We start from the raw sequence: 61,293 nt of genomic DNA, 5'->3' as shown, positions 1-61,293 counted from the left end.
GAGCCGGCCGCCGACGTTCGGAACTCGATGTCGGAACACTTACCGTAGTGGCTCGTCATTCCACCCAGAGACGGCCGCCGACGTTCGGAACTCGATGTCGGAACACTTACCGTAGTGGCTCGTCATTCCACCCAGAGCCGGCCGCCGACGTTCGGAACTCGATGTCGGAACACTTACCGTAGTGGCTCGTCATTCCACCCAGAGCCGGCCGCCGACGTTCGGAACTCGATGTCGGAACACTTACCGTAGTGGCTCGTCATTCCACCCAGAGCCGGCCGCCGACGTTCGGAACTCGATGTCGGAACACTTACCGTAGTGGCTCGTCATTCCACCCAGAGCCGGCCGCCGACGTTCGGAACTCGATGTCGGAACACTTACCGTAGTGGCTCGTCATTCCACCCAGAGCCGGCCGCCGACGTTCGGAACTCGATGTCGGAACACTTACCGTAGTGGCTCGTCATTCCACCCAGAGCCGGCCGCCGACGTTCGGAACTCGATGTCGGAACACTTACCGTAGTGGCTCGTCATTCCACCCAGAGCCGGCCGCCGACGTTCGGAACTCGATGTCGGAACACTTACCGTAGTGGCTCGTCATTCCACCCAGAGCCGGCCGCCGACGTTCGGAACTCGATGTCGGAACACTTACCGTAGTGGCTCGTCATTCCACCCAGAGCCGGCCGCCGACGTTCGGAACTCGATGTCGGAACACTTACCGTAGTGGCTCGTCATTCCACCCAGAGTCGGCCGCCGACGTTCGGAACTCGATGTCGGAACACTTACCGTAGTGGCTCGTCATTCCACCCAGAGTCGGCCGCCGACGTTCGGAACTCGATGTCGGAACACTTACCGTAGTGGCTCGTCATTCCACCCAGAGCCGGCCGCCGACGTTCGGAACTCGATGTCGGAACACTTACCGTAGTGGCTCGTCATTCCACCCAGAGTCGGCCGCCGACGTTCGGAACTCGATGTCGGAACACTTACCGTAGTGGCTCGTCATTCCACCCAGAGCCGGCCGCCGACGTTCGGAACTCGATGTCGGAACACTTACCGTAGTGGCTCGTCATTCCACCCAGAGCCGGCCGCCGACGTTCGGAACTCGATGTCGGAACACTTACCGTAGTGGCTCGTCATTCCACCCAGAGTCGGCCGCCGATGTTCGGAACTCGATGTCGGAACACTTACCGTAGTGGCTCGTCATTCCACCCAGAGTCGGCCGCCGACGTTCGGAACTCGGTGGAGTATTTTGCCACACTTCGCGAACCCTGACAGAGAGTTAGCAAGCGCTGAGCAGCGTCCTTACGGCGAATGGGCTGTTCGAAGTCCTTCCTCATTTCGGAGCGAAGGAGGGAGAGGACGAACAGACCTCTGGTCGGTTATCCCAAATCGCAGAGGCCCATGCGAAGGCATCCCCTCGAAACAGCCCCATGATGTATGCAGTTTCTGATCTGTCCGAGGTGTATGTACGTACCTGTTGTTGAAAGAGCGGTACGTATCTCGCGGGGATTGTGTTGCCGATCCAAGGGGCATAGCCATCCCAGGCTGTGGGGTTTAGTCAGACGGGGTTCTTGGAAGGGACGGAAGCGGATACCCGGTCAACCTGCTCACCGAACTTCCTCACGTTCGTGGAGAGGGCACAAAGATTTTCCGTGACTCTCTGAGCAGTTGGTCGTGTGCGCCCGGTAGGTGGCCCTGGCTGGTGAGGGCCTGTTGCACGGGGTCCGTGTCGGCTGGATTCATTCGTGGCCAGTTCGTTCTGTTGCAAGGAGGAAGCTGAGGATGAAACCAGGTGCAGGACAGAGGCGCGGAGGCAGAGTTGTGCGGCATTAGCACTGTCGCGAACGGGGAACCGGTATCCAGGAGAGTCTTTACACGGAGACGAGGTTTATGTAGAGTATCCAGGAAATGATGCGGAGCTCAGAATTGGCAGTCCTGAGGAATCAGGAAACGAGGTTCACTCACACGAGAGTCGAACAACGAACTGGCAAAGCCTGGCCCTGACGCCCGAGTTTTAGCCTGAGTTCGCTGAAGAGAACCAGGTGTGTTGTAATTAGTGGAACAGGGAATGATTGGCAATCAGACGAGGGGATCAAGGCCCAATAAAGGATGCAATAGCAAGATGGAGAATTGCCAGAAGGGACCGTGATACCTCTGCATCTCTGCATTTGCAATTTTCTCCCCATCTAAACAATAGTCTGCCCGTTTATTTCTTCCACCAAATTGCATGACCATGCATTTTCCAACATTGTATTTCATTTGCTATTTTAGGTCCATTCCGCTAAACTATCTAAGTCTCTCTGTGGGCTCTCAGCTTCCTCACCACTGGCCGCTGTTCCATCTATCTTGGTATCATCGGCAAATTTAGCCACGAATGCCTTAATACCTGCAGTCCTGTAATTTCCACAAAGAATTGCAGTAGGTTTGTCATTCAGGATTTTCCTTTCAGGTTCGTTTTGGCCTATCTTGTCATGTGCCTCCAGGTCATCTCCATTGACCAAACGGGCTTTATTAAAGGCCGTTATTCTTTCTCTAATGTTCGGAGATTGATGGAAATTATTTATTCACCATTATCTAAGCAACCTCCTTGTGTTATCACTCTTTGTGCGGAAAAGGCATTCGATAGAATTGAATGGCCATACTTGTTCAAAGTATTATAAATTTGGTTTTGGTATTAATTTTAATAGATGGATTCAATAATCTATAAGAACCATATTGCCACAGTCATTACTAACAATTACAGGTCTTCTTTGTCGTGGTACTAGACAGGTATGTCCATTAAGGCCTTTATTATGTAATCTTGTTTTGGAGCCTTTAGCTATAACATTATGGGAGACCAAAAACATTTATGTTATTTCTATAAGTGGGACCATACGTAAGATTTCATCTCATGCAGACGAGCTTTTGTTTTATATTTCGAATCATGCTGACTCAATTCCTAATCTTTTGGAAACACTTAAAGATTTTGGATTTTTTTCCGGACATAAACTTAATTTGAAAAAACGCAAATTGTGTCGATTAAATGCACCTGTTAGTACATATAATGATATTTCTTTTAGAATTGTTAATACAGTTAGAGATTTCGGTATTATAATTATTAAAAAATTATTATTTATAAAGCTAATATAGTTCCTTTAGTAGACTCCATGAAATTACTATTTTCTAGATGGAATCCACTTACTCTTTCTTTAATAGGTCGTATCCATGCTGTCAAAAAGATGATTTTACCTAGAGTTCTATATAGTTTCCTAAATATACCTATCATTTTAACTATTTTTTTAAAATCAAATTGACTCTCTTATTTCTTCCTTTATTTGGAACAATAAGAGACCAAGAATTAACAAGCACCATTTACGAAACCCCCAAAAAGATTGTGGATTTACACCTCCTAATTTAAGACTGTGTTATTGGGCTGCAAATATTAGACAATTATGCTTTTTTGTTATATAGGCTCATGTTATATTTGGGTTGACTTGGAATTAAAAGCTGTTAAATAATTTCATTTAACTTCAAAATTAGGAGCTTCATTACCTTTACAGCTCTGTAAAATTCCATATTTAAATTTTTACCCGGTTATTAAACAATCTTTAAGGATTTCGATTCAGTTTCGTAATTTTTTAAAATTGTAAACAATTTAAGCTGTCTTGCTTTTTATAAATTTTCAAATTGTCCAATTGCGTCTCAGATCGGAGTTCTGAGAGGCGGAACTGCGCAGGCGCGTGAGGAGGCCTGGGAAGGAGGAAAGATATAAAAAGAACGCCGTCTTAAGAAGCTTGCAGCTTCGTTTGCGGGCAGCGGAGTGAGCCGGGAGCAGAGTGCAGGGGTTGGGCTCAGGGGGCTTAGGCAGAAGAGGGCACAGTAGGCTTATCTTTCAGTTCTTGTTATTTTTCAGTTTTTCGGGAAGTATGAGTGTGAGGGCAGCTTGTTGTTCTCGGTGTCGGATGTGGGAGGTCCTGGAGTCTCCGAGCCTCCCGGACATCCACATCTGTGCCAGGTGCACCGAACTGCAGCTCCTGAGGGACAGAGTTAGGGAACTAGAGCTGCAGCTCGATGACCTTCGCCTGGTCAGGGAGAGTGAGGAGGTGATTGAGCGGAGTTACAGGCAGCTGGTCACTCCGGGGCCACGGGAGGCAGGTAGGTGGGTCACGGTCAGGAAGGGGAAGAGGCAGGTACTAGAGAGTACTCCGGTGGCTGTACCCCTTGACAATAAGTACTCATGTTTGAGTACTTTTGGGGGGGACAGCCTTCCTGGTGGAAGTGACAGTGGCCGGGCCTCCGGCACAAAGGACGGCCCTGTAGCTCAGAAGGGTAGGGATAGAAGAAAGAGGACCATAGGAATAAGGGGCTCGATAGTCAGGGGTTCAGACTGGCGATTTTGTGGAGGTGATCGGGAGTCACGGATGGTAATTTGCCTCCCTGGTGCCAGGGTTCGGGACGTTTCTGACCGCGTCCAAGAAATCCTGAAGTGGGAGGGTGAGGATCTAGAGGTCGTGGTACATGTAGGTACCAATGACATAGGTAGGAAAGGGGAAGAGGTCCTGAAATGAGAGTATAGGGAGTTAGGAAGGTAGTTAAGAAGAAGGACAGCAAAGGTAGTAATCTCGGGATTACTGCCTGTTCCACGCGACAGTGAGAGTAGGAATAGAATTAGGTGGAGGATGAATGTGTGGCTGTGGGATTGGAGCAGAGGGCAGGGATTCAAGTTTCTGGATCACTGGGACCTCTTCTGGGGCAGGCGTGACCTGTTCAAGAAGGACGGGTTACACTTGAATCCTGGGGGGAACCAATATCCTAGCGGGGAGGTTTGCTAGGGCTACAGGGCAGACTTTAAACTAGTAAGATGGGGGGGGGGGCGGGAATCAATTTGAGGAAACCAAGGGAGAGGAGGTTAGTTCACCAGTAGAGCAAGTAAATAGACAGTGTGTGAGGGAGGAAAGGCAGGTGATGGAGAAGGGATGCGCTCAGCCCGAAGATTTAGGAGAGAAGAAAGAAAAGGATAATAAATTTGAATGCATTGTTAGGGATTAAAAGAGAGGAGGGGGTGGAGAGTATCTTAAATGTATCTATTTTAATGCTAGGAGCATTGTAAGAAAGGTGGATGAGCTTAAAGCGTGAATTGATACCTGGAATTATGATGTTGTAGCTATTAGTGCAACATTGTTCCAGGAAGGGTGTGATTGGCAATTAAATATTCCTGGATTTAGTTGCTTCCGGTGTGATAGAGTAGGAGGGGCCAGAGGAGGAGGTGTTGCATTGCTTGTCCGAGAAAATCTTGTGGCGGTGCTTTGGAAGGATAGATTAGAGAGCTCCTCGGAGGCTATTTGGGTGGAATTGAGGAATGGAAAAGGTGCAGTAACACTGATAGGAGTGTATTATAGGCCACCTAATGGGGAGCGTGAGTTGGAAGAGCAAATGTGTAAGGAGATAGCAGATATTTGTAGTAAACACAAGGTGGTGATTTTGAGATATTTTAATTTTCCACACGGAGACTGGGAAGCTCATTCTATAAAAGGGCTGGATGGTTTAGAGTTTGTGAAATGTGTGCAGGATAGTTTTTTGCAGCAATACATAGAAGTACCGACTAGAGATGGGGCAGTGTTGGATCTCCTGTTAGGGAATGCGATAGATCAGCTGACAGATGTATATTTTGGGGAGCACTTCGGTTGCAGTGATCACAATAGCATTAGCTTCAATATAATTATGGAGAAGGACAGGACAGCACCTAGAGTTGAGATTTTTGATTGTAGAAAGGCTAACTTTGAGGAGATGTGAAGGGATTTAGAGAGAGTGGATTGGGTCAAGTTGTTTTATGGGAAGGATGTAATAGAGAAATGGAGGTAATTTAAGGGTGAAATTATGAGGGTATAGAATCTTTATGTTCCTGTTAGATTGAAAGGAGAGGTTAAAAGTTTGACAGCACCATGGTTTTCAAGGGATATTAGAGATTTGGTTCGGAAAAAGAGAGATGTCTACAATAGATATAGGCAGCCTGGAGTAAAAGAATGCTCGAGGAATATAAAGAATATAAAAGGAATCTTAAGAAAGAGATTAGAAAAGCTAAAAGAACATACGAGGTTGGTTTGGCAAATAAGGTGAAAGTAAATCCGAAAGGTTTCTCCAGTTATATTAAAAGCAAGTGGATAGTGACGGATAAAATTGGCCCCTTAGAGAATCAGAGTGGTCAGCTATGTGTGGATCCGAGGGAGATGGGAGAGATTTTGAACGATTTCTTCTCTTCGGTATTCACTAAGGAGAAGGATATTGAATTGTGTAAGGTGTGGGAAACAAGTAAGGAAGTTATGGAACCTATGACAATTAAAGAAGTACTAGAAGTACTGGCGCTTTTAAGAAATTTAGAAGTGGATAAATCTCCGGATCCTGTCAGGATATTCCCCTGGACCTTGAGGGAAGTTTGTGTAGAAATAACAGGAGCTCTGACGGAGATCTTTAAGATGTCATTAGAAACGGGGATTTTGCCGGAGGATTGGCGTATTGCTCATGTGGTTCCATTGTTTAAAAAGGGTTCTAGAAGTAAGCCTAGCAATCATAGACCTGTCAGTTTGACATCAGTGGTGGGTAAATTAATGGAAAGTATTCTTAGAGATAGTATTAATAATTATCTGGATAGACAGGATCTAATTAGGAGTAGCCAGCATGGATTTGTGCGTGGAAGGTCATGTTTGACAAACCTTATTGAATTTTTTGAAGAACTTACGAGGAATGTTGACGAGGGTAAGGCAGTGGATGTAGTCTATATGGACTTCAGCAAAGCCTTTGACAAAGTTCCACATGGAAGGTTAGTTAAGAAGGTTCAGTCGTTAGGTATTAATGCTGGAGTAATAAAATGGATTCAACAGTGGCTAGATGGGAGATGCCAGAGAGTAGTGGTGGATAATTGTTTATCGGGATGGAGGCCAGTGACTAGCGGTGTGCCTCAGGGATCTGTTTTGGGCCCAGTGTTGTTTGTAATATACATAAATGATCTGGATGATGGGGTCGTAAATTGGATTAGTACGTATGCCGATGATATTAAGGTAGGAGGTGTTGTGGATAATGAGGTGGATTTTCAAAGCTTGCAGGGAGATTTATGCTGGTTAGAAGAATGGGCTGAACGTTGGCCAATGGAGTTTAATGCTGAGAACTGTGAGTTTCTACATTTCGGCAGGAATAATCCAAATAGAACATACAGGGTAAAAGGTAAGGCATTGAGGAATGCAGAGGAACAGAAAGATCTAGGAATAACAGTGCATAGTTCCCTGAAGGTGGAGTCTCATGCAGATAGGGTGGTGAAGAAGGCTTTTGGAATGCTGGCCTTTATAAATCAAAGCATTGAGTACAGAAGTTGGAATGTAATGCTAAAATTGTACAAGGCATTGGTAAGGCCAAATTTAGAATATTGTGTGCAGTTCTGGTCACCGAATTATAGGAAAGATATCAATAAATTAGGGAGAGTGCAGAGACGATTTACGAGGATGTTACTTGGGTTTCAGCACTTAAGTTACAGAGAAAGGTTGAACAAGTTTGGTCTCTATTCATTGGAGCGTAGAAGGTTGAGGGTTATTTTCCCCAATTACATTATAATTTTATCTTCAAAGGACCTATATATTTAATCCCATCTTTTGTAGGTATGGGAGCCAAATTTTGAAAAATATATCATATTCATTTCTTAGATTATATGTAATTTTTTCAAGTGGAATACAACTATAGATTTCATTATTCCAATGATCCATAGTTAAATATAACTCAGATTTCCAAGTAATTGCGATAACTTTTTTTAGCTACTGCCAATACAATATTTATAAATTTTTTCTGATACTTATTCAATTTAATTTTCGGTACTGTCCCTTCAATATCTCCTAATAAAAATAATATTGGACTATTTGGGAGTTTAACTCCAGTACTTTGTTCCAATAAAAGTCAGATATATCGAAAATGGTTGAATTTTAAAACAAGACCAAGTAGAATGTAAAAAAGTACCAATTTCTTGATTACTTCGAAAGCATTGGTCAGACATATTTGAATTTGATCTATTTATTTTCTGTGGTGTTATATATAATTGATGTAAAAATTATATTGTATTAATCTAATTTGAACATTTATTGTATTTATCATACTATCAGAAGATAATCTTGACCAACTTTTTCCAACAATTTTAACATTCAAATCGGTTTCCCACTTTTGTCTTCATTTATGAATTCCAGATTCAGTCTGTTTTTGAATCAAATTGTACATACAAGATGTAATTTTTTAAATTTTTCCTTTTTGAATTAATATTTCTATTTCACTAAGTTTTGGCATCAACATTGTTTGACCCAGCTTTTCTCGTAAATTGTCCTTTAATTGAAAATAAGAGAAAAGAGTGTTGTTTGATATTTTATATTTATTTTTTCATTGATCAAACGACATCAATATACCTCCTTCAAAACAATTACGTATATATTTAATCCCCTTTTGGAACCAATTATGTAAAAGTTTATTATCCATTGTAAAAGGAATTAGCCCATTTTGAATTAAAGTTTGTTTTTGCTAATAAAGATTTCTTCATCTTATCGTCCATATTTACCTTATTCCATAAATCAATCAAGTGTCTTAATATAGGAGATTCTTTTTTTTTTCCCGTATCAATTTGGATTCCCATTTATATGTAAAATCTTCTGGTATGTTTTCTCCTATCTTATCTAATTTTATTCTAATCCATGCCGGGTTTTTTTTTCATCAAAAAAAGATGCAATAAATCTAAGTTGATTTGCTTTATCATAATTCTTAAAATTTGGAAGTTGTAACCCTCCTAAATCAAATTTACATCTCAATTTTTCCAATGATATTCTTGACATCTTTCCTTTCCAAAGAAATTTCCTTACATATTTATTTCGTTCTTGAAAAAGCTTCTGCGGTAATTGTATTGGTAAAGTTTGGAATAAATATTGCAATCTATGGAATATATTCATTTTTACAGCATTAACTCTACCTATTAATGTTATTGGTAACATCATCCAATTATCAAGATCCTCTTTTATTTTTTAATAATGACAAATAATTTTGTTTATATAAATTTTTTACATCATTGTCAACTCTGATTCCTAAATATTTTATCCCATTTATTGAGCATCGAAATTGAGTTACTAATCGACATTGATTATAATTTCCTTTGGTAAGGGGTAAAATTTCACTTTTATCCCAATTTAATTTATACCCTGATACTTTCCCGTATTCTTCCAATATAAAAGATAATCTTTGCAAAGATTGTAATGGGTTTGTTAAATAAATCAAAACATCATCAGCAAATAAATTAATCTTATATTCTTCTTGATTAACTCTAAAACCGCCAATATCTGAATCTGTTCTAATTAATTCAGCTAATGGTTCTTTTGCCAATACAAATAAAGCAGGTGATAACGGGCAGCCTTGTCTAGTTGACCTCGTTAAGCAAAATGGTATTGAAATCTGAGCATTTGTAACTACTTTAGCTTGAGGATTAGTATTTAAGGTTTTAATCCATTGTATAAAAAGATTTTCCTAGCTCATATTTTTCCAATACCTTAAACAAAAAATCCCATTCCAATCTATCAAATGCTTTTTCTGCATCCAAAGCAAATGCCACACTCATTTCCTCTCTTTTTTGTGCCAGATGAATTATACTAAGTAACCAGGTTAGATTATCCATTGATTGTCTGTTTTTAATAAAATCTGTTTGATCCATATGTATTAATTTTGGTAAATATTTAGATATTCTATTAGATAAAATTTTTGCTATTATCTTATAATCTGTATTCAACAAAGAAATAGGCCTATATGATGTTGGTTTTAGAGGATCTCTTTTTTTGGCAATACAGTTAAGATCGCTGTTAAAAAAGATTGTGGGAGTTTATGCATTCTTTCCACTTGGTATATTAATTCCATAAAGGGAGAAATTAATATATCTTTAATTTTTTTTTTATAAAATTCAGGACGAAAACCATCTTCTTCTGGGGATTTGTTACTCTGAAGTGATCCTAAAGCTTGTTCAACCTCTTTTAATGTAAAGGGCATATCTAATCCTTTCTGTTCTTCCAAATTGAATTTTGGAAGGGTTATTTGTGATAAAAATTTATCTATCTCAGTAATCTTATTTTGTGATTCTGATTGATATAGTTCAGTATATAAAAAACAATTAAAGTTTCATTAATTTCTAAAGGTTTATCAGCAACCTTATTTACACTTGTTCTAATTGCATTTATTGTTTTAAAAGCCTGTTCTGTTCTCAACTGCCAAGCAAAAATTTTATGTGATCTTTCACCTAATTCGTAATATTTCTGTTTAGTTCTCATAATTATTTTTTCTGTACGATATGTCTGGAGTGTATTATACTGTAGTTTTTTATTAACAAGTTGTCTTTGTTTTTCTTCTGTCATATATCTTTGAGATTCTTTTTCTAACTTTATGATATCTTTTCCCAATTTTCCTTCTTAATTTTAGATGTATAACTTATAATCTGACCCCTTAAATATGCTTTCATCGCTTCCTATAATACAATTTTATCCTCAACTGAATGTAAATTTGTATCCAAAAAAAAATTGAATCTGTTTCTTCATAAAATCACAAAAATCTTGACGTTTAAATAAAATTGTATTAAATCTCCATCTAAGCTTTATGTCTATTTGAATAAAATGAATAATCTCTTTCTCTTGGATTAATTATTCTCCATATATCAATCAGGTTTAAATCTTCCATTAATGATAAAGTTAGTTTTATTACTTTTAATTCTGTAACAACTTTAGTTGACCTATCTAAAACTGGATCTAAACAAAAATTAAAATCTCCGCCTATTAATATTTTATCATTTGCGTCAGCCAAGTTCAAAAAATCTTCTTGTATGAATTTTGCATCATTTTCATTTGGTGCATAAATGTTCATAAAAGTTCATAATTCAGAAAAAATTTGACAATGTATAATCACATATCTCCCCACAGAATCAATTATTACATTTTGTATTTTAATTGGTAAAGATTTATTAACCGAAATTGCAACTCCTCTCGATTTTGAATTAAATGAAGTTGCTATAACATTTCCAACCCAATCTCTATTTAATTTCTTATGCCTGTGAACTTACTGAGCACATCCTTGCCAGAAAAAAAATCTTATCCCAATCCACTCTTCCTAGATCCTTTTTCATTTCCACAAAATTGGCCCTTCTCCAATTTTACCGGAACATTAAGCTGCCAGTTCTGCCCCTCACTAATAGCAGTAATGACGTTATCCCACGTGTCAACCCAAGCCCTAAACTCATCTGTTTTACCGACAATACTCCGTGCATTGAAATAGATGTTCCTGAGAATATGTATATCATCTGCTTTTTTATCATTTCCGTTTATACATGCAGTCCTCTCATGTTCCTTATCCTCCTGCACCTCACTATCTGCTCTGACACTCTGGTTCCCCTCCCTCTGCAAATCTAGATTAAATTCCCCGGAGCAGCACTGGCAAATCTACCCGCAAGAATGTTATTCCTCACCCCCCCCCGCCCAGTTTAGGGGCAAACCGTCCCGTCGGAACAGGCCCCACCTTCCCGGGAACAAAGCCCAATTGACCAGAAACATGAAGCCCTCCCTCCTGCACCATCCCCTTAGCCACGTATTTAGCTGCACTCTCCGCACATTTATATTTACAGGGACTTTACTCCTGACGCCGGTCCCGGGACCCGACCCGTTTACAGACCCGGAGCGGAACCGGAGCAGATTCTCAGCCACTGGTTCACATCCCCGGTCCGGAAGAAAGGATAAAGTTTCCCCGTGAATTTATTTCCAGTGAAGGTGTGGAGATGGGCCTTGGTCTCCGCGTTGTAAAATGAAACTGTCCCGGACTCGTAACTGAGATAAACTCCCACCCTCCCGGGGATGGGACCGGCAGCGAGACGGGACCCGGGGGAGGGGCGACCGGACACGTCACAATCCCAATGTAACACGTCACCAACCCGCCTGATGACCCAGAATCCGGTCTCCGGACTCAGACTGACCCGTCTCTTCCTCTCCACAGACTCGGCGGCGACTCCCAGAAACCAGCGCTGATTCCCCGTCACCTCCACCTCCCAGTAATGTCTCCCCGATGGGAATCCCTCCGATCCCAGCACACAAATCCAGTCTGTGAATCTCTTCCCAGTGTCAGGGAGATTCCTCCAGGTCCAGATCCATCTCACACTCTTCCGATCCCCAGACACCTCGAGACCCGGATGCGCCGTTTCCACATCCAGGGTGACAGAGACTGGGGGGAGAAGCAGAGAATTAGAGAGTCCCCGGGGATCGGGGGGAGACTCGGACAGCGCGTTCCCAGGATCGGGGGGAGACTCGGACAGCGGGGCCCGGGGATCGGGGGGAGACTCGGACAGCGCGGCCCCGGGGATCCGGGGTTTTCCGCTGGACGGAGAGCAGAGAGACCCGTGGCCCTTGACACCTCAGACAGCGGAAACATCCTCCCTCACTCCTGCCTGTTGACCCCTGAAAGAATTTTGTGTTTCCATGAGATCTCCTCTCATTCTCCGAAACAGGGAACAGAGAACATAGAGCAGTAGAGCACAGGAACAGGCCCGTCATACAATGTTCACTTTCATTTGTGAGTGTGAAGTGGGGCAGTGTGATGGTTTGAGACAGTAAAGGAGGTGATAATGGGAACCAGTATGGGTGAGATGAATGGCAGATTGAACCAGGAGGGGGAGGGGTGGAAAGCCTGTGGGTGAACTGTGTGTGTAGACGTAATGAGAAGCTAGAGGAGGCAAAGATGGCAGATGAGGATGACTTTGTCCCCTTTCCCACAACCCCATCCCCCGCAGCCCCTCATTAGGACAGGGGATGAATTTGCAGGAACCCTTAAGCAACACAGGTATTGATGAATTGTTTCAGTCTGAACCGTAGACTGTTTACTCATTTCCATAGAAACTTCCCGGCCTGCTGTTCACTCAACAATTTGTGTGTGTTACTCTGCTTTAAATATAGTCAATTATTTGGCCTCCAAAGCTGCCTGTGGCAGATTCACTATCCTGTGGATAAAGGAATTCCTCCTCATCTCTGTCCTAAATGGACATCCCTATAGTCGGAGGCTGTGCTTACCGTTCCCGACCCACCCACATCCTCCCAACATCAACTCTCTCCAGACAGGTGTCAGAGAGATCTGGCGAGACCCTTCATCAGGACCTGTGCAGTTTGGATTACCAGCATCTGTAGATTTTCTTGTGTTTGATTTTTAAAGCAGAAGTTATTTTATCATGAGCTGATCCATTTTCCCATTCTCCCATTTAGTCCCACTCTCCCACCCTCTCACCATGACCTGTCTACTCACATACCTATCAATCTCTGTCTTAAATACACACAATGACTTGGCTTCCACTGCCGCAAGAAATACTCAGATTCACCATCTTCTGGCTAAAAAAATTTCTTCGCATCTCCGTTCTGAATGGGCGCCCTTCAATCCTTAAGTCATGCTCTCGTACTAGACTCCCCCACCATGGGAAACAACTTTGCCACATCCACTCTGTCCATGCCTTTCAACATTCGAAATGCTTCTGTGAGGTTCCCCCTCATTCTAAACTCCACGGAGTACAGTCCAAGAGCGGTCAAACATTCCCCACATGTTAACACTCTTATTCCAGGAATCATTCTCGTGAATCTTCTCTGAACCCTCTCCAACGTCAGAACATCCTTTCGTAAATAAGGAGCCCAAAACTGCACACAGTATTCCAAGTGAGGTCTTACCACTGCCTTACAGAGCCTCAACATCACATCCCTGCTCTTATATTCTATTCCTCTAGAAATGAATGCCAACATTGCATTCGGATTCTTCACCATCGACTCAACCTGGAGGTTAACCTTAAGGGTATCCTGCACGAGCACTTCCAAGTACAATTGCATCTCAGAATTTTGAATACTCTCTCCATTTAAATAATAGTCAGCCCGTTTATTTCTTCTACCAACGTTCATGACCATACACTTTTAAACATTGTATTTCATTTGCCACTTCTTTGACCATTCTCCCAATCTATCCAAGTCTCCCTGCAGACTCTCTGTTTCCTCAGCACTACCGTCCCCTCCGCTTATCTTTGTATCATCAGCAAACATAGCCACAAAGCCATCTAATTCATAATCCAAATCGTTGATATACAACGTAAAAAGAAGCCGCCCCAACATGGACCCCTGTGGAACACCACTGGTAAATGGCAGACAACCAGAATGGGATCCCTATATTCCCACTCTCTGTTTCCTGCCAATCAGCCAACGCTCTACCCACATATGTAAATTTCCCGTAATTCCATGGGCTCTTATCTTGTTTAGCAGCCTCATGTGTGGCTCCTTGTCAAAAGCCTTCTGAAAATCCAAATACACAACATCCACTGCATCTCCCTTGTCTAGCCTACTTGTAATCTCCTCAAATAATTTCCAGGTACTCCGTAACCTCATCCTTGACAATTGACTCCAGAAACCTCACAACCATTTCTCAATCTAACAGGTCTATAATTTACTTTTTGCTTCCTTGCCCCTTTCTTAAATACCAGAGTGGCATTTACAATCTTCCACTCCTCCGGAACCATGCCAGAATCTATTGACTTTTGAAAAATCATTGCTAATGCCTCCGCGATCTCCACAGCTACTTCCTTCAAAACACAAGGGTGCATTCCATCTGGTCCTGGAGATTTATCTACCCTGAGACTATTCAGCTTCCTGAGTACTTTCTCTGTCGTAATTGTGACTGCACACACTTCTCTTCCCTGACACCCTTGAGTTTCCAGTATACTGCTGATATCTTCCTCAGTGAGGACTGATGCAAATACTCGTTCAGTTCCTCAGCCATCTCCTTATCTGCCATTACAATTTCTCCAGCATCATTTTCTATCTGTCCAATATCCACTCTCACCCGTTTTTTTATTCTTTATATACTTGACAAAGCTTTTAGTATCTTCTCTGATATTATTTGCCAGCTTCCTTTCATAGTTCATCTTTTCCCTCTTAATGGCCTTCTTAGTTTCCTTTTGTAAGCTTTTAAAAACTTCCCAATCCTCTATCTTCCCACTAATTTTTGCTTCTTTGAATGCCCTCTCCTTTGCTTTTACTTTGGCTTTGACTTCTCTTGTCAGCCACTTTGGCTTTGACTGCTCTTTTTCCATTTGAAAAATTCTTCTTTTTTGGAATATATCTGTCTTGCACATTCCTCACTCTTCACATAAACTCCAGCCACTGCTGCTCGGCCGTCCTTCCCCCTAATGTCCCTTTCAAGTCAAATTTGGGCAGTTCCTCTCTCGTGCCACTGTAATTTCCTTTACTCCACTGCAATACCGACACATCGGATTTCGGCTTCTCTTTCTCAAATTTCACAGTGAAGTCAATCATGTTACGATCACTGCCTCCTAACGGTTCCTTCACCTCAATCTCTCTAATCACCTCTGGGTCATTACACAATATCCAATCCAGTATCTCTGATCCCCTAGTGGGCTCAACAACAGGTTGTTCTGAAAAAAGCATCTCGTATACATTCTACAAATTCTCTGTCTTGAGATCCAGTGTCGACCTGATTTTCCCAATCCACTCGCATGTTAAAATCTCCCACAATTATCATAACACTGCCCTTCTGGCAAACCTTTTCTATTTCCTGGTGTAATTTGTATTCCACCTCACTGCAGCTGTTAGGAGGCCTGTAGATAACTGCCATCAGGGTCCTTTTACCCCTGCGATTTCTTAGCTCAACCCATAAAGATTCTGCACCTTCCGATCCTATGTCACCTCTTTCTAATGATTTAATATCATTTCTTACCAATAAAGCCACACCACCCCCTCTGCCTACCTGCCTATCCTTCCGATACACCGTGTATCCTTGGACATTCAGCTCTCACAGACATGCATCCTTTAGCCACGTCTCAGTGATGGCCACAAAATTATACCTGCCAATCTGTAGCTGTACGACAAGATCATCCAATTATCATAACCTTATGCTGTGTGTATTTAAGTAAAACACCTTAAGTCCAGTATTTGGTAAGTTTTGCTTTGATTGCACTGCAACTCATCCCAGTGGCTGCAAATTTGCCCCATCACCTGCCTGTCCTTCCTGACATCTTTACTGCTCACTATCTTAGATTTATAGATTCCCTCTCCTCCACTCTATCATTCTGGTTTACCACCCCCCTGCCAAATTAGTTTAAACCCTCCCTAACAGCTCTATTAAACATTCCTGCGATGATATTGATCCCCTTCGGGTTCAGGTGTAACCCGTCCTTTTTGAATAAGTAGTACTTCCCCCAGAAGAGATCCCAATGATCCAAGAATCTGAAGCCCTGCCCCCTGCACCAGACTCTCAGCCACGCATTCATCAGCCTGATCTCTAGCCTTGCCCTCGCTAGCACATGGGACAGGTAGCAATCCTGAGATTACTACCCTGGAGGTCCTGCTTCTCAGCTTCTTTCGTAACTCCCGGAAATCTCTCTTCAGGACCTCCTCCCTTTTCCTCTCTATGTCATTGGTACCAACATGTACCAAGACAGCTGGCTCCTCGCCCTCTCCCTTCAGAATATTCTGGACCCGATCCGAGACATCCTGTACCCTGGCACCTGGGAGGCAGCACACCATGTGGGTATCTCTACCAGGTGCACAGAATCTCCTGTCTGTTCCACTGACTATGGAATCCCCTATGACTACCGCATTCCTCTTCTCCCTCCTTCCCTCCTGCACAACAGCGCCAGGCTCAGTGCCAGAGACCCGGTCACCGTGGCCGTCCCCTGTCAGGTCATCCCCCTCAACAGCATCCAAAACGATATACTTGTTGCTGAGGGGGACAGCCACAGGGGTGCTCTCCACTATCTGGGCATTTCCCTTCCCTCTTCTGACAGTCACCCAGTTTTCTGACCCCTGTAGCCTAGGGATGACTACCTCCCTGTAGCTCCTGTCTATCACCTCTTCATTTTCTCTAATAAGCAGTAGGTAATCAAGCTGCAGCTCCAGATCCCTAACACAGACTCCGAGGAGCTGAATCTCGGTTCACCTGGTGCAGATGTGGCTATCAGGGAGGCTGGAGGTCTCCCAGGATTCCTACATCTGACACCCTGAACAAAGCACAGACCCTGCAGACATGCTACCTAATTCTACAGGAATGAAACAAAGAAAGATGGGTCTACTCACCCACTTACTTCGCTAAGCAGATGAACTTTTTAAACCGTTCGCTAATGTGCCCTGCTGTTCTCCCGTCCGTCGGGCCGATTTGCCAAGGGGAGAAAAAGAGTCGGTGCCTCGCTCTCGCCTCTTCCCGTTACCGCCTAAGCCAGTTGAGCCAAAGCCCTACACTCTGCTGCCACCCACTCCGCTGCCCGCTGTATAGGGTGGTCATCTTTTTAAACTCTCCGCGCTGTCCTGCGCAGTCTCGCCGTTCTTGTATGTGAAGTTTTTTTTTACACTGTCTTCCTTCAGAATTTAGCTCCCACGCCGCCCTTCTTGTCCCAATCTAAAAAAACACCTTCAGTCCTGTATTCATCAGCCTATTCCACACTGTCCACATGAAATTCAGCAAGGCCTTTGATTTCGATGTCAGACCACACTTGGAGCATTGTCTGCATTTCCGGTTCCCGAATATGGGGAGGATGTCATTACACTGGACAGTAGGCATCAGGAGGCTGTTACCAGGACTGGGGGCCTGGGTTAAAATCAGAGAGTGGATAAGCATGGGCTATTCAGCTGTAGTGTAGGATGTTCAGGTGTGACCCCTTAACAAGGTAAATAATTCATAAGGAGCTTAAATAAAGTTTCTTTTTCCAAGAAATGGGAGGACAGAACCAGAGGCCTCGGACTGAAAATGAGACGGGAAATTTTTCTGAGTGGTCTATCGGGTAACATTCTCATAGAGAGGGAGGTTGGTAAATGGAATTTGCCCTCAGACGCTGTAGAGACAGGTAAAAATAAAATATTTTAAAATAAATTTGGGCAGGTTCACAGATGGGAAATGGATAGAGGGATATGGGGCAAACACACACAAATGGGCCATGCTCAAGAAGACATCATAGTCTTGCAGATTGATGAATTGGGCCGTGAGTTCAACATCCATCAAACCCTCCCAGACCATCCTCCTGAGGAATCTCACCCCGGAGTCTGTCTGTGAAGTGTTGATGTGACGTCACGTCAGAGGGCAGCTCAGTGACACAGAACAGACAGACTGGGTAAGGACGGCAGATTTCAATCCTAAATGGGAATTTGTGCCTATTTCTGTGGCTGTGTGTCACACTCTGATAGTATGTGTGTGTGTGTGTGTGTGTGTGTGTGTGTGTGTGTGTGTGTGTGTGTGTGTGTGTGTGTGTGTGTATGTGTGCGTGTGTTGATTGTGATAAATATCCGTGTGGTGTGTATACACATTGAAGGAGAGTATGCACATTGAGGAATTTGTATGTTACAATGATTCATCACATGTCTGGTGTGTGTTGACAATGTGTCACACGTGATTGAGTTGTTTAAATGAATAAATGACTGTCTCTGAAGAGACTGGTTTCCAGGTTACTGAGGGAAATAACAACGTACATTGCTGAGGCTCTGACTACAATCTGCCAGTCCTTCCTGTGTATGTGTGTAAGGGAGCTTCGCCAGGCCGGTTATGCTGTGTGTGCTTCTCCCGAGATGAAATCTTGACCCATGTCAATGCTTGTTGGTGTGTCCGAGCTCATTCTCACAATGCTTCAATGTAGTGGTCTGATCAACATAAGACATAGGAGCAGAATTAGGCCATTTGCCTATTGAGTCTGCTCTGCCATTCAATCACGGCTGATCCTTATTTTTCCTCCTCAGCCCCACTACCTGGTCTTCTCCCCGTAACCTTTGGTACTGTTCAATCTAGAACCTATCAAGCTCTGCCTTAAATACACACAACAAGTTCCACAAATTCACCAGCCGCTGGCTCAAGTTCGTTCACATTTTTTTAAATAGATGCCCCTCCATCATGAGGATGTGCCCGCTTGTCCTGAACTCCATCACAATGGGAAACATCCTTTCCACATCTACTCTGTCTAGGCCTTTCAACATTCAAAAGGTTTCAATGAGATCCCCCCTCATCTTTCTAAATTCCAGTGAGTACAGACACAGAGCTATCAAACGTTCCTCGTATGATAACCCTTTCATTCCTGGAATCATCCTTATGAAATGAACCTTCTGCAATGCCAGCACATCTTTTCTTAGATGAGGAGCCCAAAACTGTTCACAATACACAAGGTGAGGCTTCACCAGTGCCTTATAAAGCCTCAGCATCACATCCCTGCTCTTGAATTGAATGCTATCTAAACCCCTTGGACTGAATGCTAACATTGGATTTGCCTTCCTCACCACTGACTGTACCTGCAAGTTAACATTTAGGGAGTTCTGCAGAATGACTGCTAAGTCCAATTTCGTCTCAGATTTTTTGATTTTCTCCCCATTTGAAAAAAAAACAATCTGCACATTATTTCTACGACCAAAGTGCAGGACCATGTATTTTCCAACATTGTATATCATTTGCCACTTTCTTTCCCATTCTCCTCATCCAAGTCCTTGTCCAGCCTAACTGTTTCCTCAACACTCCACCAATCTTCGTATCATCCGCAAAACCTGGAAACAAAGCCTTGTATTCTAATACAAGAGGGTATGACTTCATGATTGAAGGACGTCCTTTTAGAACTGAGATGCGGAGAAATTACTTTAGTCAGTGTGTGGAAAATCTGTGGAATTTGTTGCGACATGTGGCTATGGAGGCCAAGGCATATTTAAGGCAGAGATGTACCGGTTCTCATTTAGCCAGGGCATCAGATGGTATGGGGTGAAAGCAGGGGAGTGTGGATGTCTGGAAGAATTGGGTCTGCCCATGACTGAATGTTGGAGCAGACTCAATGGGCCGAATGGCCTACTTCTGCTCCTACATCTTATTGTCTATTCCATCAGCTAAATCTTGATATACAGCATAAAATAAAGGTGTCCCAACACTGACCCCTGTGGAACACGACTCACTGGCAGCCAACCAGAAAAGGATCCCTTTACTCTCATTCGCCGTTTCCTACCAATCAGCCAATGTTCTAACCATGCCTGTAACTTTTCCGTAATACCATGGCCTCTTAACCTGGTTACCACCTTCATGCGTGGCACTTTGTAAAGGCCTTCGGAGATTCCAAATATACAACATCCACTGCATCCCCTTTATCGATCCTGCTTGTAATCTCCTCAAAGAATCCCAACAGGTTTGTCAGGCAGGATATTCCCTTAACGAAGCCATGCTGACTTGTCCTATCTTGTCCAGTGTTACCAAGTATTCCATAGCCTCACACTTAACAATTGACTCCAATTTCTTCCCAACCACAGAGGTGAGGCAAACTGGTCAATAATTTCCTTTTTGCTGCCTTCCTCCTTACTTAAAGAGTCAAGTGACATTTGCCATTTTCCAGTCCTCTGGCACCATGCCAGGGTCCAGTGATTTTTGGAAGATCATTTGAAATGCCTCCATAAGTTCTACTGCTACCTCTTTCAGAACACTAGGGTGCAGTTCATCTGGTCTGGGTGACTTATGCACCTTTAGGTCTTTCAGCTTTTTGAGCAGCTTCTCCCTTGTAACAGTAACTGCACTCACTTCTCTTCCCTCGCACTCTTCAACACCGGGCACAGTGCTGGTGTCTTCCACGGTGAATACTGGTGCAAAATATTTGGTTTATCTGTCATCTCTTTATCCTCTGTCATTATATATCCGGCCTCATTTTCTAGTGGTCCTATATCCACTCTTATCTCTGTTTTATTTTTTTACAATACTTGAAAAACAATTTGATATTGTTTGCTAGCTTGTTTTACAAAGATAGGTGTGTAAAAAGGGCCTGAAGGATCATTGGAGACCATTGCACATTTAGATGGAGAAATAACGTAAAGATTTTTAATCCTCATGTATATGAAGGATGTAAGTAATAAAGTCAATTCAATTCAAATCAATTTCTTGTTTATTTTTTCCCACCCAATCATCCTTTTAGTTCCTCTCTGTAGATATTTAAAAGCTTCCCAATCCTCTCTCTTCCGACTAATTTTTGTTTAGTTGTATGCCCTCTCTTTTGCCTTTACATTAACTTGTCAGCCACGGTTGTACTATTTTGCATTCTGAGTATTTATTTATTTTTGGAATACATCTATCCTCATTTCCCCAGAAACTGACAGCATTTCTGCTCTGCTCTCATCCCTGCCAGCATCTCTTTCCAATTTGCTTTGACCAACTCCTTTCTCAGACCACTGTAATTTCTTTCATTTCTCTGAAATACTACAATGTCAGGGGTTACTGTCTCCTTATCAGATTTCAAGTTGAACTCAGTCATGTTGTGAGCTCTGCCTCCTAAGGTTTCTTTTAACTACTCACCTCTGGTTCAATACATAACACCCAATCCAGTAGAGCTGTTCCCCGAGCAGGCTCAACGACAAACTGCTCTAGAAAGCCATCACATTGCATTCAACAAACTCACTCTCTTGAGATCCTTTACCAACCTGATTTTCCCAATTGACCTGCATGTTGAAATCTCCCATGATTATCAGAACATTGTCCTTTTCATCAGCCTTTTCTATTTCCAGTTGTAATTTGTGGGCCACAACCCACTGACTGTTGGGAGGCCTGTATATGACCTCTGTCAGTGGCATTTTTACTTTTGCCATTCCTTACCTCAACCCACAAGGATTCAACATCTTCCAATCCTACGTCCCATCTAGCTACTGATTTACCAGCAGAGCCACACCACCCCATCGGCCTTCCTTCCTTCCTCCGATACATTGTGTAATCTTGAACATTCAGCTCCCAACTACAACCATCCTTCAGCCACGATTCTGTGATGGCCACAATATCACACCTGACAATCGGTAATAGTGCAACAAGATCATCCACCTTATTTCTCATACTCCATGCATTGAGATATAACACATTGTGTACTGTATCTGCTACCCTTTTTAATTCTGCATCGCTAATACACTGATACTCACGTTGCTGTCTGCAATTTTCTCCTTTCATCTGTCCGCCCTATCTGACCGTCTGACTGCATGCAATCTTTGCATTTTACTATCAGTTCTATCGCTTCACTCCACTTCCAACCCCTCACCCCACCAAATTAGTTTAAACCCTCCCCGACAGCTCTATCAAACCTCTCTGTGAGAATATTCTTCTCCCTCGGGTCGAGGTGCGACCCATCCCTTTTGAGCAGGTCATTCCTCCACCAGAACAGATCCCGATGATGCAAGAATCTGAAGCCCTGTCCCCAGCACCATTTTCTCAGCCATATTTATCTGTCAAATTATCCTGTTTCTTCCCTCACCAGCATGTGGCACAGGCAGCAATCCAGAAATTACAACCCTGGGGGTACTGCTTCTGAGCTTTCGACCAAGCTCTCCAAATTCTATTTTCAGGACTTCTTTGCTTTTACTTCCAATGTCATTGTCACAAATTTACAAAGATATCTGGCTCTTTTCCCTCCCTCTCTAAAATGCTGTGGACACGATCCAAGACGTTCCTGACCCTGGCAACCAGGAGGCATTCGGGTGTTCCGTTCACATCAGTAGATTCTCCCGTCTGTTCCCCTGGCGATTCAGTCCCCGATCACGACCACTCCCCTCTTCTGCCTCTAACAACAGTGAGAGATGCTGATCCGGAAGGGGGAAGACCTGTGTCTGTCAGAGTCTGCACTCACAGGGCACATGAAGGACTTGTGTATTTTCCTGACAATCCCGGTCACCACACTGATACTCATTGTTATTCCCTGCAATATTATCGTCAGTATTAAATTCCCAGTTCCTCTGGTAGATCCAAACCCATGTCCTGGTGTGTTAGTGCAATGTGCCTGGGATCAGGACACAGTGGTTAATCTGCCATTCCGGTGTATTGGTTGTATTGTGACCCTGTGCTGGTGTGTCCAGGGGTCTGACATCTCCAGCTGACCATGTGACAGTGATGCCTCCCAGTCGGTGGGGTTGATGTGGAATAAACTTCAGTTCCCCTTCAGCCCAGTATTACAGACAATCTTTGCCTCAAATTGAAACTAAATTGAGCTTCATAAACAAGGGGAAATGAATCTTTGTAAGTTTTACCTCGATAAATAGCATCAAGCGTTTCTCTCAGCACTGTGTTCAACAAATAGGGGTGATCGAATTTTTCAACCGGTAGTGTCTCATCTGTCACTGCCAATTCATGGACATCGTCATTAATCCTGTAAATATTAAACTGCTGGTTATAAATTGCTATTCTGAACTATTTTACAAATCCATTCAGTGGTTCAGTAAAGAGTATGTCCTACCTTCTGTTCCGACGAGCTTCCTCCTGAAATAAATAAAACACAAATCGGATTAGACTTGGACTTACTGTCCACATCCAGAATTTGATCCAAATCATTACCAGGTGATGAAAATTCCCACTCCCGCAATCACTCACACACACGGACAATACAGAACCACAGGGTAACTTACAAGGAAAGTTTCTGAATGTCAGACCAGTACTGAGAGAATGAAACTTACAGGGAAGACAGGACAGGCTGTGCATTTTCATCCGGATATGACGTCAGTCTGATAGGATGGAGGAATTTAAGATCAGTGATGTATGTGATTGTGTGCGGGTGGAGGAAGTACCTCAATTTATGGGGAGACTTGTGAGGTGATGTAATTTCAGATGGATTTTAACAAATTCCACAAGGAATTTATTGAGGAGGATGTGGAATTCAGAGCCACAGGAGTGGTGGAAATGGAACAGCAGAGATTGAATGTAAAAGGGAGAATGGATAAACACGTGAGGGACCAGAGATTTCAGGGCACGATTGCTGGTTGTGCTGAGAAGGTGGCAGGAGGATTGTGAAGCAGGGAAATTGAGAGGAGGAAATGGGCCAAATGGCCTGGTTATGTTTTGAACAATTGAACGTTCATTTGATTGTTATCTGTAAAAGTAAAAAGACAGTAATAGTAATAGTTTCCCTAATCTGGATATAGAAGATAAGTCTGATGTGTGTCAAATTCTTTTTTCTCACGGATTGACAGAGAGACCCTCACACCCACCGCACCAGACACACTCACAGTCTGTGACTGGAACCGGGAGTTAATGAGAGTTTTAGGGGATATTTAATACAGAATTAAGGACACAGTCAGCAGCTCTGTGTTACGATCAGTGTAAATAATTTCAGAGAAATTTGAATTCTGTCCTGGGATGTACAGAAGTTGTGGAAGTCCAGTTTTGGGACAACAACAACCCTGAATAGAGGCATCAACTCTCTGGTGAGAAACAGTTTGCTGCCATTTGTAAATACTGTGTGTATGAGCAATGCATCTGTTTTCTGTTTGCATTGTATTCTGCGTTACGTGTTTATGACGATAACCAGTCTGGTGAGTGGGGCCGTGGTAAAAGTGAAGGGAAAAAGTTGCGTATCTGTACTTTGTTCTGGGCAGTTTTGAGCTGGGGACGGGCGGATGTCATTCTGTTCTTGACCGCTGTGTGGCAGCTTACTTTACAATGAATTACCCTGAAGTTTCATCGCTTCAAGATTGTATTTTGCTAATGAAGGACTGAAAGCGTATTTTGGACATTTTGAAATGTCATTATTGGAGTGATTGGTGGGTGCATCATGCAGGTATAACAACTTGTGTGAGGTCGCCAGCAGCGGCAATTGATATGTTAGAATTGGCCGCTGTGCTGTGTTTATTTCAAATATACCACTGTTCATTTAGTGCCCTTTGACAGAAACAAAGTGAAATAGAATCCCTCACCTTGAGAAATATCACACTGTCTTTTTGATCCATCTGTTCCTTTATCTTTGAGATTTCCTCCTGAATTAAAATTATATTCTCTTGAATCTCCCGAAGATTTTTCTCCATTGGGTTGAGAATCCTCTTCTCTTCTTCCCTGAGATCCCTGAGTAAGCTCTGCTCTTTCTCAGTGATAATCTGGCGCAGTTCAGCAAACTGGGATGTGACGTGGGACTGAATGCTGTGTGTCTGTTCCTGTTGAATGAAAGGTAAAGATTAATATACTGCATTGCTGTGCTCTGTTTCCTTCTGTCGTTCAGTTTGGTCTATTGGAGTCCATGCTACTTCTGAGTGCATTCCCGTCAACACCATTCCCTCACGTTTTCCTGAAACATATTCTCCCTCATTGACCCATAAACCCCCATCTGATTCCCGCATACCCTCCCCAACTTCACAGGGTTAATTGTAATAACCATTCATCCAGCATGTCCTTGGGATGTGTTGGAGTCTCTCGTGGCCACGGGGAGAGCATGCAAACTCCACATAGACAGCAACAGAGGTCAGCATCGAATCCAGGTCACTGGACCTGCGATACTCGGCTATTCTGCATTAAATGGAGCAAAACTCGACAGTAATATCAGAAATTCCGCTCAGGAAGTCTCACCCGAACTCCGGAAATCTTCTGTTTCTGTTGCTGCTCCTTTTTCTGGAAGTCTGATTTCTTTTTTGTGAGAGAGTCTAAGGAAGATTTTAGCTGATCCTGGAAGTCAGAGAGTGAAGGAAATAGAAACAAAGATGCATCAAAAGAAACAGGTGATCAAACCCGATTATCGCACAAAATGCCGGAGGAATTCAATTAGTCAGACAGCATCTATTCAGGGGAAATAAACAGTCGGTGTTTCAGGATGAGACCCTTCATTAGGACTGGGAAGGATTGGGACAGAAGCCAGAATAAAAAGGTTGGGGATGAGAACCAGCTGACAGGTGACGGGTGAGACAACGTGAGGGGAAATGGTGTGGAGGGTGATGAAGTGAGAAGCTAAGAGGGGACAGGTAGAAGAGGTAAAGGGCTGGAGAAGAAGGAATCTAATACGAGCGGACAATCGACCTTGGAAGAAACAGGAGGAACTGGGCTGTTTGCGCCCCTGAATGGTGAGGAGGGAGGAGGTTAGGAGTCAGGTCCCACTTGTCCTATTTTCAGGTATCAGTGCCATGAGGGAGATCAGTGGGGAGGAGCGAGTGGATCAGGGCGATACAGTACGTAGAGCGCGATCCGTATGGAGAGCGGAGAGCTACGGTGTGAGGAGGTGGGCTGTGGGACGGAGAGATGCTGGAATCCCGTTGGAGACGGCGGAAGTTGCAGAGAGTGATGTGGTAGTTATAGAGGCTCGTGTGATGATATGCAGGACAAAGGAAATATTTTAAGTATTGAACTAACGTTAGTTTTTACCTTGTAGATTTTAACAGCTTCTTTAATCGGCAGGAAGCGGTGCTCTCTGTGTTCCTCCGCAACTGCACAGACCAGACAGATTAGTGTCTTGTCCTTTTCACAAAACAGCTTCAGTTCTTCCTCATGTTCCTCGCAGTGACGTTTACTTTCCTTCCCTTTCCGATTCAGGTCAAGATTTCGAGATTTTTCAGCCAGATTTGCTAAGGCCCGATTCACCCTGAGGGTGCGGTCAGCAAACACCTCTCTGCATTCCGGGCAGGAGTTTCTCTGCTCCCTTTCCCAACACCGTGTGATACAAGAGCGACAGAAGTTGTGTCCACACTCCAGTATAACCGGATCGGTGAAGAAATCCAGGCAGACGGGACAAATTGCCTCCTCTGTTAAACTCTCGACCGGTCCTTTCGAAGCCATGTTAACTCCTGACACTTCCTGATTCAGAATGCTTTCACTTTCGGGGAGCTGCCGATCCCCTGCAGTACCGCGATTGTCCACTACGCGCGCTGCAGACTCGGGGAATGAACATTATGTTGTTGGATGGGTTCAGTGGGAATTCTGGCTATTTCCATGTTAGTGTGGGATCAAAAACAAATTAAACAGTGAAAAGATAAGAAAACGCCCAATGGACTGTCTAAGCCCGGCGACGAGCGTGGGTGAGTTGGCCATATGCCCAGCAACCCCATCTCGTAAACACGTAGAGCAACAAAAAACGTTAGCCGAATGTCCAAAGGCCCCATCGCTCCGATCGGAAGGACCTTTCCGGATCGAGATCCTTCATCTGAACTGTCTCAACCCGAAATGTCGATTGTCCATTTCCCTCCACAGATGCTGCCCGACCCGCTGAGTTCCTCCAGCAGCTCGTTTTTTTTATCTTTCTCCAGGTCTAAGAGAGTCAGAGTGGAGTGTAAAACGGTGGATAAGTAAACAGTGAAAACATGCCATTAAACTGGGGATGCGGAGAGAATATTGTGCTGTGAGGAGAGAGATGCAGTGGTGATGACCGACCTTTGGTTGTCGGAAAAAGCACAGGACTGGATATTCTACGTCACAGGGTGGAAAATGTTAATTTTTCGGTGAGGTCCTGATTTCAACAGCCCTCCGTGAGAAAAACTTCGTGACTTGAACCATGTCCGTCCCGTCTCCAATAGAAGGTCCCCTTCACTCTGGATACAGATCAGATGTTGATACTTTTTTTGTATCAAAATAAGCTTTATATCAAATACTTAGAGTGATAAAACGTGCCAATACCTTTACCCAATGAATTTACATTCGTTCTCTGTGGGGTATTCTGTTGTCTGTTGTCGCTCATGTGCCCCCTGGGGTAGTGAACAATAATTGAGAGGTTTCCACAGCCAACCCGGCCGCTCCCAGTCGAGCAGTTGAGAGACCCAATAGTTCCAAAGGTGTCCCTGTAGTCTGGACTGTGCCAGTCGGCAGCATTCCTGTATGACAGGGTGTGGTGAACTACATATACCTGTCTGGACCCCCCCCCCACCCCCCCGGCGCGCTGACTGTTCCTGTGGCTCCTCCCACAGACCCCTGTATAAAGGCGATTGGAGGCACTGCTCCTCCCTCAGTCTCCAGGATGTTGTGTGCTGGTCGCTTGCTGCTGACGGTGCTTTCTTCCAGCCAATAACAGCCTGCCTTGACTCATGTCTCCGAGAGTTATTGATGGTGCATCACAGGGGTTCCCAACATTTTGTGCCAAAGACCAATACCATTAATCGTGGAACCCAGGTTGGGAACCGCTGCTCTCCGGACATCTCGGTGTGATGGCAGGCCAACAAGTTTCGAACGTCTTTCCCCGAGTTGATGATCTTCCAGCAGCACTCGCTGTCCGTTTTCCTGCGCGTCCTGGGAACAGCCCGAGGACCAGTGAGCCTTCTGTTACGCAGCTGCTGTGGCACAGGCCCTTGCATCTTTCTCCACAGATCTTCGCCAGCCCACAGTCCGCAAAGAGGTGAGTGACCGTCTCGTCTCCACTGCAGTAATCTCGGGGCAGCGCACTGTGGGAGTGATCTCCGGGCATGCAGCAAGGATCAGACTGGGAGGGGCCCTCTCGTCTCCACTGCAGTAATCTCGGGGCAGTGCGCTGTGGGAGTGATCTCCGGGCAGACAGCAAGGATCAGACTGGGAGGGGCACTCCCGTCTCCACTGCAGTAATCTCGGGGCAGTGCGCTGTGGGAGTGATCTCCGGGCAGACAGCAAGGATCAGACTGGGAGGGGCACTCTCGTCTCCACTGCAGTTTTATCGGGGCAACGCGCTGTGGGAGTTATCTCCGGCATGCAGCAAGGATCAGACTGGGAGGGGCACTCTCGTCTCCACTGCAGTTTTATCGGGGCAACGCGCTGTGGGAGTTATCTCCGGCATGCAGCAAGGATCAGACTGGGAGGGTCCCCCTCGCCATCAGACAGGTGAGGTCTTGCTGCCTGTTGGTGAGACCTGGTGATGAGGCATTCTGCCAGATGGTCTGGACTGTCTGCTCAAGGAACCACTCCACTGTGTCCATCCAGTCCTTCTCCTGCAGTAACTGCAGGACATTCCGTGCTGACCACTGTCTGGTGTTCTTGTGGTCAAAGCTGCTGGTCTGAAAGAACTGTCAGCAATTTCATTAACACAAGGTTCACATGGAGAAGCTTCCTGATTGAGACAGACACAGTCTCACAGGGTATTTACAGGATTGGGGCAGGAATGATGTTTCCCCTGGTTGGGCAGTGGAACCTGGGATCACAGACTCATAATCCGAGATCACCTCAGCGGGACTGAGATGAGGAGAAATTGCCCCAACACAGTGCGGTGAATATTCGGGATTTTCTCCACACGTTTTCTAAATTAAACGGACATATTTAGGGGCTCGGCGGTGTTGGGGATGTTGCAGGAAAGTGGCGCAGAGGTCAAAGATCAGCCATGTTCTGAGTGAGGGGCAGAACAGCGCAACGGGCCGAATGGCAACGCCCACTTCTGTTTCTTATTTCCTAAATCACGAGTTTACCTTTGCGCCTTGTTCTCCCTTGGCCTTCAGCCTGTCGGAATGCACAGGGGAGCGGTGAGAGCTCCGGAGATCCATCAGCAGCCGCTGTGGTTATTTCATGCTCTTGTGATTTATCCTGTTTCTGTATCTGCATTCGCACAGTTTGTTACCTTCAGCACTCTGGCTGATCTTTCACTGCCTGCTTCTGCTATCGTTACTATTCTATACTTTTTCTAAGTGTGTCCACAGGAAAATGCTTCTCGAGTTTGTATGTTGTGACTTATCTGCGCTCTGATAATAAAATTTATTTTGCAATTTGCCAAAAAACACAGGCAAATGAAATTAGATGGACATCTTGGTCAGCATGGACCAGTTGGGCCAAATGATGAATCCATGCTGAATGACTCTATGATAAAGTAGAGAAACAAGCTCTTTGGACAGTATGTCTGTATCGATCCTAATGCTAACACATTCTTGCCATAGAGGGAGTACAGAGACACCAGATTGATTCCTGGGATGACAGGACTTTCATCTGAAGAAAGACTGGATCGACCAGGCTTATACTCACTGGAATTTAGAAGATTGAGGGGGGATCTCACTGAAACATATAAAATTATAAAGGGATTGGACAGGCTGGATGCAGGAAGATTGTTTCCGATGTTGGGGAAGGCCAGAACGAGTGGTCACAGTTTAAGGATAAAGGGGAAGTCTTTTAGAACCGAGATGAGGAAATACTTTTTCACACAGGGAGTGGTGAATCTCTGTGAATTCTCTGCCACAGGAAACAGTTGAGGCCGGTTCATTGGCTATATTTCAGAGGAAGTTAGATATTGCCCTTGTAGCTAAAAGGATCGGGGGTATGGAGAGAAAGCAGGTACAGGGTTCTGAGTTGGATGATCAGCCATGATCATACTGAATGGTGGTTCAGGTTCGAAGGGCCGAATTGCCTACTCCTGCACCTATTTTCTATGTTAATTAGAGTTTTGGGGATTTCCCTTTAATTCTGAGAACAAACTGTGACTGACATCTCCAGCTCCAAGCAGCAGACCGTCCTCACACACACACAGCCAATCAGTGATCACTGCTGGGAGAGCGATGCTGCCATTGGCTGAGGGGTGTCAGTGGGCGGGACGCTGTTTGGACTGGGACCGAGTGGGCCGGAGACCGGGAGCTGAGCCTCGTGTTTCGGCTGCACCACCGGCGGGTCGTGAATCCTTTCGAAGGCAGAGCTGAAGCGACCGGCGGAGATTCCGTGAGATGTTTCAGCTACACGGAGGGCGCCCGGCCTTTCCCCGCCGAGGATCGGGGCCTGTTGTCTGGAGTTGTCTCCCAGACCCGTCCCTTCCTGCTGGGAGACGGGAGCTGCCCCGCAGCGGCTGCCGGTGGATCTCCGGAGCTCTCACCGCTCCCCTGTGCAATCCGAACTGCTGAAAACCAAGGGAGAACAAGGCGCAAAGGTAAACGTGCTTTAGAAAATAACGAACAGGAGCATGTCTGGCCATTCGGCCCGTTGCACCTATTCCACCCTTTCCTCAGAATAGTCTTTTCTTGTTAAATCTTTTTATTGATTTTAAACAAACATAAATGAAACATGAATACAAAGAGCTTGAGAGTATATAATTAATAGGTTAAGGTATAAATACAAATAGATGATAATAACCTCCCAAACTAATAGTGGTAACAAAAAATGGAGAAAATAAATGAAAAAAATCCTAACCGACATGGGCCATTGCATTATATCAATTATACACAGTAGCGTCAATAACTCCGCACCTCCATCCAAATAATTAAGGATATTAAAAGTAAGGTTTCAGAAAAGTATATTTAGCTCATATGAAAATGTTGAATAAATGGTCTCCAAGTTTCTTCAAATTCCTTCAAATTTAACTGAAGGGTCAAAGACAACACCTCTAATTTTTTCTAAACTCAAACAAGAAATAGTTTAGATAGATCTTCTAGCCATTAATGTAACAAATTCAATCATCTGCCGGGCTGGGGTGGAGGTGATAAACAACTATTATCCATTGTTAAACCGAAAATTGCAGTAATGGGATCCGGTTGCAATTTGATATTCAGAACTGTTGAAATAATACCAAAACTATCCTTCCAATAATTTTACAAATAGAGGGAAGACCAGAACATGTGGGTCAATGAAGTGACTTCAGAATGACATCTGTCACTGGTTGGATTAACATAAGAATAAAATTGAGCGAGTTTATCCTTGGACATGTGAGCCCTATGAACAACCTTAAATTGTATTAGGCATGTTTAGCACAAATAGAAGAAGAATTGACTAATTGTAAAATTTCCCCCCACTGTTCTGTGGGTATAAGACAGTGAGGTTCTTTTTCCCATTCCTTCTTAATTCTTTCTGATACTCCTGGCTGTATTTTCATGATCATATGATAAATGATGGCTCCTTAACCCTTCTGGCAAGGATTCAGAGCCAGAATTTTTTTTCTGTTATGTCCACTGGACATAATTTCAGAAAATACTAACATTCAAGAAATTTCTAACTTGCAAGTATCTAAAAAAAAAAGAGTTTTAGGTTCAAAGGACATAAAACTGTTATATAAAAATAGACAATGAAAACATGTTATACCTTTTGTTTTCCATAACACAAAGGCTTGGTCCATAAATGAGTGCTGGAAAAAGAAGTTAGATATAATCGGGCCTGATTATTCAAGCCAAAGAATTTACGAAACTGAAACCATATTCTTAATGTATATTTAGCTATAGGAATAGCTATTTGTTTATTCGGTTCAGATAAAGCAAAAGGAAGCGAAGATCCTAAAATAGAAAACAATGAGAAGTCTTGTGCAGATTTACACTCCAAATTTACCCATTGTGGGCAAGGTACTATGACCAATTCTTGTGTCCAAAATATTAAATATTGAATATTAACTGCCCAATAGTAAAATCTCAGGTTTTGCAAAGCCAAACCACCTTCCTTCTTAGGCTTCGGTAAATATTTTTTACTTAATCTAGGATTTTTATTCTGCCACACATACGAGGATCTTTTGGAGTCAATAATATCAAAAAAAGATTTGGGAATAAAAATTGGTAATGCTTGGAATAAATATAAAAATTTGGGTAATACTACTATCTTGATAGTATTAATTCGACCAACAAATGACGGAGATAATGGGGATCACCTGGTAACAAGTTGCTTGATTTGTTGAATTAAAGTTAAAAAATTAACTTTAAATAAACCCTTATGTTTCTTGGTAATTTTAATACCCAAATAAGTAAAATGATCTGTCACAACTTTAAATGGTAAGTGTTTATAATTTGGAACTTGCATATTTAATAGAAATAATTCACTCTTACTAAAATACTCGACAGAGTAACAGATTTACTCTCCACAATCCCTTTGGTCCCGGATAGGGCAGGCCAGAGGGGACGGATCACAGTGATACTCGACAGAGTACCACATTTACTCTCCACAATCCCTTTGGTCCCGGATAGGGCAGGCCAGAAGGGATGGATCACAGTGATACTCGACAGAGTAACAGATTTACTCTCCACAATCCCTTTGGTCCTGGATAGGGCAGGCCAGAGGGGACGGATCACAGTGATACTCGACAGAGTAACAGATTTACTCTCCACAATCCCTTTGGTCCCGGATAGGGCAGGCCAGAGGGGACGGATCACAGTGATACTCGACAGAGTAACAGATTTACTCTCCACAATCCCTTTGGTCCTGGATAGGGCAGGCCAGATGGGACGGTGATACAGGTGGCTGTGATCAGGCTCACCACACAGGCAGGCTCTTTTCTCACTGCTGCAATCAGGTAGAAGGTACGAGAGCCTCAGGACTCGCCCCACCAGGGTCAGGAACAGTTACTACCCCTCAACCATCAGGCTGTGGAACAACACAGGATAACTGCACTCACTTGTCCATAGAGATGCACCCACAACAAATCATCGTACTGGGAATGTCTCAAAATGAGTAAAATATGAGGTGGTTTAACTGAGTCAGATCGCATTCCTGTCTCAGAATTGGAGAATTACAGCGGAAGGGCTGGAATGAAGTTTCCCATAAGGTGTGGAACCTGCGCTCACAGACTCATAATCCGAGGATAACTCAGCAGGACTGAGGTTAGGAGAAATTTCCTCACCCAGAGTGCAGTGAATCATTGCAATTATCTCCACAAGATTTCTAAATTGAATAGACATATCCTGGGGCTCAGCGGTGATGGGAAGTTGCAGGAAAGTGGTGCTGAGGTCAAAAGTCAAGCATGTTCTGAGTGATGGGCAGAAGTGGAGCATGGGGCCGAATGGCAACGCCTTCCCTATTTCTTATCTTCTGACACACGAGTTTACCTTTGCGCCTCACTGTTTCTTGTCCTGTCAGATTGAACAGGGAGCGCTGAGAGCACCGGACATCTATCGGCAGCCGCTGCGGTTATTTCATGTTCTCGTTGTTTATTTGCATTGGCGAAGTTTGTTGTCTTCTCCACTCTGGTTGATCTTGCAGTGATCCAGATATAGTTACCGTTCTGTAGCTTTGCTCTGTATGTTTGTAGGAGTTTTATGTGTCAACTTATATGTACTCTGTTAGTTTTTGGAATAGACGCTTGGGGAATCTGAGGTGGAGGAGTATTTGGGACTCATTTAAAATTATACATAGATATTATCCAAACAGTGTTTATTTGACAAGGGTTAATTCTGATATTGAAACTAACTGTTCTTTTTGCGGTTTATATCCAGAGGATTTATTTCATCTATTTTGGGATTGTGAATGTGTTAAAATATTTTGGGTTCATGTTTGTCAATTTATAGATCAATATATTAATGTGGTTTTTACTTTTTGTTTTCAAAATGTATAATTTGGGTTTACTAATAACACCAAATCTCATAGGGATCATTTCTTTATCAGAAATCTTTTGTTAATTTACAGCAAATTTTATATCCATAAATGCAAACACAGCAATAAGAAACCTTCATGTATATTTTTAGCAGAGTTTAAACGATCCGTTTATACTCTGAAAACTTCCCATAACCAGAAAGCTGGAAAGACTGTACAAATCTGTGAACGTTTTGGGTTATCTCTGTAAATGTTCCTGCTTTGTGACTCCTCTTAGATACAGTCCCTTCTGTCCAACAGTATTTAGAGCGGATTTCCTTCTTTATTTGTATATTTAAAGTTAATAGTTATATATTTGTTGCTGTTTTTGTGTGACTCCCTGGCTTTGTTAGCATATGTTTAGTGTTTCTGTTTGTGCTTAATAAAAATAAAAAAAATAAAATTTACTTTGAACTTTGAGCCTCGAGGAATTTCCTTTGATTCTGAGAACAAACTGTGACTGACATCTCCAGTTCCCGGCAACAGCCCGTCCTCGGATACACTCACAGCCAATCAGAGAACACCATTGGAAGACTCTTGCCTCCATTGGCTGAGGAGTGTCAGTGGGCGGGGCACTGAACGGACCGAAGTTTAGAATCGGGAATGAGTGGACCCGGTGAGAGACCGGAGATTGGGAGCAGCTCCCCGGGTAAAGTCTGTTACAGCGGCCGGAGTTTTGAATCCTTCCGATGGCGGAGGTGAAGATTCGGGCGGAGATTCCGTGAGACGTTTCAGCCACATAGGGGGTGCCCGGTCTTTTCCCGCCGTGGATCGGGGCCTATTGTCCGGAGATGCCTCCCAGTCCTGTCTCCTGCTGCTGGGATACCGGAGCTGGCCCGCAGCGGCTGGCGATGGAGCTCCGGTGTGTGAGCGCTCCCCTGTGCAAAAGGACAGGCTGAAGGCCCAGGGAGAACCAGGCGCAAAGGTAAACTCGGACTTTAGAAAATAAGAAACTGGAGCAGGCCATTCGGCCTCTTGCGCCTGTTCTGCCTTTCACTCAGAACATGCCTGATCTTTGACCTCAGCGCCACATCCGCGCAACGTTCCCAGCATCGCAGAGCCCCAAAATTCGTCCTTCGAATTTAGAAACCTTGTGGAGAAAATTCCAAAGATTCACTGCCTTCTCCTCATCTCAGACCTGCTGAGGTGAACTCGGATTTGTGACCCCCATTCCTCACCACAACCAAAGGAAACATCATTCCTGCCTCTACACTGTCAATACCCTGTGAGACTGTGTCTGTCTCAGTCAGACGGTTTTTTATTTCTCTAATTTTCAGACAGGCCCGGTCAGTATAATCTCTCCGAGGACACTACCTCACCTCCTAAATCAATCTGGGAAATCTCTTCATTCCCTTCATCCCACAGGCTGACTCCGGAAGGGAGACAGACCTGAGCACAGTGTTCCATGTACGCTCTCACCAGGACCCCATATACCTTCAGAGGAGATCTTCATTTGTCTATTCAAACCTTCCTTCCCATTCAATGCTCTTCATTTAATATCGAACTCAAACAGTGAACAGACACAACACAGCCTCAGCCATGAATTTAAAGGGCAGGTGTTGCAACAGTTTGAGCTTCATACCGGGGGCCACGGAGCAAGCAGGGTGTCACAAAGGGAGGAATGTGGGAATGTTGTATGTCTGAGCCCAGCTGTGTGTGTTTGTGTGTCAGAATCAGGTTTAATATCACCGGCATATGTGGTGAAATTTGTTCCTTTGTGTCTGCAGTACAATGCCATATTTAGTAATAAAAACTACAGATTACAATTAGAATGTGTAAAATTATATTTAAAATGTAGTGCAAAACGAGAGGGAAAATACTGTGGAAATGTTCATGGGTTCTTTGTCCATTCGGAAATCTGACAGTGGGGAAGAAGCTGTTCCTGAACCGGTGAGTGTGTCTCCAGGGACCTGTACATCCTCCTTGATGGTAGCAATGAGAAGAGGTCATGTCCTGAGTGATGGGGGTCCTTTATGATGGATGCCACCTTTCTGTGGCATCATCTTTTGAATGTGTCCTGGATGCTGTGGAGTCCAGTGCCCATGAAGGAGCTGGCTGAGTTTACAACTTTCTGCAGCATTTTCCGATCCTGTGCACTGGCCTCTCCACACCAGGCAGTGATGCAACCGGTTAGAATGCTCTCCACAGTACATCTGTAGAAATTTGCAAGTGTCTTTAGTGACAGACTGATTCCCCTCAATCTCCGAATGAAATATAGCCGATGTTGTGCCTTCATTCTAACTGTATCAATATGTTGGGCCCAGGATAGTTCCTCAGAGATGTTGACAGGCAGGAAATGGAAACTGCTCACCCCTTTCACTTCTGATCCCTCGATGGGGACTGCTGTGTGTTCCCTTGACTTCCCCTTCCTGAATCCACAATCAATTCCTTTGTCTTCATGATGCTGAGTGCAAGGTTGTTGCTGCGACACCACTCAACTGGCTGATCTATCTCACTCCTGTACTCCTCCTCATCACCATCTGAAATTCCAGCAACAGTAGTTGTGTCATCAACAAGTTTATAGATGAGCTTAGACACACAGACGTGGGTGTAGAGAGAGTAGAGCAGTGGGCTGAGCACGCATCGTTGAGGTGTGCCAGTGTTGATTGTCAGCAAGGAGGAGATGTTATTTCTGATCCACACAGACTGGGGTCTCCTGGTGAGGATCCAGTTGCAGAAGGAGGTACAGAGGCCCAGGTTTTGGAGCTTGTTGATTACAATTGAGGGTCTGATTGTGTTGAAAGCTGAGCTGTAATCAGCAGCCTGACTTGTGTATTGCTATTGTCCAGGTGATCTAATCTGAGTGGAGAGTCAGGGACTGTGGACAGATTGTGGCGATCGGCAAATTGTACTGGGTCCAGGTTCATGCACAGAGAGGATTTGATTCTAGACATGTCCAACCCCTCAAAGCACTACATCACCGAGGTCTGAGCGCCACTGGGGGATAGTCATTGAGGCAGCTCACCTGCTCTTTACGGGTCCTGCTAAGGTTGACACCATTCTGTGTGTGCTTGTGTGTGTGTGTTTGTGTGTGTGTGTGTGTGTGTGTGTGTGTGTGTGTGTGTGTGTGTGTGTGTGTGTGTGTGTGTGTGGCCGTGAGCTTGAGAGAGAAAGAGAGAGTGAGTGGTAGGAACAGTCAGAGAATCTAAGGCTTCCTGGTTCGATTGAGGAATGTTTCCAGTAATCTAAAGAGGGCTCACAGTGAAAGGGCGATCATTCAGATCAGCACAAAATTATTTACCCAGCCAGTGGTGAACCTTTAGAACTCACAACTCAATCTGGTGTTTGAGAGAAACATTCACACATTCACAAGTGAATTTAAAATGTGCAAAGTAAACGTATTATCAAAGTACACGCATGTCACCATGTACAATCCTGTGATTCGTTTTTCTGTGGGTAAACTCAGTAAATCAATGATCCAGAACAGAAACCATAAAAGACTGAACCCAACAGGACAAAAGAGAGAAGAATATGCAAAAAAGAAACAAACGATGCAAATACAAATTTTATATTTATATATTTAAATAAATAATAAATATTAATAACGTGAGATGAAGAGCCTCGAATGTGTTTCTAAAGGCTTGAGGTTGCTGACCCTCTCCACCTTTGACCCCCGATGAGTACTGGCTCCTGAACATCCTGTTTCCTTCCTCGGGTTAATAATTAGCCTTTTTCGCTTGCTGACATTGATTGAGAGTTTGTTTAAGACCACAAGTTACAGGGGCTTAATTAGGCCATTTGGCTCATGGAGTTCGCACAGAAATTTTATCATGGCTGATTCATTATCCCTCTCAGCTCAAGTCTCCTGCCTTCTCCCCTTCTCCCTTCATGCGCTGATCATTCAAGGATCTATCAACCTCTGCCTTAAGTATTAATAATGACGGCCTCCACAGCTGGCTGCAGCATGGAATTCCACAGATTCACTCATCCCTGGCTTAAGAAATTCTTCCTCATTGCCATTCCAAAAGGACACTCCGACATCCTTTGCACAGGCCTTCTAACATGCGATAATTTTCAATGAGGTCACTCTCGCTCTTCTGAATTCCAGTGAATACCGGCCCAGAGCCATCAGAAGCCCTTCATATGACAAGCCGTCAAATCCCGGAATCATTTTCGTGACCTTCATTTGAACTCTCTCCAGTTTCAACACATCTTCTCTAAGATAAAGGACTCAAAATGCTCCCATTCCTCCAGGTGAGGCCTCACCAGTGAGTTACAAAACCTCAGAATTGCATCGTTGCTTTTATATTACAGTTCTCCTGAAATTAAATGCTGACATCGCACTTGCCTTCCCCACGATAGACTCAGACTGCAAGTTGGCTTTGTGGAATCCTGCATAATTAATTCAAATCCCTTTAATCCTCAAATGGTTGTGTCTTCATTTGGGGACAATACCAACGCGTTCATGACTTCTACGTAAGTCATGACCATACATTTCCTGACATTATATTGCACCTGTCACTTCTTGGCTCATTCTCTTAATCTGCCTAAGTACTTCTGTGGCCTCTCTATTTCCTCAAAACTATCTGTCCCTCCACCTATTTTCGTATTGGCTGCAAACTTTGATCAAAACAGTCTATTCATCAAAATTATTGACATAACACAAATCCCTGTGGAACATCACTATTCACCAGCAACTAAGCAGTAAACGTTACCTTTATTCCCACTGTTTGTCTCTTGCCAATCAGCCACTGCATTATCGATGCGAGTATATTCTCTGTAATACCACGGGTAAGTAGCCGCTTCTGTGGGACCTTGTCAAAGGTCTTCAGAAAATCCAGATAAACAGCATCAACGGATTCTCCTTTGTCAATGCTGATTGCTATTTCTTCAAAGAATTCCAACTGATTTGCCAGATCTAAGATTGTCCCTTGAGACGAAACAAGCAGCTGAGTTGTGCAGCGGACCAACAGTCCTTGAAGTTCTTGTGGTCTTGTGATCATATAAAACACATGAAGCAGAGAGAGAGAAACAAAACTCCTTTAGTTTGCCCCGAGAGGACGCAGCGTTCAAATGCTTTGCCAACTTGATGATGGCTCCAGACCTGGACTTGCAGAGTTTAGAAGAATGAAACAAATCGAAAATTGAAAGCACAGAAAACACAGTGGAGAGCTGGAGATGGAGATGAGAGAGTTGTTTGTGTGTGTGGTGCATGCGGTTGTGTCTTTTGTGTCTGTATGTGCCCGTGTCTGTGTGTGCGTACGTGTGTTTCTGTCTCTATGTGTCGTCTCTGCGTGCTAGTATGCATGTGAGTGTCTGTGTGTGTATTTGAGTCTGTGTCCGTGTTTGTAACTATTAATGTGTGTCAGTGTGTATGTGCTGTATATGTGTTTGTGCGTGCATGTGTGTGTAACTCTAACTGTGTGTCTGTGTTTCCTGTATGTCAATATGAGCCTCACTGCGCGAGAATGTGTGGCTTGGTGTGTGAGTGTGATTTTGTGAGAGAGTGTATGAGTGTGTGAATGTGTGTGTGTGTGTGTGTGTGTGTGTGTGTGTGTGTGTGTGTGTGTGTGTGTGTGTGTTTGTGTGTGAGTGCGTGTCTCACTCTTCCTCCGGATGTGAGTTTGTGAGTTTTTGAGCGTTTGCTCAAATTTGAAATTAAACTTATTCTGACAGTACATATACGTAACCACATACAGCCATGATATTTATTTTCTTGCTGGCATCCACAGTATAACAGAAAAATACAATAGAATCAATAAAAAAACTCCACACAAAGACTGATGAACTCATCATTTTGAGACGATGAGTTGCAGAGGCCTGGAAAATGTGTCCACACGTGTGGGACCTGCTTCCCCAGGGCAGCAGCGAGAAGAGTGGGTCCGAGTGGGTGGGGATGGTTATCATTGATGCTGCTTTTCTGTGGCTGCGCTCCTTGCAGATGTGCTGAATTTCTCTTTGCTGGGCTGGGAAGTGTCCAGCACTTTCTATAGATCTTTCCCTTCTTGGGAATTGGTTTCTGTCCCGGGCTGTGATGCAACCAGTCAGGATACTGTCTAACATGCATTTATTGAAGTTTGACAAAGTTTTGGCCAATAAGCTGAATTTGTGCAAACCTCTCAAGCACTAGATGTGCTGTGTCTTCTCTGTGACAGCACTCATGCGTCAGCTGTCTGGATTAGCAGTACGAAGGCATTTAAAGCCACCGGCCCTGTGGAAGAACATTTGAAATATAAAGTCAGAAGAGCTGTGCGTTGTTAAAGTTTTGTGGCCTTGCGGATTGTTCACAGTTATAAACACAAGCTGATTTCCATGTAACTCAGAAGGTGGGGAGTGGAAAGAGGGGGAGGGGCAAAAAGGGTTAAGAGTTGTTTTCTGTTAAAACTTGTCGATAGACTTTGCCGATATCCTGTGTTTATCCAATTCAGTTGCCAGCCTGCAGAACTAAGATTATTGTGCTGACCACATCCCCTCAGTAGAGCGATAATACAGCTGTACAGATGAGATAAGCGTAGACGGGTGGGAATGAACGTTTTGAACTGACTCCTCCGTTCTGACAAGGTCACAGACACTTGTCCGCTACTGGATCCAAACACGAGCTGATTTCCCTCTAACTCAGAGGGTGGAGAGTGGGGGGGGACGGTGGGAGGAGAGTTGGGGAAGGAATGTAGGGAGAAGGGGAGGGTGGCAGAGAGAGAAGGCGAGGGAGGGAGAAGAGAGGGGTAAAAGGGTTGTGTGCTGTGAAAGATTTGTGACTTGACAGCCTGTATTTATCCAGTTCTGCAGAACTAAGATTATCGTGTGGACCACGACCCCCCAGTAGGGCGATAATACAGCTGTACAGATGAGATAATTGCAGACGGGTGGGAAAGAACATTCTGAACTAACTCCTCTGTTCTGCTAAGGACACACACACTTGTTTGCTGCTGGATCCAAACACAAGCTGATTTCCCTCTCACCCAGAGTGATGTGGAATCTCAATGATCTTGTGGTAAAATAAATGATTTTCCACAATGACTGTGTGTTTCCTTTTTTATTGCTGCATCGGATCCGGAGTAACAATTATTGACTTTTCCCTTACGGTTGTGCACGGAAAATGGCATCAAAGGCAGGTGCGCTGAGAAACAGACTTGCAGCAGCATCACAGGCACATGGCAAAGCCGCGATCACAACAACTTAAACACAAGTTATTCAAACATTTTACAGGAAGGAACTCAAATAGAACAAAAACATTTAGAGCACAGTGGTCAGAGTGTTCACAGTACAACATCGCACTCACAATGTTCAAATCTAAATTGTCCAGTTCCAGATAAAATGGGAAACCAGCTTCCTGTCCGTAAAAATGAATGCAACTAATCGTCAAAGACAAGAGAAAATCTGCAGATGCTGGAAATCCAAGCAACACACACAGAATACTGGAAGAACTCAGCAGACCCGGCAGTATCTATGGAAAAGAATACTATCGACATTTCGGGTCGAGGCCATTGACAAGACTTGACCTTAAAACATCCAATAGATTTAACACTTCTGATATCAGTCTCACCGGCCTATCATTGTCTGGCTGAGAACAGTAGGTGGTGAATATGTTGAATCCTTTGCCACAGGTGAATGTGTTGGCATGTGATACAGTGTAAAGATGGAGGAAACTGATGGGATCTCGATCACTCAGGGCGTGAATTGTTCCGGGAAGAGGGCAGAAGAATGGACTCGGGAGGGAAATTGGTCAGACATGATGAAATGGCGGAGCATACTCGATGGAACGAATGGCCTGATTCTGTTCCTATGTCTTGTGGTCTAAACACTGATTTACCTCCCCAACTTTTCGGTGAAATCACTCCCTTCATTTGTCCTTTGCCTCTGATATTCCTCCTGGCACTTATCCCTGAAAGTGAGAGAAATACTACACCTGCTCATTCATCTCCTCCATTCATCGCCCAAAGATGTTCTTCCAGGTGAGGCAACACTTCCTCTAATGCATCCGCCACTCCTGATGCAGCCTTCTATATATTGGTGAGAGCCGGCGTAAATTGGGGGGATCCTTTTGTTTAGCACTTCCTGTTCAGCTGCCAAAAGTGGAACTTACCTGTGCCCAAAAAAATGTATTCCTATCCTCATTCCCGTTCCAACATGTCGGTCCATGGCTGCCTCTTATTCCTGATGAAGCCCACCTCCGGCTGGAAAAAACAACACCTTATATTTTCTTTATATAACCTCCAAACAGATGTCATGAGTAGCGATTTATCCTTCCAGTCAACTTTATCCTTCCCCTTCCCTTCATCTTCTTTCCCCCAATCTGGCTCTTCTTCTCACCTGAATATCACCTCCCACTGTTGCCACTCCTCCTTCCATTTATTTCATGAACTACCCTCTCCTCTCCAATCAGATGCCTTACTCTCCAGCCCTTAATCGTTCCCACCCAATGGACATCATCAATCACATCACATCTTTCCTCCTTTTTCTGCCCCGCATTTTTATTTTGGTCTTTCCCCTTCCATTCCAATCGTGAAAAAGTGTCTCAGCTCGAAAGGTAAGCTGCTGATTTATTCCCATAGACGGTGCCTCACCCGCTAAGTTCCTCCAGCAATTTCTGTGTGTAACCTTCCCACCTAGTGGTGTCCTGCTGGAATGGCAGGTCCTCTGTGCAGAACACTCTCACCCGGAGGTTTTCTGCCGCCATGGCCGCTCCCTTGTTGAAAACACTCCCACCCGGTGGTACCCTGCCACAATCACAGGTCCGCTGTGGACAACACTCAACAGTTAACAGACGGCAGTCAACGCTTTGTGAAATGACACTTCATCAGGACTGGAAAGGACGGGGAAAGATGATAGAATGATAAATTGATGAAAGTGGTAGAAATACAAGCTGGCAGATGAGGGACAAGGTTGGGGGGAGGGGATGGAACTGAACTCAGAGGCTGGGAGATAGTTGGAAAAGTTAACGAGCTGCAGGAGAAGGAATCTAATAGAGGAGTAGAGTGGAACATTGAGGAAAGGAAGGGTGGGTGGAACCAGAGAAAGCTGATGGGCAGGCGAGAAGAGATGGGGTGAACGGGTGAATAGTAACATACAAAATTGCTGTAGGATCTCAGCAGGCTCTGCAGCATCTTTGAAAAGGAGTACGGACAGTCGATGTTTCCAGCTGAGACAACAGCAGGACTGGTAGAATAACAATGAGGAGTCAGGTTGAGAGGCTGTGGGGATAATGGGGAGAAAGACAAGGTGACAGGTGCAACCGGAAGGAGGGTGTAGCGGTGAAGAAAAGAAGGCAATGGAAGAAAGAAAAAAGGGCTGCAGCACCAGATGGAGGCGATGCCCAACTGTCCTCTCTCAGATTCCCCTTTTCCGGTCCTGTATCACTCACCAATCAACTTCCCAACTCTTCACTATTCTGACATGGATACAATTGATAAAATGCCTGAATACAATTTGACTTTTATCGCTCCCTCAGCGACTGCAAACTGTCCAGGCCCTGACTCAGCAAAGCAGTCCAAAACCATAATGATGCATCAAACCGGGTTCACAGTTAGGATGAGGTTTTGGTGTTGGTGGGCAGTGCGCTTTTCCCTTCAAACCGAGCAATGTGAATTTCTGCCAAAACCTTCAACATTTGTCTCACCTGCCATTAGAGCATCCGGGTGATCTTTTATAAACCTGAGACGTGAAGCAATGTTAAAGAGGATTGCAGTGTTCACAAACTTTCTAGCACCACTCTAAACCTGGCCCTCACAGCCACAGAAACCCTGGCCCACACACCGTCACAACACCTGACACTCACAGCCACAGAAAACCTGGTCCACACAATGTCACAACACCGGACCCTCACAGTCAAAGAAAACCTGGTCCACACAACATCACAACACCTGACCCTCACAGCCAGAGAAAACCTGGCCCACACACCGTCACAACACCTGACACTCCCAGCCACAGAAACCCTGGTTCACACACCGTCACAACACCTGACCCTCAAAGCCACAGAAACCCTGGCCCAAACACCGTCACAACACCAGACCCTCACAGCCACAGAAACCCTGGTTCACACAGCGTGACAACACCTGACCCTCACAGTTACAGAAACCCTGGCCCAAACACCGTCACAACACCTGACCCTCACAGCCTCAGAAACCCTGGCACTCACACCGTCAGAGCACCTGACCCTCACAGTCACAGAAACCCTGGTCCACACACCGTCACAACACCTGACCCTCACAGCCTCAGAAACCCTGGCACACACACCGTCAGAGCACCTGACCCTCACAGCCACAGAAACCCTGGTCCACACACCGTCACACCACCTGACCCTCACAGCCACAGAAACCCTGGTCCACACACCGTCACAACACCTGACCCTCACAGCCACAGAAACCCTGGCCCACACACCGTCACAACACCTGACCATCACAGCCACAGAACCCTGGTCCACACACCGTCACACCACCTGACCCTCACAGCCACAGAAACCCTGGCCCACACACCGTCACAACACCTGACCCTCACAGTCACAGAAACCCTGGCCCACACAGTCACACCACCTGACCCTCACAGCCACAGAAACCCTGGTCCACACACCGTCACAACACCTGACCTTCACAGCCACAGAAACCCTGGTCCACACACCGTCACAACACCTGACCCTCACAGTCACAGAAACCCTGGTACACACACCGTCACAACACCTGACCCTCACAGTCACAGAAACCCTGGTTCACACACAGTCACAACACAGGACCCTCACAGCCACAGAAACCCTGGTCCACACACCGTCACAACACCGGACCCTCACAGCCACAGAAACCCTGGCCCACACACCGTCACAACACCGGACCCTCACAGCCACAGAAACCCTGGCCCACACACCGTCTCAAAACCTGACCCTCACAGCCACAGAAACCCTGGTCCACACACCGTCACAACACCTGACCCACACAGCCACGGAAACCCCGGCCCACACACCGTCACAACACCTGACCCTCACAGCCACGGAAACCTCGAACCACACACCGTCACAACACCTGACCCTCACAGCCACAGAAACCCTGGCCCACACACCGTCACAACACCTGACCTTCACAGCCACTGAAACCCTGGCCCACACACCGTCACAAGACCTGACCCTCACAGCCACTGAAACCCTGGCCCACACACCGTCACAGCACCTGACCCTCACAGCCACAGAAACCCCTGTCCACACACCGTCACAACACCTGACCCCAACAGCCACAGAAACACTGGCCCACACACCGTCACATCACCTGACCCTCACAGTTACAGAAACCCTGGCCCAAACACCGTCACAACACCTGACCCTCACAGCCACAGAAACCCTGGCACACACACCGTCAGAGCACATGACCCTCACAGCCTCAAAAACCCTGGTCCACACACCGTCACAACACCTGACCCTCACAGTCACAAAAACCCTGGCCCACACACCGTCACAACACCTGACCCTCACAGCCACAGAAACCCTGGCACACACACCGTCAGAGCACATGACCCTCACAGCCTCAAAAACCCTGGTCCACACACCGTCACAACACCTAACCCTCACAGTCACAAAAACCCTGACCCACACACCGTCACAACACCTGACCCTCACAGCCACAGAAACCCTGGCACACACACCGTCAGAGCATCTGACCCTCACAGCCTCAAAAACCCTGGTCCAGACACTGTCACAACACCTGAACCTCACAGCCACAGAAACCCTGGTACACACACCGTCACAACACCTGACCCTCACAGCCACAGAAACACTGGTCCACACACCGTCACACCACCTGACCCTCACAGCCACAGAAACTCTGGTACACACCGTCAAAACACCTGACCCTCACAGTTACAGAAACCCTGGTCCACACACCGTCACAACACCTGACCCTCACAGTCACAGAAACCCTGGTCCACACACCGTCACAACATCTGACCCTCACAGCCACTGAAACCCTGGCCCACACACCGTCACAACACCTGACCCTCACAGTCACAGAAACCCTGGCCCACACACCGTCACAACACCTGACCCTCACAGTCACAGAAACCCTGGCCCACACACCGTCACAACACCTGACCCTCACAGTCACAGAAACCCTGGCCCACACACCGTCACAACACCTGACCCTCACAGCCACAGAAACCCTCGTCCACACACCGTCACAACACCTGATCCTCATAATCAGAGAAACCCTGGTCCACACACCGTCACAACACCTGACACTCACAGTCACAGAAACCCTGGCCCCCACACCGTCACAACACCTGACCCTCACAGCCTCAGAAACCCTGGTCCACACACCGTCACAACACATGACCCTCACAGTCACAGAAACCCTGGCCCAAACACCGTCACAACACCTGACCCTCACAGCCAGTGAAACCCTGGCCCACACACCGTCACAACACCTGACCCTCACAGCCACAGAAACCCTGGCCACACACCGTCACAACACCTGACCCTCACAGTCACGGAAACCCTGGTCCACACCGTCACAACACCTGACCCTCACAGCCACAGAAACCCTGGCCCACACACCGTCACAACACCTGACCCTCACAGCCACAGAACCCTGGTCCACACACCGTCACACCACCTGACCCTCACAGCCACAGAAACCCTGGCCCACACACCGTCACAACACCTGACCCTCACAGTCACAGAAACCCTGGCCCACACAGTCACACCACCTGACCCTCACAGCCACAGAAACCCTGGTCCACACACCGTCACAACACCTGACCTTCACAGCCACAGAAACCCTGGTCCACACACCGTCACAACACCTGACCCTCACAGTCACAGAAACCCTGGTACACACACCGTCACAACACCTGACCCTCACAGTCACAGAAACCCTGGTTCACACACCGTCACAACACAGGACCCTCACAGCCACAGAAACCCTGGTCCACACACCGTCACAACACCTGACCTTCACAGCCACAGAAACCCTGGTCCACACACCGTCACAACACCGGACCCTCACAGCCACAGAAACCCTGGCCCACACACCGTCACAACACCGGACCCTCACAGCCACAGAAACCCTGGCCCACACACCGTCTCAAAACCTGACCCTCACAGCCACAGAAACCCTGGTCCACACACCGTCACAACACCTGACCCACACAGCCACGGAAACCCCGGCCCACACACCGTCACAACACCTGACCCTCACAGCCACAGAAACCCTGGCCCACACACCGTCACAACACCTGACCTTCACAGCCACTGAAACCCTGGCCCACACACCGTCACAACACCTGACCCTCACAGCCACTGAAACCCTGGCCCACACACCGTCACAGCACCTGACCCTCACAGCCACAGAAACCCCTGTCCACACACCGTCACAACACCTGCCCCAACAGCCACAGAAACACTGGCCCACACACCGTCAAATCACCTGACCCTCACAGTTACAGAAACCCTGGCCCAAACACCGTCACAACACCTGACCCTCACAGCCACAGAAACCCTGGCACACACACCGTCAGAGCACATGACCCTCACAGCCTCAAAAACCCTGGTCCACACACCGTCACAACACCTGACCCTCACAGTCACAAAAACCCTGGCCCACACACCGTCACAACACCTGACCCTCACAGCCACAGAAACCCTGGCACACACACCGTCAGAGCACATGACCCTCACAGCCTCAAAAACCCTGGTCCACACACCGTCACAACACCTGACCCTCACAGTCACAAAAACCCTGGCCCACACACCGTCACAACACCTGACACTCACAGCCACAGAAACCCTGGCACACACACCGTCAGAGCATCTGACCCTCACAGCCTCAAAAACCCTGGTACAGACACCGTCACAACACCTGACCCTCACAGCCACAGAAACACTGGTCCACACACCGTCACACCACCTGACCCTCACAGCCACAGAAACTCTGGTACACACCGTCAAAACACCTGACCCTCACAGTTACAGAAACCCTGGTCCACACACCGTCACAACACCTGACCCTCACAGTCACAGAAACCCTGGTCCACACACCGTCACAACATCTGACCCTCACAGCCACTGAAACCCTGGCCCACACACCGTCACAACACCTGACCCTCACAGTCTCAGAAACCCTGGCCCACACACCGTCACAACACCTGACCCTCACAGCCACAGAAACCCTGGTCCACACACCGTCACAACACCTGACCCTCACAGTCACAGAAACCCTGGCCCACACACCGTCACAACACCTGACCCTCACAGCCACAGAAACCCTGGTCCACACACCGTCACAACACCTGATCCTCATAATCTGAGAAACCCTGGTCCACACACCGTCACAACACCTGACACTCACAGTCACAGAAACCCTGGCCCCCACACCGTCACAACACCTGACCCTCACAGCCTCAGAAACCCTGGTCCACACACCGTCACAACACCTGACCCTCACAGTCACAGAAACCCTGGCCCAAACACCGTCACAACACCTGACCCTCACAGCCAGTGAAACCCTGGCCCACACACCGTCACAACACCTGACCCTCACAGCCACAGAAACCCTGGCCACACACCGTCACAACACCTGACCCTCACAGTCACGGAAACCCTGGCCCACACACCGTCACGACACCTGACCCTCACAGCCACAGAAACCCTTGTCCACACACCGTCACAACACTTGACCCTCACAGCCACAGAAACCCTGGTCCACACACCGTCACAACACCTGACCCTCACAGCCACAGAAACCCTGGCCCACACACCGTCACAACACCTGACCCACACAGCCACAGAAACCCTGGCACACACACCGTCAGAGCACATGACCCTCACAGCCTCAAAAACCCTGGTCCACACACCGTCACAACACCTGACCCTCACAGTTACAAAAACCCTGGCCCACACACCGTCGCAACACCTGACCCTCACAGCCACAGAAACCCTGGCACACACACCGTCAGAGCATCTGACCCTCACAGCCTCAAAAACCCTGGTCCAGACACTGTCACAACACCTGAACCTCACAGCCACAGAAACCCTGGTACACACACCGTCACAGCACCTGACCCTCACAGCCACAGAAACACTGGTCCACACACCGTCACACCACCTGACCCTCACAGCCACAGAAACTCTGGTACACACCGTCAAAACACCTGACCCTCACAGTTACAGAAACCCTGGTCCACACACCGTCACAACACCTGACCCTCACAGTCACAGAAACCCTGGTCCACACACCGTCACAACATCTGACCCTCACAGCCACTGAAACCCTGGCCCACACACCGTCACAACACCTGACCCTCACAGTCACAGAAACCCTGGCCCACACACCGTCACAACACCTGACCCTCACAGCCACAGAAACCCTGGTCCACACACCGTCACAACACCTGACCCTCACAGTCACAGAAACCCTGGCCCACACACCGTCACAACACCTGACCCTCACAGCCACAGAAACCCTGGTCCACACACCGTCACAACACCTGATCCTCATAATCTGAGAAACCCTGGTCCACACACCGTCACAACACCTGACACTCACAGTCACAGAAACCCTGGCCCCCACACCGTCACAACACCTGACCCTCACAGCCTCAGAAACCCTGGTCCACACACCGTCACAACACCTGACCCTCACAGTCACAGAAACCCTGGCCCAAACACCGTCACAACACCTGACCCTCACAGCCAGTGAAACCCTGGCCCACACACCGTCACAACACCTGACCCTCACAGCCACAGAAACCCTGGCCACACACCGTCACAACACCTGACCCTCACAGTCACGGAATCCCTGGCCCACACACCGTCACAACACCTGACCCTCACAGCCACAGAAACCCTTGTCCACACACCGTCACAACACTTGACCCTCACAGCCACAGAAACCCTGGTCCACACACCGTCACAACACCTGACCCTCACAGCCACAGAAACCCTGGCCCACACACCGTCACAACACCTGACCCACACAGCCACAGAAACCCTGGCCCACACACCGTCACTGCACCTGACCCTCACAGCCACATAAACCCCGGCCCAAACACCGTCACAACACCTGACCCTCACAGCCTCAGAAACCCTGGCACACACACCGTCAGAGCACCTGGCCCTCACAGTCACAGAAACCCTGTTCCACACACCGTCACAACACCTGACCCTCACAGCTTCAGAAACCCTGGCACACACACCGTCAGAGCACCTGACCCTCACAGCCACAGAAACCCTGGTCCACACACCGTCACACCACCTGACCCTCACAGCCACAGAAACCCTGGTCCACACACCGTCACAACACCTGACCCTCACAGTCACAAAAACCCTGGCCCACACACCGTCACAACACCTGACCCTCACAGCCACAGAAACCCTGGCACACACACCGTCAGAGCACATGACCCTCACAGCCTCAAAAACCCTGGTCCACACACCGTCACAACACCTGACCCTCACAGTCACAAAAACCCTGGCCCACACACCGTCACAACACCTGACACTCACAGCCACAGAAACCCTGGCACACACACCGTCAGAGCATCTGACCCTCACAGCCTCAAAAACCCTGGTCCAGACACTGTCACAACACCTGAACCTCACAGCCACAGAAACCCTGGTACAGACACCGTCACAACACCTGACCCTCACAGCCACAGAAACACTGGTCCACACACCGTCACACCACCTGACCCTCACAGCCACAGAAACTCTGGTACACACCGTCAAAACACCTGACCCTCACAGTTACAGAAACCCTGGTCCACACACCGTCACAACACCTGACCCTCACAGTCACAGAAACCCTGGTCCACACACCGTCACAACATCTGACCCTCACAGCCACTGAAACCCTGGCCCACACTCCGTCACAACACCTGACCCTCACAGTCACAGAAACCCTGGCCCACACACCGTCACAACACCTGACCCTCACAGCCACAGAAACCCTGGTCCACACACCGTCACAACACCTGACCCTCACAGTCACAGAAACCCTGGCCCACACACCGTCACAACACCTGACCCTCACAGCCACAGAAACCCTGGTCCACACACCGTCACAACACCTGATCCTCATAATCTGAGAAACCCTGGTCCACACACCGTCACAACACCTGACACTCACAGTCACAGAAACCCTGGCCCCCACACCGTCACAACACCTGACCCTCACAGCCTCAGAAACCCTGGTCCACACACCGTCACAACACCTGATCCTCATAATCTGAGAAACCCTGGTCCACACACCGTCACAACACCTGACACTCACAGTCACAGAAACCCTGGCCCCCACACCGTCACAACACCTGACCCTCACAGCCTCAGAAACCCTGGTCCACACACCGTCACAACACCTGACCCTCACAGTCACAGAAACCCTGGCCCAAACACCGTCACAACACCTGACCCTCACAGCCAGTGAAACCCTGGCCCACACACCGTCACAGCACCTGACCCTCACAGCCACAGAAACCCTGGCCACAAACCGTCACAACACCTGACCCTCACAGTCACGGAAACCCTGGCCCACACACCGTCACAACACCTGACCCTCACAGCCACAGAAACCCTTGTCCACACACCGTCACAACACTTGACCCTCACAGCCACAGAAACCCTGGTCCACACACCGTCACAACACCTGACCCTCACAGCCACAGAAACCCTGGCCCACACACCGTCACAACACCTGACCCACTCAGCCACAGAAACCCTGGCCCACACACCGTCACTGCACCTGACCCTCACAGCCACATAAACCCCGGCCCAAACACCGTCACAACACCTGACCCTCACAGCCTCAGAAACCCTGGCACACACACCGTCAGAGCACCTGACCCTCACAGTCACAGAAACCCTGTTCCACACACCGTCACAACACCTGACCCTCACAGCCTCAGAAACCCTGGCACACACACCGTCAGAGCACCTGACCCTCACAGCCACAGAAACCCTGGTCCACACACCGTCACACCACCTGACCCTCACAGCCACAGAAACCCTGGTCCACACACCGTCACAACACCTGACCGTCACAGCCACAGAAACCCTGGCCCACACACCGTCGCAACACCTGACCCTCACAGCCACAGAAACCCTGGTCCACACACCGTCACACCACCTGACCCTCACAGCCACAGAAACCCTGGCCCACACACCGTCACAACACCTGACCCTCACAGTCACAGAAACCCTGGCCCACACAGTCACACCACCTGACCCTTACTGCCACAGAAACCCTGGTCCACACACCGTCACAACACCTGACCTTCACAGCCACAGAAACCCTGGTCCACACACCGTCACAACACCTGACCCTCACAGTCACAGAAACCCTGGTACACAAACCGTCACAACACCTGACCCTCACAGTCACAGAAACCCTGGTTCACACACCGTCACAACACAGGACCCTCACAGCCACAGAAACCCTGGTCCACACACCGTCACAACACCTGACCTTCACAGCCACAGAAACCCTGGTCCACACACCGTCACAACACCGGACCCTCACAGCCACAGAAACCCTGGCCCACACACCGTCACAACACCGGACCCTCACAGCCACAGAAACCCTGGCCCACACACCGTCTCAAAACCTGACCCTCACAGCCACAGAAACCCTGGTCCACACACCGTCACAACACCTGACCCACACAGCCACGGAAACCTCGAACCACACACCGTCACAACACCTGACCCTCACAGCCACAGAAACCCTGGCCCACACACCGTCACAACACCTGACCTTCACAGCCACTGAAACCCTGGCCCACACACCGTCACAACACCTGACCCTCACAGCCACTGAAACCCTGGCCCACACACCGTCACAACACCTGACCCTCACAGCCACAGAAACCCTGGTCCACACACTGTCACAACACCTGAACCTCACACCCACAGAAACCCTGGTACACACACCGTCACAACACCTGACCCTCACAGCCACAGAAACACTGGTCCACACACCGTCACACCACCTGACCCTCACAGCCACAGAAACTCTGGTACACACCGTCACAACACCTGACCCTCACAGTTACAGAAACCCTGGTCCACACACCGTCACAACACCTGACCCTCACAGTCACAGAAACCCTGGTCCACACACCGTCACAACATCTGACCCTCACAGCCACTGAAACCCTGGCCCACACACCGTCACAACACCTGACCCTCACAGTCACAGAAACCCTGGCCCACACACCGTCACAACACCTGACCCTCACAGCCACAGAAACCCTGGTCCACACACCGTCACAACACCTGACCCTCACAGTCACAGAAACCCTGGCCCACACACCGTCACAACACCTGACCCTCACAGCCACAGAAACCCTGGTCCACACACCGTCACAACACCTGATCCTCATAATCAGAGAAACCCTGGTCCACACACCGTCACAACACCTGACACTCACAGTCACAGAAACCCTGGCCCCCACACCGTCACAACACCTGACCCTCACAGCCTCAGAAACCCTGTTCCACACACCGTCACAACACCTGACCCTCACAGTCACAGAAACCCTGGCCCAAACACCGTCACAACACCTGACCCTCACAGCCAGTGAAACCCTGGCCCACACACCGTCACAACTCCTGACCCTCACAGCCACAGAAACCCTGGCCACACACCGTCACAACACCTGACCCTCACAGTCACGGAAACCCTGGCCCACACACCGTCACAACACCTGACCCTCACAGCCACAGAAACCCTGGTCCACACACCGTCACTGCACCTGACCCTCACAGCCACATAAACCCTGGTCCACACACCGTCACAGCACCTCACCCTCACTGCCACAGAAACCCTGTTCCACACACCTTCACAACACCGGACCCTCACAGCCACAGAAACCCCGGCCCACACACCGTCACAACACCTGACCCTCACAGTCACAGAAACACTGGCCCACGCACCGTCACAACACCTGACCCTCACAGCCTCAAAAACCCTGGTACACACACCGTCACAACACCTGACCCTCACAGCCACAGAAACCTTGGTCCACACACCGTCACAACACCTGACCCTCACAGCCACAGAAACCCTGGCCCACACACCGTCACAACACCTGACCCTCACAGTCACAGAAACCCTGGTCCACACACCGTCAAAACACCTGACCCTCACAGCCACTGAAACCCTGGTCCACAATGCGTCACAACACCTGACCCTAACAGTTACAGTAACCCTGGTCCACACACCGTCACAACACCTGACCCTCACAGCCACAGAAACCCTGGTCCACACACCGTCACAACATCTGACCCTCACAGTCTCAGAAACCCTGGTCCACACACCGTCACACCACCTGACCCTCACAGCCACAGACACCCTGGCCCACACACCGTCAAAACACCTGACCCTCACAGTCACAGAAACCCTGGCCCACACACCGTCACAACACCTGACCCTCACAGCCACAGAAACCCTGGTCCACACACCGTCACAACACCTGACCCTCACAGTCACAGAAACCCTGGCCCACACACCGTCACAACACCTGACCCTCACAGCCACAGAAACCCTGGTCCACACACCGTCACAACACCTGATCCTCATAATCAGAGAAACCCTGGTCCACACACCGTCACAACACCTGACACTCACAGTCACAGAAACCCTGGCCCCCACACCGTCACAACACCTGACCCTCACAGCCTCAGAAACCCTGTTCCACACACCGTCACAACACCTGACCCTCACAGTCACAGAAACCCTGGCCCAAACACCGTCACAACACCTGACCCTCACAGCCAGTGAAACCCTGGCCCACACACCGTCACAACTCCTGACCCTCACAGCCACAGAAACCCTGGCCACACACCGTCACAACACCTGACCCTCACAGTCACGGAAACCCTGGCCCACACACCGTCACAACACCTGACCCTCACAGCCACAGAAACCCTGGTCCACACACCGTCACTGCACCTGACCCTCACAGCCACATAAACCCTGGTCCACACACCGTCACAGCACCTCACCCTCACTGCCACAGAAACCCTGTTCCACACACCTTCACAACACCGGACCCTCACAGCCACAGAAACCCCGGCCCACACACCGTCACAACACCTGACCCTCACAGTCACAGAAACACTGGCCCACGCACCGTCACAACACCTGACCCTCACAGCCTCAAAAACCCTGGTACACACACCGTCACAACACCTGACCCTCACAGCCACAGAAACCTTGGTCCACACACCGTCACAACACCTGACCCTCACAGCCACAGAAACCCTGGCCCACACACCGTCACAACACCTGACCCTCACAGTCACAGAAACCCTGGTCCACACACCGTCAAAACACCTGACCCTCACAGCCACTGAAACCCTGGTCCACAATGCGTCACAACACCTGACCCTAACAGTTACAGTAACCCTGGTCCACACACCGTCACAACACCTGACCCTCACAGCCACAGAAACCCTGGTCCACACACCGTCACAACATCTGACCCTCACAGTCTCAGAAACCCTGGTCCACACACCGTCACACCACCTGACCCTCACAGCCACAGACACCCTGGCCCACACACCGTCAAAACACCTGACCCTCACAGCCACAGAAACCCTGGTCCACTCACCGTCACAACACCGGACCCTCACAGCCACAGAAACCCTGGCCCACACACCGTCAAAACACCTGACCCTCAGAGCCACAGAAACCCTGGTCCACTCACCGTCACAACACCGGACCCTCACAGCCACAGAAACCCCGGCCCAAACACCGTCACAACACCTGACCCTCACAGCCACAGAAACCCTGGTCCACACACCGTCACAACACCTGACCCTCACAGCCACAGAAACCCTGGCCCACACACCGTCACAGCACCTGACCCTCACAGTCACAGAAACAGTGGTCCACACACCGTCACAACTCCTGACCCTCACAGCCACAGAAACCTTGGTCCACGCACCGTCACAACACCTGACCCTCACAGCCACAGAAACCCTGGACCACACACCGTCACAACACCTGACCCTCACAGCCTCAAAAACCCTGGTACACACTCCGTCACAACACCTGACCCTCACAGCCACAGAAACCCTGGTCCACACACCGTCACAACACCTGATCCTCACAGCCTCAAAAACCCTGGTACACACACCGTCACAACACCTGACCCTCACAGCCTCAAAAACCCTGGTACACACACCGTCACAACACCTGACCCTCACAGCCATAGAAACCCTGGTCCACACACCGCCACAACACCTGACCCTCACAGCCACAGAAACCCTGGCCCACACACCGTCACAACACCTGACCCTCACAGCCACAGAAACCCTGGTCCACACACCGTCTGAACACCGGACACTCACAGCCGCAGAAACCCTGGCCCACACACCGTCACAACACCAGACCCTCACAGCCACAGAAACCCTGGCCCACACACCGTCACAACACCTGACCCTCACAGTCACATAAACCCCGGCCCACACACCGTCACAGCACCTCACCCTCACTGCCACAGAAACCCTGGCCCACACACCGTCACAACACTTGACCCTCACAGCCACAGAAACCCTGGTCCACACACCGTCACAACACCTGACCCTCCCAGCCACAGAAACCCTGGCCCACACACCGTCACAGCACCTGACCCTCACAGCCAGTGAAACCCTGGCCCACACACCGTCACAACTCCTGACCCTCACAGCCACAGAAACCCTGGCCCAAACACCGTCACAACACCTGACCCTCACAGCCAGTGAAACCCTGGCCCACACACCGTCACAACTCCTGACCCTCACAGCCACAGAAACCCTGGCCACACACCGTCACAACACCTGACCCTCACAGTCACGGAAACCCTGGCCCACACACCGTCACAACACCTGACCCTCACAGCCACAGAAACCCTGGTCCACACACCGTCACTGCACCTGACCCTCACAGCCACATAAACCCTGGTCCACACACCGTCACAGCACCTCACCCTCACTGCCACAGAAACCCTGTTCCACACACCTTCACAACACCGGACCCTCACAGCCACAGAAACCCCGGCCCACACACCGTCACAACACCTGACCCTCACAGTCACAGAAACACTGGCCCACGCACCGTCACAACACCTGACCCTCACAGCCTCAAAAACCCTGGTACACACACCGTCACAACACCTGACCCTCACAGCCACAGAAACCCTGGACCACACACCGTCACAACACCTGACCCTCACAGCCTCAAAAACCCTGGTACACACTCCGTCACAACACCTGACCCTCACAGCCACAGAAACCCTGGTCCACACACCGTCACAACACCTGATCCTCACAGCCTCAAAAACCCTGGTACACACACCGTCACAACACCTGACCCTCACAGCCTCAAAAACCCTGGTACACACACCGTCACAACACCTGACCCTCACAGCCATAGAAACCCTGGTCCACACACCGCCACAACACCTGACCCTCACAGCCACAGAAACCCTGGCCCACACACCGTCACAACACCTGACCCTCACAGCCACAGAAACCCTGGTCCACACACCGTCTGAACACCGGACACTCACAGCCGCAGAAACCCTGGCCCACACACCGTCACAACACCAGACCCTCACAGCCACAGAAACCCTGGCCCACACACCGTCACAACACCTGACCCTCACAGTCACATAAACCCCGGCCCACACACCGTCACAGCACCTCACCCTCACTGCCACAGAAACCCTGGCCCACACACCGTCACAACACTTGACCCTCACAGCCACAGAAACCCTGGTCCACACACCGTCACAACACCTGACCCTCCCAGCCACAGAAACCCTGGCCCACACACCGTCACAGCACCTGACCCTCACAGCCAGTGAAACCCTGGCCCACACACCGTCACAACTCCTGACCCTCACAGCCACAGAAACCCTGGCCCAAACACCGTCACAACACCTGACCCTCACAGCCAGTGAAACCCTGGCCCACACACCGTCACAACTCCTGACCCTCACAGCCACAGAAACCCTGGCCACACACCGTCACAACACCTGACCCTCACAGTCACGGAAACCCTGGCCCACACACCGTCACAACACCTGACCCTCACAGCCACAGAAACCCTGGTCCACACACCGTCACTGCACCTGACCCTCACAGCCACATAAACCCTGGTCCACACACCGTCACAGCACCTCACCCTCACTGCCACAGAAACCCTGTTCCACACACCTTCACAACACCGGACCCTCACAGCCACAGAAACCCCGGCCCACACACCGTCACAACACCTGACCCTCACAGTCACAGAAACACTGGCCCACGCACCGTCACAACACCTGACCCTCACAGCCTCAAAAACCCTGGTACACACACCGTCACAACACCTGACCCTCACAGCCACAGAAACCTTGGTCCACACACCGTCACAACACCTGACCCTCACAGCCACAGAAACCCTGGCCCACACACCGTCACAACACCTGACCCTCACAGCCACAGAAACCCTGGCCCACACACCGTCACAACACCTGACCCTCACAGTCACAGAAACCCTGGCCCACACACCGTCACAACACCTGACCCTCACAGTCACAGAAACCCTGGTCCACACACCGTCAAAACACCTGACCCTCACAGCCACTGAAACCCTGGTCCACAATGCGTCACAACACCTGACCCTAACAGTTACAGTAACCCTGGTCCACACACCGTCACAACACCTGACCCTCACAGCCACAGAAACCCTGGTCCACACACCGTCACAACATCTGACCCTCACAGTCTCAGAAACCCTGGTCCACACACCGTCACACCACCTGACCCTCACAGCCACAGACACCCTGGCCCACACACCGTCAAAACACCTGACCCTCACAGCCACAGAAACCCTGGTCCACTCACCGTCACAACACCGGACCCTCACAGCCACAGAAACCCTGGCCCACACACCGTCAAAACACCTGACCCTCAGAGCCACAGAAACCCTGGTCCACTCACCGTCACAACACCGGACCCTCACAGCCACAGAAACCCTGGCCCAAACACCGTCACAACACCTGACCCTCACAGCCACAGAAACCCTGGTCCACACACCGTCACAACACCTGACCCTCACAGCCACAGAAACCCTGGCCCACACACCGTCACAGCACCTGACCCTCACAGCCACAGAAACCTTGGTCCACGCACCGTCACAACACCTGACCCTCACAGCCACAGAAACCCTGGCCCACACACCGTCACAACACCTGACCCTCACAGTCACAGAAACCCTGGTCCACACACCGTCAAAACACCTGACCCTCACAGCCACTGAAACCCTGGTCCACAATGCGTCACAACACCTGACCCTAACAGTTACAGTAACCCTGGTCCACACACCGTCACAACACCTGACCCTCACAGCCACAGAAACCCTGGTCCACACACCGTCACAACATCTGACCCTCACAGTCTCAGAAACCCTGGTCCACACACCGTCACACCACCTGACCCTCACAGCCACAGACACCCTGGCCCACACACCGTCAAAACACCTGACCCTCACAGCCACAGAAACCCTGGTCCACTCACCGTCACAACACCGGACCCTCACAGCCACAGAAACCCTGGCCCACACACCGTCAAAACACCTGACCCTCAGAGCCACAGAAACCCTGGTCCACTCACCGTCACAACACCGGACCCTCACAGCCACAGAAACCCTGGCCCAAACACCGTCACAACACCTGACCCTCACAGCCACAGAAACCCTGGTCCACACACCGTCACAACACCTGACCCTCACAGCCACAGAAACCCTGGCCCACACACCGTCACAGCACCTGACCCTCACAGCCACAGAAACCTTGGTCCACGCACCGTCACAACACCTGACCCTCACAGCCACAGAAACCCTGGACCACACACCGTCACAACACCTGACCCTCACAGCCTCAAAAACCCTGGTACACACTCCGTCACAACACCTGACCCTCACAGCCACAGAAACCCTGGTCCACACACCGTCACAACACCTGATCCTCACAGCCTCAAAAACCCTGGTACACACACCGTCACAACACCTGACCCTCACAGCCTCAAAAACCCTGGTACACACACCGTCACAACACCTGACCCTCACAGCCATAGAAACCCTGGTCCACACACCGCCACAACACCTGACCCTCACAGCCACAGAAACCCTGGCCCACACACCGTCACAACACCTGACCCTCACAGCCACAGAAACCCTGGTCCACACACCGTCTGAACACCGGACACTCACAGCCGCAGAAACCCTGGCCCACACACCGTCACAACACCTGACCCTCACAGTCACATAAACCCCGGCCCACACACCGTCACAGCACCTCACCCTCACTGCCACAGAAACCCTGGCCCACACACCGTCACAACACTTGACCCTCACAGCCACAGAAACCCTGGTCCACACACCGTCACAACACCTGACCCTCCCAGCCACAGAAACCCTGGCCCACACACCGTCACAGCACCTGACCTACTCACCCTTCAACCGTTGCCGAGCCATCAACGATAAGCACCACATCGGCGTAGTTGTAAACATAAACATAAACGGACGAGGAGGATCCCAGTGAAGGTAAGTGTTGACTTGGTGATGAAGACTTGGGGCGGAGCAACATGGCAGGTTTGCGTGTTGACGATGAACGTCCAATCATGAGTTCAGGAAAGACCAGATAATTTCCCATTTCACGCATAATTGGCATTGGTGAGGCCAAATTTACAGTATTGTGTACCGTTCTGGTCACTGGATTATCGGAAAGATATCAACAAAATAGAAAGAGTACAGAGGTGATTTACTAGAATGTTACCAGTGTTTTAGCACCTAAATTACAGAAACAAGGTTGAATAGGTTAGATCATTATTCTTGGGAGCGCAGAAGGTTGGGGGGGGGGGGGTTGGGTACTTGACAAAGGTATTTAAAATTATGATGGGATAGATAGAGTTGACGTGGATAGGCTTTTTTCCACTGAGAGCAGGAGAGATTCAAATAAGGGGACATGAGTTGAGTGTTAAGGGGCAAAACTTTAGGGGTGACACGAGAGGGAACCTCTTTACTCAGAGAGTGTTAGCTGTGTGGAACGAGCGTCCAGTAGAAGGGGTAGAGCCAGGTTTGATATTGCCATTTAAAAAAAAATGGATAGGTATATGGACAGGAAAGGAATGGAGGATTATGGGCTGAGTGCAGGTAGCTGGGACTACGTGAGAGTTCAGCACGGACTAGAAGGGCCGAAATGGCCTGTTTCCGAGCTGTAATTTTTACATGGTTATATAATTGCACCTAATCAATGTGACAGGCTTTTCATTATCCTTTTCCACGGGATGGCAATAAAAAAAAACAAGGAATCACAGAAAATATGTCACCCCTGAACCCCAGGTTGCAGGGTTAATTGACACTGAATATCCAGTAAATGCTATAATTTACTCTCGGGTACACA

At 47.9% G+C, this 61,293-nt stretch overlaps 1 protein-coding gene across 1 annotated transcript; it reads right to left on the bottom strand.

Moving 5' to 3' along the window:
• Positions 1 to 11,531: 11,531 nt before the first annotated feature.
• Positions 11,532 to 26,961, bottom strand: LOC132385706 (zinc-binding protein A33-like). The gene is made up of 6 exons (XM_059957917.1): positions 26,134 to 26,961; positions 25,348 to 25,443; positions 24,705 to 24,938; positions 23,252 to 23,274; positions 23,046 to 23,164; positions 11,532 to 12,231 (listed from the first exon to the last, which is right to left on the bottom strand). Exons 1-6 carry the CDS (start codon positions 26,542 to 26,544, stop codon positions 11,681 to 11,683), a joined length of 1,434 nt encoding a protein of 477 aa, XP_059813900.1. The 5' UTR covers positions 26,545 to 26,961; the 3' UTR covers positions 11,532 to 11,680.
• Between the last annotated feature and the right edge of the window lie 34,332 nt (positions 26,962 to 61,293).

Source organism: Hypanus sabinus (genome assembly GCF_030144855.1).
Source record: "Hypanus sabinus isolate sHypSab1 chromosome X2 unlocalized genomic scaffold, sHypSab1.hap1 SUPER_X2_unloc_10, whole genome shotgun sequence".
Classification (NCBI taxonomy): domain Eukaryota; kingdom Metazoa; phylum Chordata; class Chondrichthyes; order Myliobatiformes; family Dasyatidae; genus Hypanus; species Hypanus sabinus.
Note: the sequence above shows the minus strand (reverse complement) of the source record. Positions and strands in the feature narration are given on the sequence as shown.

What these genes read in the sequence shown, in the direction of transcription:
- LOC132385706 (XM_059957917.1), bottom strand. Translation starts at nt 26,544, where the DNA reads ATGGCTTCGAAAGGACCGGTCGAGAGTTTAACAGAGGAGGCAATTTGT. An exon ending in AGAAGATTTCCGGAGTTCGG is followed by an intron (nt 24,939 to 25,347) that starts GTGAGACTTCCT and finishes TTCATTCAACAG; the next exon opens with GAACAGACACACAGCATTCA. An exon ending in ACAGTGTGATATTTCTCAAG is followed by an intron (nt 23,275 to 24,704) that starts GTGAGGGATTCT and finishes TATTTATTTCAG; the next exon opens with GAGGAAGCTCGTCGGAACAG.